At 39.5% G+C, this 53,804-nt stretch overlaps 1 protein-coding gene across 1 annotated transcript; it reads left to right on the top strand.

Moving 5' to 3' along the window:
* The first annotated feature begins 6,459 nt into the window (after positions 1-6,459).
* On the top strand, positions 6,460-35,438 carry MMP2 (matrix metallopeptidase 2). The gene is made up of 13 exons (XM_005526354.3): positions 6,460-6,781; positions 10,228-10,454; positions 11,877-12,025; positions 14,161-14,289; positions 15,002-15,175; positions 19,614-19,787; positions 21,658-21,831; positions 22,919-23,074; positions 24,833-24,974; positions 28,877-29,013; positions 30,817-30,976; positions 33,640-33,749; positions 34,477-35,438. The coding sequence occupies exons 1-13, from the start codon at positions 6,638-6,640 to the stop codon at positions 34,578-34,580; spliced, it is 1,980 nt and encodes a 659-aa protein (XP_005526411.1). The 5' UTR covers positions 6,460-6,637; the 3' UTR covers positions 34,581-35,438.
* Positions 35,439-53,804: the final 18,366 nt, after the last annotated feature.

Below are 53,804 nucleotides of genomic sequence, written 5' to 3'. Positions count from 1 at the left end.
AGAAATACATGTACTCAATCTGTGAACCAGGCTGAACTCTTCAAAATTCCATGAACTTCTCCTGCATTGTCCAAGAGAAAGCACTGCCTCAGTTTCCCTTTATGTGAAATAATAATTCTCCTACTGCTTTGCCAAGAGTCCTGGAGTGAATACCTGAACCATGCACAGCACTTTTACTCACCATCTCTACAAATAATAAATGAGTATATAAGCATCACACAGAACAGTGTCCTTTTCCCTACCAATACAGACATTTAAAATACATGAGGATTCTAGAGGAGGAGATGGAGGTAGGAGAGGGAATCAAATTACTGCAGGCCTCTTGACCTTACCAGTTTTCCAATCTATAACAACAGGGACCTCTCTGTCTAAAAAAAAAAAAAAGAAAAAGGAAAAGAAAAAATGAAGCCCATTCTGTTCTGAATCTGCTGTGATGAAATGGAATTTGCATTCAGTATCCATCACCAGTGGTCAAAGGGAATCACGGTTACCATCAAAGATTGTGTGCTTTAAATCCTCTGCTAGTTCAACTGCTATATATTTGATTTTAATTAAAGTTCTGTCATGAATTATAAAAGACCATATCTTCAAAGTCATTAATTAAGGCCCCTTGCTGTCTGAATACCAACACTGTAATGACAAGTGAGGTGTACAGTGACTAGCAGCAAGCAGCTGCCCAGCAGCAGCAGCAAAGCAAGCAGAACTATCATTCTGACATGTTCAGGGCCGCACTTGCCCATTGTTACAGCAAAGAGATCTCCCATGAATACAAACAGAAGAGTGAGGAGCAGCCAGGCTTTGGTGTGGCACTGTTTGTGAGTAAAATGCCTCTTCACAGGATTTGAGAAATGTGTCACTCAGTGCAGCATTCCCTAGTGTCTGTCTGCAATCTGAACAGCAGAAATGCCATAGCTCTGCGCTATGTGCTCAGGAGCTCATCATGCAATCACATCCATTTAGCTCTTGCTCTTACTATGGGGGTAGGGGTGGCTACCTGGCTAGCAAAGGGCTTGGCCCCATCATCTTTACTCACATTTCACACTGCAAGGTGCCTCACAGAGATCCACAGACCCATTCACAACATATGGCACAAAGCAACAACAGTGAAGACAGCAGGATCTGTTCCCAGTGCTACTGAGGATCATGCTGAGTTTGCCAAGTTTAACCAAACACAGCATCATCAGGACTTCTTTGAACCACCAGTACGTGGAAGAACCAGTAGGGAACCACCTGTGTGTTTGAAGACAAATTAGTTCTGCACATCCACTATGTTCATTATCAAATTTAAAAAATTAATTTCTAATTTAGTAGCAAGATAAAAAATTATATCCACGTGTCAGCAGAACTTCACATCCTTAGGATCTAACTTACTAAAACAGAAAGAATGAGAGAAACAAAAAGAAAAATATAATTGCTACCTTAAATGCTGAAAATCACATCTGGTACCAACGGTTGACCCTTTGTACATTGCTCTACTCTCACCCCTCCACGCACACAAACACACACACTGATTTCTAACAGTTTAAAGACTCCCTCATGTGGTGGTCAGATATGGTGAATTAGATCACTGAGGCCTGAGCCAGCTGCTGAGCAGACAGAGAGCACATATAATAAATGATGTGGATGTTTAAAGCTTACGTTCTGTTAGGATCAACCCTTCAACATACAAGGCTTAGATGAGCTCACTTGTCTGCAATATAAATGAGTTCTTGCTGAAGTTATTAATCCTTTTAAACTCAGGGGGGACTGCTGTGACTAACCACTGCTTCCTAGAGACTACCTCAATAAAACAGATAAACTGCTAATATCCCACCTTCCTCTGCTCCTACAGGGCACACATCTCCTTCAGCCAGCTGCAGCAGGCACCCACTATTTCTGTTACAGGCACTGAAAGGCAGGTGCCTGGGGCTTAGTGATCTCCCAGTGTCAAACCCCAGAACAAATGTAGTCCCTTAGTGTGTCACTGCTGTTATCTGTATAGATGCTCCAGCTTCAGGATAGGTACCACTAAGAAAGAGCAGCAAGTAGATACATGATTCCTACACACCTCAAGCTCAGGGGAGCCTCAGTCTGCCACCACATTCACAGTGCCCTACAAGTCAGATATGAAGTAAGAAGCATAAAAATCCCTTTTTTTAGCATAGCCCAGTCCTGTGCTTTCTTCCATAACTCTTTGTTTTCTTGGTACTTATAAACTTTTCTTCCCCAGACAAGAAGAAAGAAGGCTCTGGAATGCTGATCCAGGAGAAATTGCAAAATGGGAAATCTGAAAAGAGAATGAGCCATAAGGCAACCCTGGAAAACCAAAAAGTAGCCAAAGGTCTGGCTAAACTGGACCTTGGGATATTTTCATTGGCACCTTTCCTGAAGTTCAGGCAAACTTTTCCATCACCTGAGCTTTGGGTTTTCCAGTTCCTTTAAAGTTGTAATTGAAACACTCTGAGAACACTACAGCAGCTCTGACAACTTCAATGAGTTATTTCTTTTCCACAAATCCTGCTAAATTCAATGCAAGTCCATCTACATTAATAACTTGTTTTGCTTCCTAAACCAGAAGATATAAACTGACAGCACATGACCGAGAGAACACATGACAAGAGATTATATACACATACTGCAATAGTTTACTTGCAGACACATCTCACTGCACCCAGTTAGAACCAGCTGAGTTGGTAATCAGAGGATCAGCTGTTTTCTTAAGACCTTAATTGTCCTGATGATTATTTATTTCTTCAGCCTAGCAACAGGTTTCAATTTAAAACATGAAACCCCACCAGGAATATATCTATCATCCTCCCATGGCTTCTGCTCACAATACTCTGCCTGACATACTCTTCTGGAACCACGAGGAAATCATCAGCTTTTGATAAAATTTTGGAATTAGTGACAGTAGGAATTGCTAAAGTATTTTTCTGGAGGGATGACTACTCTGTGAGCAAATTATTTAGGACACCATCTGAAGTATAATCTTGAAACTGCTGAGTGCTTCTGAATCATTTCAAAAATCATTTTCTGAAACAGAAAAATCCTTTGATAAAAGCACCATGTTAATGCTCATGTTTCTCTTATCACAGTCAGATCTACCTAGATATGTAGCTTACAGCTCAAAAGACATCACAATTCCCTTTTTACTATTATTGAAATACTGAAGTATATATATATTGTCCTCAAAAGAGGTATTTGCCTTCTCAGACTGTGTGATGTCTGCCATACAGTAACTATTAATGTACAAAAGCAGACATTTAAAAAGTAAATTTGGCATCTTACGCACAAAGTAGATGGCTTAAAATTTTCAATATGGAGTGGTTCTAACCTGAAACAAACTCAGTAACTATAGAGGAGCCTTTTATGAGTCAGGAGAGATACATCAATGTGTATATCAGATAAATACCTAATATAGAAATTATATGTAACAGAGAAATTAATTTTTTCTACAAATACATAGAGGCAGTAGTAGGAGATAAAACTGTTAATTTTCTGTAGTTAATCCAGAGGTAGCATCTGTTTAGATATACAAAATAATTTACAGAGGATTAAGGTAAGAGAAAGGAGATTTAGATTACTGCTTCAACTCTTCCAAAAGGTTGTTAGATGGCCTTAGATTCTCTCTCAGCAGGGCTTTTTCTTCTTTCCCTGTGTTTTGTATTGCCTCTTTCCTGAATGTTTAACTTCTAGGAAGTCTATCCAGAAGTCACTAATTGCTGCCAGAGGCAATCTCTTCAGAGAATGGAGGGCTGAGGGATGTCTATGCACCAAACACCAACAGCAGTTAACCCATCAATCTGTCAGTGTCAAAACACATCACTTCAGATCCTTCAGAGTCTGTGTCCCTGATTTTGAGCTTATCTAGTCTGAGATAAGAAAACACATCATTCCAGCAAGAGTGGTGGGGTAATTTGGGCTGTAACAGACCTCAGGAGTCATTTAGCTCAGCCTCTGACTAAAAGCAGAGGCCAGCCAGCAGCAGAATGTCCCTACTGCCAGGACTGCGCACCACTGCATTCCCAGCCTGGAAAAGCAGCACCTCTGCAGCACACTAAGAACAGGATGAAGGCATACAGCTTAAAGACAAACACATGGAGATAAGAAGCATTTTACCCCAAATCTAGTCTCCTATTGCAATAGAACCTCTACTCTAACAAAGTGTCACCAGAAGTTATTTTGCTTTGCCAGTCTGAAAGAGGGCAGCTCAGCCAGGATCTCTGATGTCATGTGCTAATGAAAGAGAGTATTTTCACTGACTGCTCAGAAACCCAGCCTATTGGTTCACCCAACACCCATAAATCCAATATTCCATTATGTATTATGTTTCCTAATTGAACATAACTCGCTTAACTGCTCACACTCTGAAGTAGTACCAGAAAAGCAATTTACCAGTAAAAATGCAAACAAAGGTGAGAAATAATGCTTCACTGCAGGTCTGCCTGGTTTCTGTGGCTTTGCCAATTTCTTTTACAAAGTATATATAAAAGGTGACCTCAACCTAGTCTCACTGCCAGCGAAGATAAGAAACAAAGTACAGTGAGATTTTCAAACTGCACAGACCTCACAGTCCATTCAAAAGTTTCCTCATCCATTTCTGATCCAATATTCATTAGGACAGACAGAGAACAGAGCATTCATTAGTTTTCAGTGAGGCTTATGAGTGCAATTGGAATGTGCCAGGGCACATTTGGCTTTAAACAGCTTCACCACAGTATCCTTCTAAATGAAAGCTGCTAAGCTGTCATAAATTACATTAAAATTCTTATGAAAATGACGTGATTCTCATGCCTTAAGATTTACATCAGCCCTTGACCTAACACGGAGCACAGAGATAACTGCAGAATTTGCAACATGATACATAATAGTCTTACTTGCTTAATTAAGGAGACCTAAGAGTAACTTGGCACACATAGTGAAGACTTCTTTTGCCTTTGTTCTCTTGCAGTGTCACATGGCCAGATACAAATATGAGCTCTCATCACAAACAAAGCAGAAGAGTCATTCCCCACAAACAAGTACCAGGCGCTGGAAAAACTGGATCATATCTTCAGAACTGCTGTTTATTAAGGCAACACTTTAAATAACCACGTAATTTTGCTGATGGGGAAAAGTTAAAAAAGAATGTGTCATTTCAAAGCTGAACCGTTGGGGGAAAGCTGTTCACTGTAACTCAAGTCACGTCAGATTCGCTCCTGAAAGGATGAGTGAGGATAAATACAAAGCTACTTGCTGACAAAGACAGCTCCATTCATGCACGAAGAGTAACTCCTCTTTCTCTCCTGAGCATCAAGTGTTGTTTCCCATGGCTGATTCACCCAGCAGGCCTGCACACATCTCCTGTGTTGGGCTCTCAGTGGAAGTGTACGGGCAGCAAAAGCCCCTGCAAATGCTTTCTCCCCAAGCCCCTCAGTCCCCCCTTTGAAACCCTTGCCTTTATTGAATACTGTTCACTTCATGGACAATGGGGTGCAGCAAAATAGTTTGATGTTAGCATAAATCAAACAACTGTCAATATTAGATATTTACAATCAATTAGAAAATATCATCAGTAAACACCAAACTCCCATCTTGAAAAATCATGAACCAAACCCCCTAGATTACGGATATTCATCTAAAATAATATTCCACCTGTAATAGCCTCAAAACCAACTATATTAGGAATGACAATAAATGGATGGTCCATGACAATGGCCATATTTACACCAAAATTTCAGATTAAGGCAGCTGCACCAGGCAGTCAGACCCCCATTACAAGCAAACACTGAATTTTGTACAATTTCCCTGACATCAGTTATTGAAGTTAATTTCTATTGCTGAATCTGTTTAATTATCTTGTACCCTGTAGTGGTAAGGTGATACCCTGTGTCTGTTGGTGGCAAATCCTCAAGCTGGTTCTGAACCCAGCAAGCCACAATGATCTTACTGAGAGCTCTGCACGTTGTGCAAAGAGCAGGGAGGGAGTGAGGCTCCCACGGAGCACAGTGAGCCCCAACTACAGACCCACACTCTGTGTAGACTCAGCAGGAGGGGGACAAGAAGCCTCTCTCAGCTGCACTGCCCTGTGCAGGGTCCGTCTTAAAATCCATAATCAAAATGTTTGCTGCAAGGCGCTGTGTGGCAGCATAAACACACATGACTAAAGCATATCATTATATCTGTGACATAAAAATAGGCTAAAAAAATAGTAAAAATGCTTAGCCAGGAAAATAATGTTTAACAATTTCTTACTTTTTTTCTTTTATTTTAATTTAAAATACATGTGAGACACTTTGTCTTCAAGATTAAGTCAAGTTTTGCTTCTTCCTCTTCTCTGGCATAAATAAATGCTTTCATATATACAAATGAGGAGAAAATGTGGCCTCTCAGCAATAGTAACTATCTGCCTGTTGCTACCTTAAAATCACAGCAATCACATCTGGTAACTGCCCTTTTCTCATGTTTCCACTAGTTTTCAGACTTCCTCTTGTGGTAGCTTGAGACTGCGCATCTGGATGTTTTAAACATACAAAGGAATTGCTAGAGCAAGCAAAAGGGAAAACGGTGCTGAGAGTTAAGATGTGCAGATAAGTAACTGGTTCACTTTGCAGCTAAAGTAACGGAGAGGCAGTGGGAAAAAGCTTTTTCCAAAGAGGAGAGCAGAAGTTTAGGCAGAATGAAGACTCACATTGGCTGTGGCTTCGTTTTTAAAGTACTATTCATCCAAGTATATCTTTTTAACAAAACTTTAGCCGCACCGTCACCAATCATTAAGTTTCCTGGAGACAGCACTCCCAAAACAGACAAAGAACTAGCAGTGGTAAGTGTTGGTTTCATCTTTGCTTCAGATTTATACTGTTGTTTCATAAGCAGATGTTTCTTTCTTGTTTCAGCTGAGGCTAAGGAATGACTGTAGCATTCTTTCCCTGGAGTCTCTGGAAATGCTAGCTAGCTAGCAAAGGTATCAGCTTTCAAAAGTTGAAACTGGAGCCAAGTAACGTTTCCTCTCTTAAAACTTTTAAAGCCAGCAAAGTTGGGGTTTTGGATATTTTTTTCCCTTAAGTCTCAATATACAAAATATTTTCATTAAATCATCAGGCTATAATCAAAATATTGCAATGGTAAGAGGGGAGAGGGGCAAATAAGAGACATCTAATTTTTTAACTTAAATCAAGTAGATGTGAGGGCAGTCGAGACTCCCTTAATGCATGTATCACAGCTTTCAGAAGTGTGTTTTCTAGATTTGCTGTGCGTTGCATAAACACAACTTTAAGGGACACTACAACTGGAAGCTGGCTCAAATTTCAGAAGCCATTGTGACTAGTTTTGACTTTGGAAAACAATCTCACAGAGCTTTAAAGAATCCAATCTGGAACTAAAAATGCTGTTTGGATTTCTGTGATATTAAAAAATTATAGTTATAACCCAACAGTATTTTATTCTAACATTTTTTTTGCCCTGTGTGTATGTTCATAAAAGTGACATTATGGGGAAGTCCATTTAAAGGGAGATTGAGATGGATTATCCTTATTTTAGCATGTAAATTATAGACTAAATTATTTATTTTTTTCTGCAGTAAATCCATTTTAAGGAGGATAGAGATAAATTATTCTTATTTTGGGTCATAGAGATTTGAAAGCTGGTCACTTTTCTTTAGGAGTTTGTGTGCATCTTGGGAAAGCTTGCCAGGTTAAAGAAGGTCCGGGGGAGGGCAGAGAGAGAATTTCCCACTGGGAGCTGTGTCAGAAAGTTTAGGAAGAGCAGACAAACTGACCCAAATAGGGCATTCCTCAGTCATTAACAAAACAAATTCACCCAAGGTTTTCCCTTAGCAGTAGCCAAGAGCTGGGGGCAGGGGCAGTTCACTTGGGAGAGGAATGTGGGGTTCCACGTGTCTAAGAGCAATTTAACCACTCTAAGAGGATCTATTTTCTTAGATACAGCCAGGTTTTTATTCAATAACTGCAATCCACATCTCCCCTCATCTCTGTTTCTTTCAAACAACCTATTTATTATGTGTATTCAGAGGAAAATTACAGGCTGGTTTAACTCTGTAGTTCTTCTTTGTCTGTCTTGGGGTATTCTTGGGCAATGCTAACTGGCTGCCTTTCCTCCTCACACCCTCCATCAGAACAGCCCCAACACTCAGCATCAGAACACAAATTGCTATGTTGCAGCTGGACCCTGTTTCATTACTGGGCTGGATCAAAATTCCAGATCACCACAGCTCCCTGCTGACTCTGGGGAAACTGCATTTCACAGCCTAGGCCAAGATGTGGTTTGCATAGACATGACATTTTTCTTCAGGATTCTCTCCTCATAGAACAGCTGATCATGGTCATTTCTCATCTTCAATAAAATCTCCATTTTAGGAAAAACTGAAAGAGATTATTTTTTTATTTAGAATCTTAGCAAGTAACATTCTTTACCATGCCTCAGTTTATATTTTTGATTGTAAAGCTTGCTCTCAAACCTAAAATGGTAAGAGGAGCAGCCTGGTTCTTCAGTAGATGTCAGTCCTGATGTACAGTCTGTATTACACCATGGTATGTCATTGGGGGATCCAAGCAGAAGTGTAAGAAGATCCATCAAACTACATGAAATGACAATTAGGATAAGAACCAAACTGGACTGTTTGATTATTTGATTCTTAATGCATTTCACATAATTTCCACCAGACCCCATTAACTATGTGTGAAGAGTAGTTCAGTGGAAGGAAAGATGAAACCACCTTTACTCGCTAGTGCCACAGTCCCCACTGGAGAAATACCACATCAGAAGTTACAAAAATCACAAAAACTAGCCATAGTCTGTGCTTACTCATGATGGATGGAGGACCTTCTGAAGGAAATAGTGTAATATCTTGATTAAATCCTCTTCTGAGTAATCCCTGAACCATTTCCTATGCTGGGAAGATGAGGTTAGCCTGGACTTTGTGAGGAAGGTGGTGAAAGCTAGGCTTGACCAACTGCAGTTATCAAATGTCTTCTGCTTTATTTTGCTGGTATTGTGGTTTTATTCCCAGTCTCCTGGGTGAACTTAAGCAATTAATTGGACACACAAGACAAGGATTTTCTTGCAAATACTTGCTGACCCAAGAATGTAAATGTGCAGTCATTTTGTCAGGCTTCTTGTAATCCTCAGTTTGAAATAGTTCTCCCTGATATCCCTCATATATTTTGGCAAATATACCTTTATCTTATTCAGGTGTTTTCCTCTCTTGGACTTGTAGTTCATATCTGGGATACAATACTTGAAGGGTGTTTCTTCCTCGTCTGCAAATTATTTTTATTGGAAAGATCAACAACTTGCAAACTTCCTGTCTCACAGCACCATTGGCAAGGGCATCTCTCAGCTCTGTGCAGTGCCAAGAACCCATTTGGGTGCAGTTTGGGAATACCTGGATTTCACATGGCTGTAGATTTTTCTTCACAGAGGGGCATAAAACACTGTAAACCCATCCAGCTTTCAGTGAGAGAAGTGGAGGAGATTTTTATGGGTATTATTTTAGGAGATGAAAATAATGTGATTTGTGCCATCTTTTGGGTTCCTTATGACTACTCTTTTTTAATGAGGAAGAACTTTGTGAACTGCCACCATGGCTGAATCAGAAACGTCAGTCTGGCCATAATGTGCTGGAGCATTCAATGGCATTTAAAGTATGCAAATATTGATTGGCTGCAGTGTCCAAGCAACTGAGATGTCACCAAATACTTTCTTCCTCAGGTTTTTGCAATGTTTGACTCAAAAGCAAACACATCCAACATTCAAACAACTCTGTCTGGTTTGAATAAAGAAAGGGGATTTTCTTTGCAATCAATGTGGTCTCATATGTAGGGTTGCTTTGATTTCTTGAGAAGTTTCTCAATAATACAGATTCTTCCAACAAAACATTGCACAAAATCTAAAACTATAAGCAGCTTATACATCACAAAGAAACAAATAAAAAGACAAACCCATTTTTACTTTGTAGTTCTACATTACAGCTCTATGCTCTAATAACTAAAAAAAATTCATTAAATGAAGGTGATATCTAATAGTGGAAATTATTGTTTAATTAGCAACATCATGTGATCAAGGATGCTTTGTGTCAATTCAGGAGATTCTGCTGGTCCCTCACTTACTAGTAACTGTAATTTTGAAAAGAAAACTTGCAAATTACAGGTGGAAAGCTAACATGGAATTATAGCATTTGTTTATTTATAACCATTAACTATTTATTTTATGAATTTTTAAGTCTTTGTTCCGTGTTTTTTTTTTCCCAAGCAATACCTGAATAAATACTATGGCTGCCCCAAAGACAGTTGCAATTTATTTGTCCTGAAAGATACTCTGAAGAAAATGCAGAAATTTTTTGGGCTGCCTGAAACAGGAGATCTGGATCAAAATACTATTGAGACAATGAAGAAACCCCGCTGTGGTAACCCTGATGTAGCCAATTACAACTTCTTTGCAAGAAAGCCAAAATGGGAAAAGAATCATATAACATACAGGTACAGACTGGTAATGGTTGGTTCTGTTCACATATACCCTTAGCACTTCCAAGAACTAAAGAAAGCACTTAGAAATGCAGTAGGTGTTTAGAGAGCTAGACAAGATTCCTTGAATTAGAATCCCTGGTGTTTGAATAACTACCAAATGCTTTAACAAACACCTCTGTCATTTCAAATTGTAATATATCAGGAAGAATCATCTCAACATCAACTTTTCAGTTCTGGTTGAAGCTAAAGAGATTTTGGGTTTACTCTTTGCTCTGCACCAAGCATCCTAAGGGAGCTGGAGCAGGAGTATCTCACCTATCCATCTGCTCCAGGAAGACCAAAGTACTTTCTGATTGCAGAGGCCAGACTCCTCTTCATTCTGCAGTCCTAAAGAGGACTGTATTTCAAATCCTAAAGAGGATTGTATTTCAAATGCATACAAACATGAGTTACAACAAGCCTATTGCAATAAGCTTGGCATGTTCTAATTTCATCTTCTTCTGAAGAGTTAGGGACCAATACAGCTCTCATTGTGGTAAAAAAACTCATTATTTTAGGTGGTCCATGAACAAACATTTACCAGCAATGGGAAAAACCATCAGATTTGTCTTAGCTGCATGACTTAGTCTTCTGCTTGCTCACAAATTTGGACTCAAAGCATCCCTTGGGCTGCAACTAACCTAAAAAAAGACAGAAAAACCTGTGGCAGCTCTTACAGCCCTACTTGTTGATCTGCTTCCTCTGAATTTTCCTCATCCTCTTTAGGGAAAAATGTAGTTTCCCTCACTATGCACAGCCCCAGCAGCAAAGAATTGGAAACTTGTCTTTACATGGGATATAGCAGGCTATAAGGACTAAGGCACTAAGAAGTGGCTTACACTTCTTAGTACACAACACACTTAGGAGTTTGTCCCTTTCTCAGGCCAGACCTACAGCTTTATCTTACATGCTTTCTCCTCCTATTTCCCCATGTATCTTATTGCCAATGTATCCTATACACAGGTAAAAGATTAGTACTTCACAGAGATTAAACAATATACAGACAGCAACAGAGGTGTGGGAGAAGAGCTGCTTTTCTGTTCTTATTAAAACAATCCACATTTGAAACTTTCAGAATGTTACTGAGCTCCTTTTCTGGTCTCAGTGCTGATGCAAAAACCAGAATGTTTTGTGCAAGGCCCACTGCCATGAGGCTTTACAGCCTCTGGATTTATAATTTTCTTCTTGCTGCTGAGTCAATTCCAAAAGAAAATAAACAGTAAGTGCCACATCTAAGCACATCTCTGAATCAAAGGGAGGGGTTTAGATCTCATGTGCAGCAGTGTTACCTCTTAGCTGGTTTCACTGCTGAGCCTGCTCAGTGTGTTGAGCAGTAAACAACTAATACAAAGGAGGATGTCTGTGTGTTAATTAACATTTGCTTTTACCTCTAAGGATTATAGGCTATACCCCGGATTTGGATCCTGAGACAGTAGATGATGCCTTTGCTCGAGCCTTTCAAGTCTGGAGTGATGTCACACCACTGAGATTTAACCGAATAAATGACGGAGAAGCAGACATTATGATTAATTTTGGCCGATGGGGTATATTTTCCTATTTTTACTTATGTTTTTGGTTTTGTTCCTTTCATTAATCCTCAGTTTAGAATGATCCACCCTCAAAAAGTAGCACTCATAAGCCTTTCTGGCAAACCGTGTCCTAGTTCACACTTGGCTCATACAAGCTAAGATCTAATTTCACTAAGACTTTTTCTTATATATGTGTGTGTGTGTGTGAGAGAGAGAGAGAGAGAGAGAGAGAGATGTATTTATACAATATCCTTACAATATATTTATCTTTCCAAAAGAGAATTGCTAGGGGCAACATTTTATTTTTAAATTTACAAATCAGAAATAGAACTGAGACCTATTGGTACAAATCTTCAGATGGTGTGAGCTGGCTTCCTGCCATAGAAGAGAATGGAATGTCATCATACCATTTATTTATAGCTCTGTATGCTGTTTTCCAGTGGTAGTGGTGAGGGTTCTAACATAAAAAAGCTTAAAAGTGGATTTGTGACTTCCAATTTTGACTCCATAGCCAGTTTCCTTTCTTTTAGCATGGCAGAATGCAACCTTTCAATGGATTCTTTGGTCCTGAAGAATTTAAAAATACGGATCATAAGCTGAACTATGGTTTGAGTACAGTTGATGATGGGTGACTTGATTAATTTTCATTGTGCATGTCTTCTCAATTAATTTTGGTTTTCCCTGAAAGAATGTTTATGGCTTTTCAGTGTAAACGTGGGGTGTTTAACTTCTTCTGGACAGTCACAGAATATTTAATATTAATGAAGATACTTGTGCAGCCAATTACTTGGGAGGTAGACTTTGGAAGTTAAGTGAACATTTCAAAGAATAACTGGACTCTTTGTAAAAGCCTTCATTTCAAGCTGGTTTTCCTTGCTTTAGCTACTGATGGGTTGACCTCAAAAGCTGCAGAGATTCTGTACACTCAGGACTTCAGATCCTCATCCAGACTGGCTTGGTTTGCAAAAAAAAAAAGTCTTACAAAAGCAGAAGTGTTTCTGCTGGTTTTAGTACTTGCTGGCTATAGCCAGCTAAGAAAATGTGGGCAAAGAGCTCTTTCCACACTCAGTCATTCCTATCCCTTTACTGCATTGCAGATTCACAGGGGCTGAGACTTCCACGAGGTTTCTTCATTTTTAATTTTTCTCTTAAGTAAAGAAATAAATGGGAGTACAGCACCTAATATATGTCAAAATCTTGTCCTTCACAAGTGACACACTAGCCCCCTGAAGGGAATTAACTGAACTAGTACTGGGAGTGACACCGGCCTGAAATCAGTGTAACAGAGGAGAGAATCAGGCCTGTGTCTTCAGGGCTTCTGTTAAATGCCAAGACCAAAAGACCAGAAATGATGCAACTGGAGATGCTGGCAGCCAGCTTTGATGCACAGGTCAGTGTGGTGGGAGAGCTATGAATACCAGGGCTATGCCTGTGCCAGCCTGCCTTACCCACAAGCGGTGTACTTCCAAGAAAAGCCTACAGCGTAATAACAGGAGAGCTGCTTAACCTGCTGCTGCCCTGTGAGCTGCCTGAGTTGAGTCTTGGAGTGCTTGAAGTGAAGGAGGAACAGGCTCCTTCAGGGCTCAGAGCAGCAGGAGGAAGCTGGCTTTCCAGAGCTCACTGCTGAGACACCCAGCTGTGCCTTCCTGCTGGGACAGGGAAAAAAGGAGTGAGCACAGTGATCTGAGGTGCAGCAGAAAAGAGCAGCCTGCAAAGTGAAAGCTGCCTTAACTTTTCAATCTCTGTGTCGGAGAGTGATACCAACTACCTGAAAATATCCCTCATCTACAATATTTAAATTACAACTTCCCATCAGCCTCCATTGGGAAATAGCACTGTGCATGCAGCCATACTCCTCATGTACAAAACTTCACTGGTCTTCATGATTTTTGATTTTTTTCCACTGTACTTACGAGATATAAAATACCATGCTGTGACATCTGCAGTACTGACACTTCATGTTCCTTGTGAGAACTGGCTGCTTCTCCTCTAGATCAGTCTTGCTAGCAAAACCCAAACCAGTAAATTCACTCACTACAGTATTCTGCTGCTGTCTTGGATGGGAAAGTACACATGATAACCATCACTCCTGCATAGCCTCTGCCTGAGGTCATTAGAAACTGCTGTTTTTTGTCTGCTTGCTCCTGCAGAACATGGTGATGGCTATCCCTTTGATGGCAAAGACGGTCTCCTGGCTCATGCCTTCGCACCAGGGCCAGGAATTGGAGGAGACTCCCATTTCGATGATGATGAGTTGTGGACTCTTGGGGAGGGACAAGGTACCAGACTTTTTCATGTTTCATGTTTCAGAACATATGGCCTGCTGGCTGTTCTATTTTAATGCTGCATTAAATGTTTTCATTGTCAGTAAATATTAGGATGTGAAAACACATTTATACAATTTAAAATTTCTGCCATTAAAAAAAAGTATGGATAAGTGACTTATCTATGCATTAGTACATATTCCAGGACCAATACATGTGACAAACTGCAATACACCCCAGGATCTGGGTGTGTCTGTGTTTCCTCCCTGTCCCATCGTGCTACAGCAAATGTCAGGCAAGGCCCATTGGAAATACCAAAGTGGTTTATGAGGCACAAGGCATGTTCAGCTCATGTTCAGCTGCTGCCTGGAACCTTTGAAACTATACTGAACATTTTAGACCATATTACTTAAGAAACTAAGTTGCTAAATGTATTAACAGCACGTCTTCAACTTTGCCTTGCCATAGTAACAACATATATATTTTTCTGGGCTGATTCTAATGCTTCGCCATGAGTAATATCCATGTAATTATTTTAAAATTACCAGTTTATATTTCAGCTATGACCATCTTGCCAATACAGAGACCAGCAACGTATTGAATTTCAAAGTAGAAATTCAGACTGCATTTCTATATCAGTATCTTCCAGGAAAAGAAGATGTCCAGAAAGTGTATCTTTTGTATCAGCTGGTGGCTAATTTCACCTCTGCATTTGTTCTCCCTATAGTGGTCAGAGTGAAGTACGGAAATGCAGACGGTGAATATTGCAAATTTCCCTTCTGGTTCAATGGCAAGGAATACAACAGCTGCACAGATGCAGGACGCAACGATGGATTCCTCTGGTGTTCCACAACTAAGGACTTTGATGCAGATGGGAAATATGGCTTTTGTCCCCATGAGTGTAAGTAGACAAATGTTTCTAATGGGGTTTTTTTGCTAGCTGTTCCCTTCTTTGCTCATCCACTTTTTCTTGTGCTTTTCCCACTTCCTTCCCTTTCAGATAAAGGAATTAATGTCTTTCAGAAATCATAACAACATATCAATATCTGTACAAAATTATTAGAAGTCCATAAAAACTGAGTCTGTACTTGTTTTCTACCTTCTTGAAATATGAACAGACTCTCACAAGAATTTTATTTCATATTTGGAAACATTCCTTTGCAGATTAGACAAAGTGTATAATGCTTTCATGTAGCCATAGCTTTTTAAAATTATACACAAGACTATCATTATTATCTTTCAAATGTATTTATGACAATATGTTTCCTGTTAAAACAACAGAAACACATATTTCTGTGCTTGAAAATCTTGATGAGTCTTTACAGCTTGAGGATATATATAACATTTCACACAATTTTATTGGTATGAGTGTTAATTTCATCTCCTGTGCATCACACGGCAGGAAACCTTTAGAGAAGCAATTAAGTATAATTGGCTGTAGCTTACTGAGGTAATTTATCAGCAGTGAGAAGAGTGGAGAAGGTAAGGTGCTTTCAGCCACTCATTCCACCTCCTGTTTGCTAGTTCCTGGCACATATATTAACAGCCATTCCCAGTACTGCAGTTTCCCACATTCATTTTCCCCCTTTGTCCATAATAGACTAATAGCTTTGGGGAGTGTTTCATCACTCTTTTTACCTTTCATATCAAGCCCTGGGTCACTAAAACTCCTACCTGCTACTCCTGGGTCATAACAAATGATAAGAGAGTTTTGAAAGGCAAGAAACCAGAAAGCAATGGTGCTTTTTTCCAATTCATGCTAATCCTGCTTGAAACAATAGTACTAAACTTACTTATAATATTATGGCTACATGCAGCCAGTACAAGGAAAGAGAATGCAGATTGCTGAAAGAAAATTAGTGATGCTTAAGCCTCAAGCTAACAAAACATGCTTAGGGATTTGCCAGCCCAAGAGTGCACAAGCAGAGCCCAACTTGTCCCAGCACACAAGTACTGTCACACGTGTACATGAATTAAGATGAACATGTCTGAAAAGAAACGTGTTTTTCAAAAGTTTTCAGGTATGTGTACATACAAAAAATTCAAAACAGGATTCTCTGGAATCCTGTTGCAGCCAAACACTAAATGGATTCCTGCTTGACAAATTTTTGGGCTTTTTCAAGCAAGACCATAAGAGTTTCAAACACAAGATTACATATTTTCTGCATCAGGATGATGGTGGTTTCAAAAGACAATCTGTTGTAGAACATATCAGTCTTCCAACCTTAATGTGGTGAAAAGTTATTATTTAATTTCCAAACCCCTAATTGCCTATTATAGATCATATTTAGAGCTGGGATCTACCCTGGTGACAGCTATTTAAACAGCTATAGAAGATGAACAAGCAAGAGTATGAACTTTACACAGACTACAATTAATTTTTTTAAAAGTTATTGTTAGTGGTATGACTTTCAAAACATTTACTTCAGCAGGCTGTAAGTGTGCACATGCACATAACTGCATAATCATCTTTTTTGTGAAACTTTGCCATCTCCTTAATTTCCCACCTTTCCCCAAATCTCCTCTTCCTTGGGTTAATTCTTCCAGTCAGAAAAGAGAAAAATTTGGCTCATTTCTTTAAAATACTGCAAGCACTCAGATACAATCAGAAGGAATCCCATATTATAGGCAGCTGGAGAAATGGAGATCCACATACCCTGACTGATACAACTCTGTAACACCCTGAAGTCAGGCAAGGCTGGAAATGTAAGCAGTACTGTCAGTGAGAGATGGTTCTGAAAGTGGAGTTCCTGGAAATGCCAGTGTCAAGGTTTCTGAAATGGAACAGAAGGGTTTCAGCCTTTTGTTTCTGATGTAATTGTTTTGCAAGATCCATGAACAGCTATGCACAGATGCTTCTTATTAAACATAGACTGGCATTGTTCACTCATTATCCCAAGGCACCATTTGCTAAACCCCAGCTAATAAATTCAGATAGGGGAGGATTTACATCAGAGAGTCTGTGTCAGGGGCAACATTCCTGATCGCTGGCCTTTGTTTCTCTCATTTTTAACTCACTGAAGTTAGTTCCAATTTTTCTCATTATACAGCCACAGTGAATACATGAAAACATCTTTAATGCTATGGTGCTGCACCAGGCTTTTCTAAAGTTAAACCCAGGTCTGTAACCCAATTTATTAAACTGACTGAACTATAGTTTGTCAAAGCAGAAGGTAAAGCAGAAAGTTATCTACCTACTACATCAATCTCACAGAGGTGTGCTGACCTTCCTTGCCAAATGGGATCGAGGGATCTTAATATCTCTCATTTCCAAACTCCACTGACACTACAGGCAGTTTAGGCTCCTAACTGCTCCTCCAACATCTGACAATCTGTTCTCTGCCTGTACCTCCCTCACACTCATCCCAGTCTGTACAGGCTGCTGCTTTCCCAGGCAGAGCCCTCCTGAAGCTGCAGCTTCCTCCACCTTGGATCTGTGCCACAGGGGCTTTAGCAGCCTTCCAGCCTGAGGTCTCCTGACATCACAACTGGTTGGTTTTTCTAGGAAGAACTAAAAGTGAAATTCACATATTAGTAATGTCCAGTATGAATCTGCTCTCATTTCAGTGTATCTTCACCAGTTTTTAAATTGCTGAGCTTACCGTGATGCAGAGCAAGGCCCTTTAAGATCCCCTTAAAAGTAAATTGGGCTTTTGTTTTGGCAAAACTGCCCCAGTCTCCAATTTCCATCTACATTAAAGCAATTTTATACTGGGGGGGGGGGGGTAATTGAAAATTTAAACCATTATTGTTACCATCACATGATGCAGCCTCAAGCAAAATGAAAAACTGCATTCTGACTGTGACTCAGAAAGGCTGCATGCAAAGTAAGAGATTGTCTTTCCATATGGTTTTTGCAATTTAGCCACATGTAAACCAATATAAAAAAGGCTATTAAAATGCAGAGTTTGCCAGACCTAGAGCTGGAAGCTGCTCATGGTAAGTGAGTCATCTAAACAACTAAGTTTAATTTTGCTCTCCAATTCTATCATTCTTTTTAAAAAAATATAAAGTCCCTCTCCAATCAGAATAGCCACAGTTTTAGTTAATGCACCTTTCCCGTATTAGAACAGTGTCTGAGACAAAAACCAACATTTGCAGCTTGCTATTTTGGGGAGGCACAGTGTGTGTTGCAGACAGGACCCCATCCATGCCCCAGATGCAGAAGGAGAGAACGACTCTCGTAGGCAGAGCAGAAGTTCAGCAAACTTGTGTGTGTGAGCCAGGCCTGCAAAGCTCCAAGTCCTCTCATTAGTGGGACTGCAACTTCTCTAACTTACTGCTCCATGTCCCTGGTGCTGTGGCCAATTACTGGTTTAAGTGTATAAAGCAAAATGGACCATCTGTGTCACAATACCCCATTGTCAGAACCCTTTCCCAGAAGAGGTCTGGGTGGGTTATGTCACCCTTAAGCCAGAAGAGGTCTGGGGGGGGTTATTTAGTGCTGCCCTAAAGAAGCACACACATAAACAATGCTTCTTCCCACTGATGTATCAGACTAAGCAAAGGCAAACCCCCTCAGATCCTACACAAACACTGTAGGAGGCTGAAATGGCTGTTCAGTAATCAAAAACAACAGCAAAGTTAGAACTAACCTGCCAAGCCTTCCCACATACACATTTGGGTTTTAGCTGCAGCTTTAGACTGGATGAGAGGGAAAAGGCCCTTGGACACCTTAAAAAGGCCAAATCATGCATGCTTTACACTGGGAATTTGGTAAGTCATTCTGCAGTGCTGTTCTTCAAACTCCAGGGGAATTAGCATATGAATGCATGAAGGATTTTTATCTCTGCTCAGGGCAAGGCCTAGAGCAGTTTGTTGCTTTCAGTTTCCTCTCACCAGCACATGGCACAGCACATTGTCCTGCTACAGAGGATTCCCACTGATAAAACAGCCAGGAGAAGACACAGTCAGACTCACAAGATGTCCAATATGAAATGCCACCTGCATTTTCATGGAATTCAATCTGAACACACATTTTTTAAAAATCAGCATGTGAGATTGTATCTGTCTTCATCTAGATATTTCAGAAAGTTTAGTAAAATCCTAAAACCAATCCCAGAACTCAAGTCATTTTAATCTGAATCATTTTAATGTCCATCCATGAGAAAGATTTCTGGTTCTCAGAAATCTGGTCTCTCTTGCCAAGGCATTTCAATGCTGGTATAAAACAGGGCTCCTGAGTGTGAAGTACATCACACCTGATGGGTATCCAATATCTGTCCAGTCCCGGGCATGTTCCCACGGGCACACTGTGATTCCTCATTGATCCACTGTGATTCTGTGTGATTCTGTAATACTGAGCTTTGTGTATTGACTACTCTCTCCTTTTCCTACAGCACTTTTTACAATGGGTGGCAATGGTGATGGGCAGCCATGCAAATTTCCCTTCAAATTCCAAGGCCAGTCCTATGACCAGTGCACAACCGAAGGCAGGACAGACGGATACCGATGGTGCGGAACCACTGAAGACTACGACAGAGATAAGAAATATGGATTCTGTCCAGAGACCGGTACGAGGAATGTTGCTTGCATAACACAGTCTAATTGGTCATTGTTTTAACAAGTCTCCTTTGGCACACTTTCACCAGAGCACACAAAAGTTGATGAGTGGAGACAATTTCAAAGAGGTGGCCAATGATGTAACTGGAACAGGAGCAATCTGTTGGTGTGTCACAGCACAGGTTTGTCAGGAATACACAAATGGCATTTGAACCTACAAATGCATGGCCACCACAATAATTACAAGCAGATTACAATTTGTTAATGGCCCTGGAAGGGAAGTCTCATTAGACAGAAGAAAGTATGAATAATATTTTAGCTTAATACTTACCATGTACACTTGTAAAAAGAAATCCTGTTTAGTACTTTAAGCTTGTGTTAATAGATCTTTTCAAAAGAATTAAGTGAAATGGTTTAGCCACAAAAAGAAATTTCAGCTTTCTTCACACTTTTTTATACTGTCCAACTTGAGTTTTACTACATAAAGGAACAAAAATTAATTTATAGTGTTGAATAGCTTGCAGGTGTTCATTTTTAGGTGTTCATTTTGTGACACTAGAGCCATAAGCATAGAGATGAAGTGAACCATGGCAGTTCTAAAATCTCTGGCTTTTAACAGAGCCAAGGGAAGCTACATTCAAACCTACATGCATCTTGCTTTTAGATTTTGTGGGTCTCTTGAAAGTGGCCTAACCATTTGCTTTGATGTAGTAGTATTCGGCTTTCTATTACTTTTGATAACCAGGTGTAACCCGTCCATTTTACATTACAGATGTAAAAAAAAAAAAAAGAAAGGATCAAATTCATTATAATTTGCTACAAGGTTAGGAAGAGAAAATTATAAAGGATCATTCAACAGCCAAAAAAACCCAGTATATCTAGAATCAAGGTATTCAAATCCTAGGTAACCAGGAACTAGGTAACCTAGGTTCCAGTTACTATCATTGGAGCTAAGAAATATGCTTAGTTTAAGCTGGGGGTTTTTTCAGCATAAAAGGCTATTAATAAATAATAATGAATGAGAAGTAAATACTAATAAATAATTAGGGACACAACCAGCTTTGTCTCTGTATTGCTGACATGTACCTTCCCAGAAGACAGACCATAATCTGAAAGGAACTATAATTGCCAGGTAGCAGTGTAAATGAATTTAAATGAGTTTTATGTTTGTTTCATATTCTGTTCATGATACCTACTTTTAACACTTATTTTAAATGCAGTTACATTCTCTTCCCCCTAGAAATACTTGTACCTGCACATACAAATGTTATTTCTCATATATTATTGCCATATACTACATAGATGAGAACACAGGGGAAAATTTCTCAAGATTTTGCAAAAAATACTGGTTAGAAAAATGTTATCCCCATTTAATATATTTTTTTCTTTAGAAAATGTTTAAAATCACGTGCTTTTGAACTGTACCCTGTTGTCAGGATATATAAAGCTTATTCTTCAGTGGGACACCCACCAGCCAGGTGGATGTTCTACAGCTCTTTAACCTTTCTGACACTAACCCTACCTTCCACCTAAACACTTTAAAACACTTTAAAATAACACCAGGAATGAGCATTAAAAGTTACTTGCTGGGCAATCACCTTTCACAAAGCACTGTTAAACTGCTGCTTTCCCAGAGCTGTGAACATGAGTCCAGGGCTCCTTCTCACCCTCACCAAAACTATTGGCAAGTCCATTGCAGTGGAAATATGTAGACTTTATCCTTTTTTATTCTGTCAGACAATTTTCAAATATTACTTTTAATCTTACTCTTCATATTCCTAGAAAGACTGCAGTATTTCTGCTTCCTTTCTGCTCTTAGTGTAGCTAAGAAGATGCAAAAGGGATCCCCTTCTCACTGTGTTTTCCTGTCATTTTCCACAGCCATGTCAACAGTTGGTGGGAATTCCGAGGGAGCTCCTTGTGTATTCCCCTTCATCTTCCTTGGGAACAAATATGAGTCGTGCACAAGTGCAGGACGCAACGATGGCAAGCTCTGGTGTGCCTCCACCAGCAGCTACGACGATGACCGCAAGTGGGGCTTTTGTCCAGACCAAGGTAACACCTCCTCTCAGGGTAACACAGGGCTGACTGAGCAGTGCCCACACCACTGGCATCACGTGTGCAATGATTTCACACACATCACTGCTGGTGGTTACAGCGCTTCTCCCCAGCCTGAAATCTGAGCAAAATCCCTATACTGAAGCATGAGACTACAGCTAGAGAGCTCGTATGAAATATTCAGATTTTCTAAACCTATGGTGATGCAGGATCCTTCCAAAACACAAAGCCATGAAATAAATTCATAAATGAATAGATGGTTTTCTCCCCATCAGCTTTTCCTGCCAAGGCTAAAAGCAACAAGTACTACAGTATTTCACTAGTACAGAATAAATTAAACACAGATACAAATTAGGAACAAACACTAAATGTAAAAAATTAATACATTTGTGACTGATATTGCAATGGATGAAAAACATGTTTAAAAAGTGAATCAGAGTATAAAGTTTATGTGGTGAATATCGTTATTTAAAATTACTTTGGTTAATATTTGCCATATTTTAACATGGGCAAAAGGCTTTTTACATATTTAAAAATAAATGCTAGATTTGGGGTGTTATTCTAGGAAGAAAGAAACTTGCCAGATTTCAGAGGCTCTTAGGGCATAATTGATAAAACATCATCCTATTATAAAAGGTCATTTCTAACCTAACAATATTTGGTTAAGAATCAGAGCCTGTTCTCAGTGACACATATTTACAGACCTGTTTATCACTTACAAGCCATTTCATGGTGAAAAGATTTGATATCTAGATTGCAAGTTCAATTATTCTGTACCTAAAAGGGATGTCCAAATTCTATTTGCTATGCTTCCTTTTTTCATGCAAGTATTAAGACTGTGCTGAGAGTGGCTTATGTGGTAGACAGCAGCAAAGATCACCTACAAAGGAAGATTTTAGGATGTCTGCAGTGAAATGTCATTGTTTATTATTATTATTATTATTATTATTATTATTATTATTATTAGTGTGATGTTCACCATGGAGGCTGTAAATACTACTCAGTATTACCTACTGTGAATAACCTATGTGGTACAATTCCATTTAAATGCAGGCAGCTAACACTGTCTTACTGTGTTATGCAGGGTACAGTCTCTTCTTGGTTGCTGCCCATGAATTTGGCCATGCTATGGGATTAGAACACTCTGAGGACCCGGGAGCTCTCATGGCCCCTATCTACACCTACACCAAGAACTTTCGACTTTCTCAGGATGACATTAAAGGGATCCAGGAGCTTTATGGTAAAGTCCTCCTCTATCAGCAGAACTCATCAGAAAAATCAGGCAGCACAGGTTCAAATCTGGGACTCAGAATTTGCAGTAAATCACAAACAGCACATTCCCACCAATGCCAGAAGCATCCTCTGCTCCTTTCCCCCTGCTTTCTTCATATTACCAGGCCTCCTACTTCAATCAAACATCACAACTTAAGGATGACAGGTCATTAAATTTACTGAATGAAAAGGAGCATCAAAACACCCCATAGACAAAATTTTAGATTAAAATTTCCAGTGCCTTTACTAGGACAATGAAATGCCATGTTTGTCTCTAGCTTGAAATACCTGATGTGGGTGGGTTTGGATGTTACTTTCTGCAACACTCTGAGCTTCCCAGACTGTGACCCTCTGCAAGAGAGGAAAGTTGTTGTTTCCTGTGTCCCAGCTTGGAAACAAGTCACATTGCCTTCCCACAATTCAAGCTGTACCAACACGATAACATTTGTAGAAAGTGTGTGGGAGCTGAAACCTCAGTATAAATGTATTAGGCAGTTTCCTAGAGAAAAAGTGTATTTAAGTATTTTTATGTAGCTACATCTTTAACAATTTTTATTTTCTCCACAGATAGTAAAATGTGTAAGTAGTATCATGATTAAGATTCCTTTCATGTATACATTTTCTACCTTGCAGAAGCACCAGTATACTATGGTCAATTAAGCATATTAAGCATATTCCATTTCTCTTTCTGTGCTTTTCACTTTTCTACTGAGATCTTTTTAACTGTGACTATATTCTACAGTATTCCACACCTCAGAAATTTTAATAAGAATATGCCAAAAATATCATCACATGAGACAAAAATCTGATTTGAATCTTCATTATTCCTTGTTCTTAGCTGCTTTAATTAAGAATGGGAATTGAGACATGGTCAAGATTAAGTGAGTTTTCTGAGCCCATACTGTGTATCTTTGATAGAGTTCAGAAGAGTTTGAAGAGTTCAGAACTTAACCCAGTTGCTTTAAAGCATGCTTCAAGATGCAAGGTGAAACTATCTTTCTTCCTCTTTTTAACTGATATAACCCTTTACAAACTGCTTTCTATGTAAAACAAGTATTCAAAAAAACCTTCTTTTCTCACTTTATCATCACAAATCAGCTACACTCCTTTTCTCATACAATAAATTAACCCAGTGTCTGAGAAAAAGAGGCAAATGCCTCACGACTAGCAGCAGCCAAATAATAATACCAAATAAAATAAACCAGATGGCAAAATGCATGTTCTGAAAAGTACATTTTGACTCTTGGTGAGGGAAGAAAGATCATACAAATGGCTCAAAATGCATCTTTATAACTTGCCAAATATTGGCACTTCTTTAAAAAAGAGAAATTCACTTTGACGTCTTTCTCAGCAGAGCTGCACATAATTCTGTCATGGAAGGACTTTGAAATCTTTATCTTCTTTTTAGAAGCCAGCAAAATAAAAATTGTAATGTTCACTTCTGAACGCAGTATAGTCACTCCTAATTATCTCTCAGCTTAAAGAGGCAGCTCAGCCCAGACAGACACACACAGGCACTGTGTCTAGAATGAGGCACACAGAGGATTAAGGCAGGAGTGGAAGTCAAGGTTTTCTTCTTCTGAAGAGATTGTATTATCAGTTTTTCCTCCTTCAAGAACTCACTCCAAATGATTATCCTTTCAGAAACCATGGCAGCTCTTGCTCTCCTGCAACCTGTGCAGCCCTTCATTCCAGTCTAACAGAATATCTCTGTTCACCATCACAGAGGTGTCACCTGATGTCGGACCAGGGCCAGGGCCAGGACCAGGGCCAACCCTTGGACCTGTCACTCCAGAGCTCTGCAAGCATGACATTGTATTTGATGGAGTTGCACAAATTAGAGGAGAAACGTTTTTCTTCAAAGATAGGTAAGTGAGACAAATTGCTTACCAAGACAGCCTCAAGTGAAGGAATCTGTGAGACCTATTAATCAAAATTTAGAAATTTTTTATCAGGCACAACATCCACCCTTTGTTTTGTATGTTCAGAGATGGGAAAGTGTCCTAATCAACTCCTAAGAGAAATGGAAATTGTTTAATTCAGGCTGAGTCCAAAGTCATTAAATAACAGCATTTTGTGATTCATGGCTGCTGTAATAACACAAGGACACTGGTGATTTGGATAGGTTACACATGTGCAAAGCCTCCAAGACAGAAGGCACCAAAGGCATTTTTGATGCAAAAGCAGAGACATTCCTTATAAAATGAGGTGTCTGCTCAGCTGTGGCTCCCACTGCCTTTGCCAAGGACTGTACTACCCAGCTGCTCAGCAATGAAGAGCATCTCCTAAGGAGTATGGGGCTTGGCAGCACCATTGTGAGAGACACTAAAGCTCCCTTCTTCCCTGTCATAAATCAATACCAAATTTGGAATCATTTATCCTAGCTACCCTGAACATTCTCCCAACTCCTCTGAAGATCTGGGTCCACACACATTCAATGAGTGTGCCAAAATCAAACACTGTCTCCTATCACATAAAAACATATACAAGTATCTCAAGCTAAGGAAGTATTGCAACCCACCTGTTCATTGCTCCTTGCCAGTTGTCACTTGAAATTTACAAGGAAACAGGAACTAACAAACAAGTTCCCCTTGCAAAATAGCAATTTAAAAATTATTTGTATTTCCTGGTGATTTACCTGAGTCCAGCCATCTTCTCCAGATTCAAACTTTCAGCTAGATATATGAATATAATGTATGATATATGAAGCATTTATTACTATGCTGCATGGTTTGACTCTACTAATCAGCTTTTAGTAACAAAAAAACATTGTTTGTTAGTTGATTTTTAAGGACAAATACAATGATTCCATGTATTTCCTTCTAGATCCGATCTATATGATACCCAGAACAATGGTGCTTTAGGTTTGAAGTTGGACTTAATCTTTACCACAGGCTTTGTGTTTTAGCAATGCAGAAATGGAATTTAAACCTTCTGCTTGTAAGCTGCTTTGATCTGCTCTGTGGGGATCACTCTGATACCTTTTGTATTTTTTCTCTTGGCCCTGTCAGCAGCAGGCTAAGATTCCAGTGATCCTTACTGGCAAGCAACATTCTTTCCTTGGCCACCAAATGTCCCCATAGTACTGACATATCAGCCTCACACAAAGCCTCGCAGGGCTAGCCCCACGACCCCATGCCAAGTTTGCCAAAAGCAGTGCCCACTTTTGCTAATTTATTCATCAGAGTGCTGAAGTATTCACCTGAGCTTAGCGCCCTCAAGGGTAAAACATTCTCACAGCAGTGAAACCCCTACCAAGTTCCACACCATACCCAGCTATTGCTCCTCCTCTGCTCACTCGTGGCCCTTGGTTTTCAGCCAGACCTCCACCTTGCTTCTGCTCTTGCAAACCGGTAGTCACACAAAGGAACAATGTAAAATCCACTCCTAAACCAGCAGAGTGATCCAATATTCCATATAATCCCAACAAAACAAAAGTATTTTGCATCTAGATAGAGTTGGTCTAAGAACTATGCAAATACCAAAACAATCTGCTCAGACTGGCTCAGCCTTTATCCAGCACGCAGCAAAAGCAGACAACTGTTGAATTGTTTGGCTCTGGAATGGCTTTGCCTGTCAGTCTTGCAGCTTTCCAACTATCAGGCAAACAGCATTGTGACTCACTTCTGGAATTCAAGAAACAACTGTCTATCATGTGTCGTGTGACTTTTATGATTCATGAAAATTACCATAGAATCCAACTGTCACATGACAAAGAGAGTAAATAGCAAAAAGGAGGTCAGATATGATTAATTCTTTCAAAAAAAAAATTATTTTCCCTCCCTGCCTCAAATCAAGGAAAGGAAATTACCAGGAAAGGGGAATTACTGAAGGTGCTGTTAGCCATAGAGAATAGTTGAGCTTTTCTGTTGGGCACAGAATGCCCAAGAACAGCATTTCCAGAAATGGGTTTATTCTGAGAGTCAACAAAGTTCACACTTTGAATTTTATCAGGACACTAAAAAAGACCCACTTTCAATAACTACATATAAAAAAAATAATCATCATCATCATCATCATCATTGCAAATATAGATTATGTTAAAATATGATGTAAAATACCTTCTGTAACTAAATTATTAAATCTGTCTATAAATGTAATATAAAGATTTAATATGGATGAGTTAAAATATTTTATTGTGTTCAAACTTAAATGAGAAAGCCAAATAATTAATTTCACCATTTCCTCAGTAAGTTGTGTAGAAATAGAAATATCTTCTACCCAATTCAAAAACAAAATAAAATTCAGCTTTGACAGAGTTTCCCTTTCCAGAAGAAAACTTCACCAATTTAACAAGTCCCTTGAAATGTGTGGTTTATTAAAAACCTGGTGTTAAGTCTCCGTTGGCCCTGGAAAGTTTGAAATTCATGCAGATAGCAATTACTGGAGCTGATTCAGCCATAAATCAGGTCCAAACTTGACTGAGAATTCTGTAACTTGGATTTTTAAATGAACTACTTTTATGAATGCAGTGTTATAAAGATTTTCTGTATGAATTTCTGTTCCATATCATATTGAATCTGCTTTTCTGTCTAAAAAGAGATGCATGAATCTAACAGTATTACTTATTACAGCGTGTCATATGTGTTTTAACACTTTCAAGAGGAGTAATTAGCCAGATGGCTTATTTGCCTCTTTTTAGTAAATGAAAATTATGAATCATGCTAAGAGATATTTTTGTACATGTTGAAAAATACATCTGTGTATGCAAAACAAGGATAGGATAACATATTACTATCTTCATTATTGATAAAAATACAGCAATTTTTAAAATTAATTTAGGACTGCTCCTCCAAATTATGGGCCAAAAAAAAATGCTGTATAAGATCCCAGGTTCTCAAAGGTATAATTATTCTAGGCAGGAATGGGTAATGACAACTTATACTCTGCAAAAAATAAAATGCCAATAGCACCTTGAGCTTCAGAAACATATTAATGGTAAAAGCAGTTTGACCTCAGAATTTAACACTTATAGCTTGGTGCAAGAGCAATTCCACCAGCCTGCTGATTTTTCAGTTTATGACCATGTCAAAACTTTTGTTCTGTTGGGAAAAAAGTTCTTCATTCTACGGAGGATGAAATAGCAGTGCCTTTTTTAATACCAAAAGCCCTCAGCACAAAGCTCTGCCATTTAAAGATAATTAGAGCTTTTTAAAGCTTAAATCAAATGATCATCCTACTTATATATAAAATAGCCAATAAATTACCCTTTGCATTTCTCTAATGAACGTTTTTAGTGCTAGCAGTTTCTTTTACAGCCAAACTCACTTCCAAGCACTATGACATACAGCTATTAAATTTGAACTTTTAGTCACTACAATAGTAATTGCAAGAGCAGTTCATGGAATACAAAACTCTGCTTTTGTCAAATGCTCATCCATCTGCTCCATACACAGCAGCAGGAGGGCTCTAACAGTTTAAATGCTGTGTAAATGAGTTTATTTTTATGCTCAAAGCATTTTATTTGTATACTCAAAGCATAGGATAAATTTTGCCCCGATGCAAAAAAGCAACAGGAAGCAATCAGCGCAGGAATTTCACCTGCAGTCCAGCATGCAGCTTATGGTGCAGCTCCTCAATAAATGAGTTTGCTTTTCAGTCAGTGAAGACGAGAGTTACAAGTGCGTGCTGCTGCTAGCTCATGTGTGCGCATGTGTGTGTGTGTGTGTGTGTGTGCATGCTCATGCCGCCGGTGCCAGAAGTGATGAGAAACAGATGTGCTGCTGAATTAGTTCATTGTAAATCTTGTACAATTTTCTGTTCTGCTCAGATTCATGTGGAGGACTATAAACCCCCGAGGAAAACCCACAGGTCCTCTTCTTGTTGCTACATTCTGGCCTGATCTGCCAGAGAAAATTGATGCTGTCTATGAGGCCCCTCAGGACGAGAAGGCTGTATTTTTCTCAGGTATTGGTTTTAAAGGCTATATTTATTTTTTTTTTTTTACAGGTATGGGTTTTAAGTTTCAAATGTAAGTAGCCATTTGCATAATGTTGCATTCAAGCTCACTTTCCTCTGAGGTATACCTGGGACAGGAATACGTGTCTAAGGGCCAGCAGGTAGGGTGACAGAGCTCCCTCTTCCCACTCTGAGGGTTTAAGGACAAAGGCTGTATCTGAAAGATTCAAAACAGCATTCAGCCCCCAGTACAACAAAAGGAGAACTGTAAGCACCTAGAAAGAGACATTCAACAATAAGCAAAACCAAACAAGAATCATTATTTAAAATGCAAACCAACAATAACAGCAGGAGTTCTTTCCTCAGTCACTGCTCTGTTTTTCTTGTTTCCCTCCATTTTAAGCTATTATCTCAGCACATGTTTCTTGAGAAGACTACATTTTATTTTTTCTCCTCATGCCTCTCCATGTCTCCTTCTCTTTTGCCAAAGACTGACTTCCACTTTGGCTTCCAAGCATCTTCCTCGGTGGCTCATCAGGCAGAGGTTACAGGCGGCCGTGCAAGCTGCCTCCACAGGAGAGGAGGAGGACAGGAAGCTCTGCTCTGTCTGTCACATATGGTTCAGCTGTAGTAGCCAAATGAGCACTGTGAGCAGAGCTGTGAGACTGTTTTCAACATGAAGAACTGAGCCAGCAAAACCTAGGCTCCAGTATCTACTAAAAACATGACTAAACAACTCCAGACATATAAAAACCATATGGCAAAAGCTGCTGTACGTTTTCTGTACAGGAAAGAAAAAAGCAATGATAATCTATTCCACATGGCTCAGAGGCCATTTGCTTTAGTTTACATGGATGGGGGGAAAAAAAACTAAAAGAAATCAGGCAAACCAAAACACTTCAAATATTGCATATATTATATATAATCCTATCATATCTAAACCTCTCTTCTTTATAAACTCCAGGAAAACATAGCTAGCCTGCTTTAAAAAAAATATAAATAAGAACTATCAAAAAACAAAGATTGGTTTGAAAATAACACAACTGTCATAAAATACTTAGTAGTTAGTCCCACCCTTTGCTCCTGAATAGTGAATCACTAACTTCCAAGAATCTCAAATGCTACACTTTACACTTTTCTCACTTTAATACCTACTTACTTACTTACTTTCCCACTAACACAGAATCAAAGAAATGTCCTTTCATGAATAAATCTTTCCATGGCTTTCAGAGAATCCAGTCAGGCTATTTACTAAGCACACTATAATTCCATGTAAAGAACACAGAACACTACTACATAGTCCACTAGTACATACCTGGAAAGATATTAGATAATGTTGTGTGACAAAGGACAACAGTTTTTTCTGAGCAAAAACTTCCTGTTAATCACCCAATAAAATCACTCAACAAAACAAATAAAGGGTGAATATGAGCTGCTGCATTTGAACATCAGGTGCCCTGCCTGGTTTCAGACAATTTTCATCACACAAAAAATTTCCTGTATAAACTACCTGTTTTAGCATATAACCCCAATGTACCAAGGCAGTGTCTGCCTCAAAGGTGCATCAGCTAAGAAGGGAGGAAGCAAGAGAAAAGAGAGGTTGTCTTTTCCTGAGGCAAGGAGCACTTCAGTAGCAAAAGCACTGTTAATCACAGTCCACTTGGATTGTAATCACAGACGGTAAAATACTAGAAAGACTAGTGGTACAGCTAGCACAATAAAAAATGACATGGCAAAGCAAAAAAGAAGAAATACACTTTTGTTTGGGATTAATAAACTGGTTTTGTTTGCTTTTTTTTCTCCCCTACTTAGGAAACGAGTACTGGGTTTATTCAGCCAGCAACTTGGACCGGGGCTATCCAAAGAAACTCAGCAGCCTGGGACTGCCCCCCGATGTGCAGCGTGTCGATGCAGCTTTTAACTGGGGCAGGAACAAGAGGACATACATTTTTGCTGGAGACAGATACTGGAAGTAAGATGCATTGAGGGGTGGTAGGACTGTCAGCCAAGCTGTCTCTGGGGCTGAATGCACCCTGAGCTGCAGGAGGCAGGGACCAAACACGGGGCACATCCTGTGGGAATACAGAACAAGGGCTGCCAGAACAGTGCTGACAGCAGGAAAGTGCTTCAGTACAGCAACAGGAAACTGGCATGTGTTTGAGAAAAAAACAGCCTCAAAAACAGCAATGGAAGCGAGTATCTCGGAGTGTCTGTCAGGCTGCCCACCACTAGCAAATCATCCCTATGCCCCCATGTCCCAGCAACTGCCCCACATCACTCCCTGGATCTTATGAGGGGCAAGATGTCCTTACAGTCAGCTCAGAAATGCTGGGAGAAAACTCTGCAAGGAATTCCTTAAAAATACACTGAGTTCCAATCCCTTGAATCCAAAGACTGACCAGATTCCCTAAGAAATTCTTTCACTAAGCCATCAGGTTTAGAGGCACTGGATTTAAAGGAAACAGCACTGTGACTACCAAAACATGCTGGGGATGACTGTAAATCCTTTCAGCAGCTGATCTACCATCACTTACACCTTTGCTCTACTAATATAGTTGGCACTGAGGAAACCTGAACAAACCACATGTGTATCTGTAAGTACTTTGAGAAAAGTCTTAGCTTCAATTAATTTTGACAGTGTCTCAATGCTCTCATGTTTCCAGTGAAACTCAGGTGACCTGCTACCATACTCTTATCTTATCGTCCTAGATTAAGAAAGAATGTCCTTAAAATGTCTCAAGGCTATTACTGTGGTAGAAATAAATACCTTGCATTACACCTGATAAGTCTACTAATTGTATAGTTGTATTTAATAGAATTTCATTACCATAATTGCCAGGAAGATCTGGCACAAAAGACCATCTTAAAAAGCAGAGGAGGAACTTTTTGAGTTACCTCTGGGCTATCAGAATGGCATCAGAACAAAACAGAGGCCCTGAATCCTGCAGTCACTGTCAGAGGACTGTTCCAGGAACAGTACTTAGGAATGCAGATGTTACACAACAGACTGAAAGTGGACCCACACAATAACTGACAATTTAGAGGAAAGTTAACCACCAGAAATAACCACCAGCAATCCAAAGATTCTCCAGCCTTTAAAGGTTCATTCTGAGAGATGTTCTATATAAGATATCAAAGGAGGTCTCAGTATAATTGAGTCCATTTTATGTGAACAATAATTTCATGTTATGATTAAATGGAATGACTTTCTTTATTTTATCCAAATGGCTGTGGATTCCAGTAAGTAAATAAAATACTCTTTCAATACAATTGCCACTTGATCATAATTTCCAATTACTTTAAGGACAGTAATCTTCTCCATTATCTAAAGAAAAAAAGAGAACAGAACTAAAAACTTAAAGAATGTTATTCATTCTTTAATGTAGTATTGCAGAGACCATTTAAACACTTACAAAATTCTCATACAGCCATTTGCAACATTTCAGACTCCTATTAAACTTACAGACTATGAATTAAAAAGCTGCTGGTCTCCTCTGTACCAACTATTGTTTTGATTAACTGTACTGCAGGGCCTCCAAGTAATTCATCACTCCAATCACAGACAATATTTCTATCAAAGTACCTTATCAAGTGCAGTCACTGCAGAATGCATAATTTATTGTTAAGGAAACAAAATAGGATTAAGTGATTTCTATCTGTATAAAGAAAGCAAGCAGTTGAAAAATATTTCAGAAAAAAATGCATCTCAGTTAAACAGACGCTATAACCCTTAAGTATGTGTCTGTTACATTTTATACAAGGGCTCTGTCAATGGAATCAAAATAGTTACATACCATAGTCCTTCCTGTGTCATTATCACACTTACTTTAAATGGATTTTTTGGAAGCCTTCTCTTTCCTTCATTCCAGGCACAAGCTATTTTAGTGTTATTATAACAAGACTGTTGAGTATAACAAAGTTTTGTGAGGGAGAGGAAAAGGAGCTGGCTCAGATTCCACAGCTGAAGTTTTAAAGCTATCCAGCAAGGTATTAGAATTTCTTTAAATAGCCCAGAAAAAAAAAACAAACAAAACAGTAAGGAATTTAAATTAATCATTTAAATTGATTTTGACCAACCTACTGCTTGTCAGTACTGGTGTAATTTTGGATATAATCCAAGTAGTTCTGAAGAGCAATGAGAGAAAAGTAACCTGAGATACCTACAGACGTGGACAAATAGAAATTGGGAACATAAATGATTTTCTCCCTCCAGTACTGTCATAGACAACCTCTCTGAAGTCTCCTGCTCCTGAAGAGGTGCTTGAGCACCTGAAGGGTCGTTGAGGCCTCACATGCTGTACTTGAAGCCTGGTTCAAACTATGTTGCTGTGCTCAGGACACCTCCATGACTCCTGCTCAGCACCAATTCCCATCAAATTACATTGCTGGAAAGAACTTTCCTTAGAAAGCATATTTTCAATTCAGCATTGCATTTTTGAAGGAAATATGTAAAATTTCACAGGGTTTTAAAGGAATCAGCAATAATTATAATGAAATAGAAACCATGTTACAATCTCAATTATTATATTTCTGTTTGTTTTATATAGTAACATTTTCTGAGGACACCCCAAAAAAATTATATTATAATTTAACATTAAATGCAGATTTGTAATGTAGAAATATAATTTCCTTCAGGTACAATGAAGAAAAGAAGAAAATGGAGCTTGCATCCCCTAAATTCATTGCTGACTCTTGGAATGGTGTTCCAGATAACCTCGATGCTGTCCTGGGCTTTGGGGACAGTGGTAAGCTGTAATTCTGATTTAAGTCACTAACAAACTCTCTTATTTGTTTGTTCCAAAACTCATTGGAGACTTTAACTTCTTGTGGTTCATGAGCCAAAGGAGCCACCCAATGCCTGATGCACAGGATGTCCTACCAGGATGCATGACCGAGCCAGTTCTTGTGGCTTGGACATTTCCCAGCTCCTTGATACTCCCCAGGTTCCTCCACACCAGCACACAGTCCCAGCACCATTTCAGCACCATCCTGCCCTAGCACAACCACAACTCAAGTATGATAATCTTCCTGATTACAGGCATGAATGGGTTTTATGTTGCAATTTTTCTTAATTTCCTATGCACTCCAGATGAGATCCTGGCCCATGGTTTTAAGGGGCCTTAAATTTTGCACAAATATGCACTAAAGTCTGAAAGCAACACTGGTGTCACATGAGTCTTGACTCAGTCACATTTTCAACATCTATTTTTCCAGCAAACATTTCATCCCAGAAAATTCTGGCTCACAAAGTAATAACCTTAGTAAGACTTCATTTAACAAGAGCTCTTTTCTACAGGATGGGAATTTTAATGTAGTTTTAAAATATATCTTTTTTATAATACAAATACATATGAATATTTTCAGAAATGAGTCATTCAGTTAATTAAGCTTCATGAAATCACATACAAAAAATCTTCTATCAAGGATTATGTGGTCCATAATCTGAGCATGTTTATTTATTTATTTTAACAGGATATACCTACTTTTTCAAAGATCAGTACTATCTACAAATGGAAGATAAGAGTTTGAAGATTGTTAAAATTGGCAAGATAAGCTCTGACTGGTTGGGTTGCTGAACCATATGAGATATCAATAACCAAATATTTACTTTTTTGTTATATGCCTTATCTGTAATTAGATATAGATCTGAATGCTAATTACTGGACCAGTCTGGTACTGGCACCAAAACACTAAGTACCAGTACTGTACACATCAGATAATTTAAGAGTGTTTGCCTCCTCAGTATACAAAAGATGTTTACGTATATATTCTGGTACAATTTTTCCCTTGTCATGCTAGTCATAGTAGTGCTATGAACAGAACAGCCATCATTCTTTATTCCCTTGGTGCTTAAACAAAGCCTTGGAACCTTTGGAGACTGGATCATGCCCCTCTGTTATTCACATACCAGATAGGCTCAAATGAGATGTACCAGCAGTGCACTTTGATTTTTATTTTTTATAAATACAACTCTGTTATAAATGGATGGTTTGTTTTGATGTTTTTCACCCTCTTACGAGTTTGATCATTACTTCCATTTATTTACATAATAATACAGAAAGACTGTCAAAGGCACAGGTTGCCTCAGGATCTGCTTTGTGTTGATGCATGATAGAATCATGGCAAAAAAACTGTGTTAAAGTATTGTTTTAAAGTACTTTTTATTTTAATACCTTAGTTGAATTTAGCAATTTGCTTCATGCACTTTGTTACTACTATATAACTTGTTTATATGGATGGAAACGACTCAGATTTTTGAAGACAATGCGTTATACATAAAAGTCAAGTATTGTTTAACGTGTTTTATTTTTCTGTTCTTTATAGTATTTGGGGGGTTTTTCAATTAAGCTTTTTGCTTATGCATTAGGCAACAGAAAATGTTCTTTTCACCATCTGATAGAATGTTTCTCATTAAAAAATAAACCAGAAAAGAATGTCCCACGCATGAAGTGCCAACAATATCAATAAAATCAAATTACACTGTCAACACTACTCATGGCCAGGCTCCCTTGTATCACTTAAAATTATAAATTCAGTAACATGTTTTAGTGCATTACCTATCAAAGGCAGAAATATTACCCTAGTATATAAGCACATAGATGGTTTATTTAGAAACCCAGGTTATTTTCTCTGTTGGTTCCAAGGTGCAACTGCAGCAATTTAAGTAAAGAGGTGATTTGGTCCCCTGGCTGCTCCTCTCCTGTCTGTCACCCACACTCTATCACAGGCTACCTCTCCACAGCCCAGGCAGGAAGAGAGGGTGTATGTATCCTATGGGATGTAAGCTGCAGAAACAGAGATGCAAACCCTTATCCTGCCCATGAGATCAGACACCATCTGGCCAAGGATCTTATCCAGCTCCATGCACGTGAAACACTTCAAAATCCTCTGTGGATTTCATCAGGCAAGGGGTCAACCTAGCTCCTTCTAAAATCATCTCTCACTTTAAGTCCATGATTCACAGACTGACCAGTAACTAATACATGAGCCCCTGAGCCACTGGTTTCTTCTCATGTCCTCTACAACTTCATGTTTGTTTACACTCAGTGCTTTCCTGTTCTAAGCAGAGATTTTTACTATGATAATCTGAAAATATTTCTTCTAAAATGGCTGCATTTGCCAAATCATCTTTTAATTGCATCCATCCAGATATAACTCCACCTTAAGAAGCTGTCCATTACTATAGACAATCCTCACCTGGATGAGCCACCACTATTTTTACTTATGCCAAAAGAAATATCTCATTCTCATTAAAAATCATTAATCACTTTCACAATTAGTCTTGCACCAGAGCCAACAAAATAAAGCACAAAACAAAGTGGCTCTAATTGCAAAATTTTAGTGTATTGCTGTTTTTACAAACACCTGGCAACCCTCATAGCAGGATCTATTTCAGGGATGTATGATCTGTCCTGATCATAAACATCTTCCTGCACTAGTGCTGAAAATATTCTCTAGCTTTAATGACTGCCAGGCATTCCTTTTGAGTGCTACAATAATTTAAGCTCTGTTTTAAGAATCCTCAATAACTATCCCCTGAAGATTTTTTCTTCTTACATCAATAGTGTCCCAACATGCCTACTCTAGCATCTGTATTTAATATGGAAGGGGTTTCAAAGATATAGCAGAACATTTGCAATGGGCCTTCCAGCTCTGAACTTGCTAAATCGCATTTCTACTGAATTACTGATTACTGAAATAGTTTCCTTCTTGTCTACAACTTATGCATGTTTTGCAACATTGACAAATCTACCATCTTACATTCTGTAGTAATAGCACCATAATCCTACAAAACTTTGCACATCTGGTGGGTGTAAGGAGTTCTTCTCAGCTTCTCCTTTTGTTCTTGCCTATGTAAACCCATTCTTCAATGACTAAATCACTGGCAGAAAACCAGAAATAAATTTTCTATCCTTAACCTGATGCACACGCTTCTTTGGGTTCAGTTTCAGGCTGACAACTTTAAGATTAACACAGGTCATTTATAAACACATCTGTTTCTGCTCATAACGTGTAGCATTTGCCAGGTTATCACTTACGTGTGTCAGACAAGCTGAGGGAGTATACTGACCTTCCCATTAGCCTTTCACATCTGACCTTGGAAACACTGAGTCACAAAATGTGTCCTGAAAATGTCTTTGGGTCTAATTCCACTATTTAGAGCCACTCCTAAAACTTCCTTTCTCTTTCCTGTTTTTAATGAGTCAACCATGAGATGGAAAGTCCTTACCCAAGAAGCGCTGCAGCTCAGCCATGTCCCATGCAAATCCATCGCACTCACTTGCTTCCCTGTTTAACTCTAGGTCTGTCCCAACATTATGGACTTTTTTGATGATCTCTAGACCCTTGGCTGAACCAAGCTAGCTCTACCCTTCCTAAGACTCTTTTTCACCTCCCTTGTGCACTTTGAGACTGTGCCCTTGTCAACTTTGCCTTTCCTGCCCTCAACACATTTCTCCCAAGCCATTTTCAGAGCAGAACCAAAAGTTTTTACCTACCTTCTTTATAGAGGAAGAAACAAAGGGAAAAAACATAAGTGTTTACCTCAAAGCCATGCAAAATCCAGCACATTTATTGAACTTGTTCTGCTTCTAGAGTTTTATTAAATTGAAGGTGGGTTCACTTAGGACATTTTGGTGTCAGGGTAGAGTTGCACACATTGCACCAAAGCTTGTTGCAACAGGGAGAGAGTTCAGACACTTTTGCAACTTGAGCTGAAGGAAATCTCTTACCAGTCATGAGCAGGATGGGCTGCAGGCCCCCAGCAGGGCAGCTCCAGTCCAGTAGAGCAAAGGGCAATGATTTAGCAACTGCTCCATAGCAATACATAAAAAGCAGCCAAGGCTATAATGAAATGCCACAGCTTAAAAACTCAATAGACAGAGAAGCCTGAACTGTGAATCATGCTCAACAATTTGTGTCCCACTAGAACTTTGTATTTGCTAAAAATACATCTTCTTTGTGCTACTCTGTCTTGATTTTACATAGCAGCAGTTACCCATAAATTTAAGCAATTGACTGTTACTGTGCTGTTCTTAAAATCAGGAGGAATGAACCTTTGGGTCCATTTTGGACAAATTATTTCTATTTACAAACTTAGGCATGGATGTTTTCAGCAGCAAAGACTGAGTGAATGAATGTACTTCTGCTTTTGAGAGAGCTGAAATCATCAAACACGCAGGCACTGAGCTCTGTGGAATCACAGATTGGTACATACAAGGGGAGGCACTTGTTTCAGACTGATTATGTAAAACAATCAGAAGTATTAAGGTGTTTCCAGGTAGGAAACTATAATAAGAACAAAAACAAAATCAGGAAAAAAAAACTCTCAAAACAACAACCAAGCCAACAACTATGTCTTCAGATCAAGATTTCTTGCCTTTTCAGAGACTATCCTTCATCAGACATATTATTCCTGGTGTTTTCTGGGAAAATAAATTCCTGGCCTGGACCCCGTAGTGAATGGATTAAGCCCATGAAATTAATTTATATAATTTAAGAAGTATATATAATAGCTTTTTCTAAATTATATATTAAATATATGCCTGCATGCGTACATGCATATGCACACACAAAGAAATAGCTCATGGCTATATTAGAATATTTTATCTAATATAGACGACAGAATAGAATATTTGGTTTGAAGAGACCTATGACAATCATCTAGTCCAACTGTCCGAAGGCTAACTGACCTAAACCTGCTTAGCACATAACACCAGCTTTTCCCTTCTCCAGAAAATATATTACAGTCTGAGCAAAGAACAACACAGCGAGATAAAGTACAACTGTTCAGCCTGCATGGGTGCTGTTCCCTGGTAGCACTACCAGAGATAACAGCCAAGAAATCCAAGATAATCAGTAGTTCATTTGTTTTATTGCTCAAACACTTTCTCCATAGCTGTAATAGCTGCAGGAGAGGCCACACCAGCACCTGTAGGCTGGTCAGCCTAACTAACACTGGGAAGGCTGTATCCACACTGACTGCTTATGTCATCACTGGATCGTTCTTTCACCACATTTTGCAAATCCACAAACTCCCAGGAGGCTTCTAAAGCTCAGCTTTAGCCAGATTCACCATACCCATGCTCAGAATCTTCCAGACAGCCAGCAAGCCAGCCTGGAAGAGGGATACAAGAATAAAAGACCTCATGACACTACAGGTCTGCATTCCCTTGCAAACCCTGCTGCAGATGCTCTGCACAATGAGCCAGAGGGTGACAAAACAGAATTAGTTGAACTTTCAGCTCTCTTTTACTGCCCAGTCCTTTCCTCCGGGACTTCTCAGAATTACTCTCAAATAACTGACTTGCATTGCTGTTAAGAATTTGTTAGCATTGCCAAAATAAACTAAAATTGTAAGAGGATAATTGTTTTAATTTAGGTTAGCCTGGAGTTTGGTGGTCTATCTCTGGAATTACGTGGAGGTGGTCTCCACTTTCTAAAAGACAGGAATTCACAATATTAAACTATCCAAGTGAGCTTATTTTCTGTCTCTTACCACTGCTTCAACCTTGGACTCTTTCATAGCTATATTCTGCCTTGCCTATGCCTCTTACAGCACATTTCTGCTGCCAAAAGAGCTGAAGCCTGAAAGCAGCTTCACACTCTGCAGCTGGGTGCCAGGCAATAATGCAGATCCAGCATCTCCACTGCACAAAGCTTCTAATCACCACTAGCCAAGGAATTGGGAAATTCCATCACAGGTCTCCCATCCACTGTCACATCATACAGTTAACTTCAGCCATGGAGACATTACTTCTACTGTGGTTGCACCTAAACAATTCTATCCCTGCCACTCTCCTTTCCAGCTCCCAGAATTTGACTCAGTGGAACCCCCCCACAGCAGAGTTCACTGCCTCAGGACAGTACCAGATAAGTGAATACGGTAAACCAAGTCAGAGAATTTTACCAGAGGCAAGTCCTGCATGCAAAAGACAAGGGCTCTGCTTCTACTCTCTGGTCAGTGCATTGACTGTTGAACCCAGGCCTCAAAAAAGAGAGAGTCGGTTCTCACTAGCAGAAGACACAGCAAGGATCATTAAATTCCAGCATTTTCATGCTTTTCTTTCCCATTAAGAAAATGTACTTTTCCAGGCCACTCACAATCTTATTCATCAGCAGCTTAAAAGAAGGAGGACTTACACTGAGAATCCTTCTTCTGTCGTTTCTAATGTTGTCAAAGGGGCTTCTAAACCCCCCATTTGTAGGCCTTTCATCCATTCTCACATTTAGATACCTTTCTATGTAGCACTGCACAGCATTGTACTTCCATATAAGATTGCTTGCCAATGCTAAAATTCTTAGGAATCATATTGATGGAGTATGATCTGAATAACTGTGACATGAGCTAGGCTGCTGTGGACACCACATGGCACAGTGTGAAATGGCCAAAGGAGTCTCTGCAAAAATTTGGAATAATACAACTAAATTTCGTGAGCCTTACTTTCTCCTAAATTTGGAATAAGCTACATTCTCACTAGCAATCCCAAAGCAGGCTAATTCAGGAGGACATTTATGAAATGTGGATGTAAGCTAGAACCATTCCTGGAGTTCAAGGGGATAAGAGCCTCTGCAGAGCCACAAAGTAGCTTTACAATAATGGACGTCTTTAAAGCAGACCGAGGGAGAGTTATTGCAGTTGACACAGCATTGCTTCAGTTTGATTTTCCTTCCAGAGTCAGCAGACGGGCTGTCGCAGACAAACATTTCGGGAGTTATTTTGAAGTTCCTCGCTGTGGGTGCGTTCCGCGCTGTCCGGGCTCGGAGCGGCCCCTGCGGGCGGCGCGGCTGCACCGCACCCGCACCCGCACCCGCACCCGAACCCGGAGCCGGTCCGCACCCGAACCAGGACCGCACCCGGACCGCACCCGGACCCGGACCGGACCCGAACCCGGACCGCACCCGCACGGCTCCGCGGAGCGCCGGCACCGGGACAAGGCTTGCCGGAGCCCACAGACACTCGCTCCTCCTCCCCAGGGTCCCACAACAGCCCCCGGCACCGAAGGCAGCACAGAAAACAGCTGTGTCCCTCGGAGTCCTCACTGCACTGTCAAGCAAGAGAATTGAAGCATTTTGCTCTCTTTGGGCCAGTTATTTTGGGGTAGTACCAAGCTATGTTAAAAGGTAAAGCATGTTTAAACATCAAAAGGAAAGTACATTTTGTTGAATAAGAGTGAAAATTCTTTTACACAAGCAATCCTGTAAAGAGAGGGAGAACTGTTGCATCATGTTCCACAGCTCCCATATATACACTCTGCCATATGTACACTCCATACTCATTTAGGGGAAGCTTTTTCCCTGAGTTTGTCTGTCTCTCCATCCATCACCATGTCCCTCAGGCTCTTCATTTTAGTCACCATCCCTTCAAGCCAAATGAGAAAAGTCATCCAAAGCCTCACAGCCTTCAGCCACAACAGGCTGGGAAATGACTAAGCCAGGTTCAAGGAATTTCCTCACTGTAGGAGGTAAGTCCCCCACAGCAATTCCTGCCAGTCTGAAGAGATACTGTCTTTATAGCAGCACAGTGTGCTGCCAGTAGACCTCTGGCCACATCTCAGCACTATCTCCACCACGCACTATGGGTATTCCAACCTATTATCTGTATTTTTTCCAGGCTTGTTCAAGTCTTTGTTCTTTAAACAAATACCACCTGAATGTAATTTTAACAGGTCACCTTGGTGTAATTCTCTGGGATAATTCAACACCTGAAACTGTTTATTTAACTCTACAATTTTCTTTAAAAAGTAATTCTTTTTCGATCCTGGCATGTGACTAATATGTCAACTTCCCCTCTCGGAGAATGAGAAATTATGCAGGCCTTGCCTCTATGGATAAAAGGTATGGCACAACTATGGCGTCACAGTGAAAATATAGCCTGAAATCTCTTGTGTGCTTGAGAACACAGGAGAAACCTTGCAAATTAGGAGTGATGACTGCTGCACACTCATACCCCTAAGCACACAACTTTGGGAGAGAAACCAAGGAGGATGGGCAGTGCCACCCAGTCTCACATTAACAGTGCAAATACAGAGCTACCAGTCAGTAACTCCACAGGATAACCCAAAATGTGAGAATGGCCACAGCAAAGGAGCAAGGGTAAATGAGTAGCTAATGATGAACCATGTGTTTCATCTTCACAGAGCTTATGGCTTTGTTTCACCCTTGGGAAGCCAGCACTGGCCTCAGCTCCCCTGTGCCATCCCACCTGAATATCACTCAGCACTCACTGCTGGAGGGGCAGCAACACAAAGTTACACTTTGAATCCAAAAAATTATTCTTGACCAGACAGCTGTTACAGCTGCTACTGCTCTTAGGCAGATACCAAAACTTCAGGCATCATGGAAATATCAACAAAATACTGACGGTATAAAATTATGCAAGCAGCTCAAAACTCTGAGATGAACTTGTTATTAGAGGGGCAAAGGAGAGGTCTTCCTTCTACTATTATTTACAAGGGAGAAAGGGAGGGATCACCAGAAGAGGAATAATCATAAGCAAGGTTACAGATAAATTATTACTAGAGACAGAACTACTGAATTCCATTCCAGCACCTGGGCATGTTTCACACAACTACGGAGAGTTACCAGGATATAAAATCAATTCAAAACATAGACCATGCTCCTGGCAGGCTCTTTACTGCAGCAGATGTCTGTCAATAAACAGAAATTTAACTGTGCCTCGATGGCATTTCATTATCTGGAGCTGAAGAATACTACTAAACACTTCACATTTATATAGATTAATCTAATCTCACTTACTGTCTAATATCCATCACAATCTAATCTGTGTTGGCAAGACCTCTCCATTTCCCTGATGGGATGGGTGTGTACCAGTAACATGAACAGGTTTTATCTGTATCACAGTACTGGTGGTTACCCATAAAAACTTTCAGTTTATCAAAATGCAAGACGATGATATTATTACCATTATTTAAAAAAAAAAAAATTGACCTGGAGTTAAACACAACAGCATTGCACTGTGAATAAAGGGGGAATGTTTTCTTTCTATTTGCAAGGCACTTTGAAACAGCTCAGCATTCATGCTGACGCTGGGGAAGGGACGATTGAAGTGAAGGCCCCTCCTCTGCCCTCAACACTTTAGAACAGTAGATGCTCATTTCAATATAAATGTGGTACATAAAATTCTGATTGTGTATATGCTCAGTAGTGCTTTTGTAGCTTTTACTTTTGAAGGAACATTGTGATAATTTAACCTGATCTCCTTAAAGTCCCCTCAAATTCATCCACTGATTACTACATTAATCAGTCACATTTACCCTTGATTTAAGGGCTATAAACAACGGAAAATTTACCACATTCAATGACAGTCTTCTTAAGCAGCTTAGTTTTCATAGTGCTGTGAATGACAGCTTATTTTTCATCCAACATGAAGGATATGAAGAAACCACAGGACATGACTGGGTTCCAAATCATGCTGTTTACAAACGATGTGCAAACACACAAACCCTGCTAGCCGAGTGTCTCTCCAAAGTCCTGCATCAGACCTCCAGAGCCCAGGAATTGTGCTGTTTATCCATGTGCACAAGAATTTCATATCCAGTATAGAATATGCTTTCCATGAATTTGTCCATAACACTTCTCACACTTCAAAAATTATTGAGTGCAGATGTGTTTTTGAAAAATGCTCCAGGTAGTTCATTGATGGAAACTCTGTTTTATAATATTCACTAAATCAGGCTAACCCTGGTGCCCTAAGCAGAAGCTAGAATGACTTGGTCTTCCTAGAAACAATGTATTTAAGAAGGTTAGATCCACCTTTTCAGAAGTTAAATTAGAATAAATTAAAAAACAAAACTAATTTTTTAAGTGTTCGCATGATATAACTGTGTCCATCTTTTCAGGACACATATGTGGTCTGGACTTGGTAGGTTCCACTAAGAGTCTCAGAGCCAAAGAAATGGTTCCTCATTAGAGAAAGAAGGAAAAAGCTCTTGTTTTCATCAGCTTGCAGTGCTGCATGTGATCAACAGATACGGGAATGCAGAACTTTAAAACAGACAGATTATCAATTACTCCATAGGAACACATGTTCATTCCACCAGTTACATCATTTGCCCACAGCAAAAACTACATCTAACCTGTCCGAGGCTTCTGACACAAAGCAACACAGTGAATGAGAAATAATACATACAAATTTATTTATACTTCCTTTTTCTTAGAATTATTTGTGAAGGCAGCAGTGTTTTCTTTCCAAAGTTTTTTATCACATTTACTCTTAAAAAACAACACAAACTGTTCTCATTAAGTGCATTATAGCCAAGCAACAGAGACAGACAAGGAATTTCCTGAAAAGCTGAGCAAAAATACAAATACAGCATATTGGCACGGCTTTTCTCAGTCTAAATATTTTCAATCAAAGCAGTGCTGTATGCAATTAAAAATAAAATCAGAATAAATTTAAATATTTTAATGTCAGGCAACTTCTGTTCTAAATTTAAAAAAATTAACTATTGAAAAATTGTATGTTCTTAAAAGTCAACTGTATGGTAACAGGAAGCCATGAAGAAAAAGTCACTGGAATCCAGCCAATGGGATTGTTATTCTCAGGATACACATTTTTTGTAATTAAAAGTCTTCTATCTCTTTACCAAGAGGATGTTCAAAAGTAACAATACCAACACTTTCTACATCAAGACACATCATAAACATGAACTAATGAACCCCCTCATGGGACACTTCTGTAAGCTGAGGAGTTTGTTGTGGAGCTGGAGAGTCAGAGCTGGCACAGGACGAGGCACCAGATCCAGAACGTCACCTTCTCTGAAGAACTGCAGAGCAATCACAGGCATCTGCTAATCCCTCCTCCTTGCAAGATTTGCAGCACCAATAACAGGCAAGACAGAGTAGAAGAAAGCATGACTGTACTCATAATTAAGGAGCTTTCTAATTTTGGTGTAATTATGGGCTGCTAATGGTTCACTCCTAGTGCCAGCCCAAAAACCAGCAGCACCAAACAATCTCACTGGGGTCCTGACTGCCTTTGTAGAGATGTAGGAAAAACAGAACACAGCCTCCCTTTCAGGAAGACAAGATACAGAATTCTTGACAGAAATTACACAATTATTTATTGGACTTCTGTCCAGAAAACACAATAGGAACTTGTGCATGTGCAGCAGTTTGTTCCACCCTATCACATAAGACATTCCCAAATGGATAAGTCAATCAACCCAGCATGCAACTGTGTGGCCCACAGTAGCAATTAGCTTTTGCTTTATCTCAGTAGCACTTCAGCACTTGCTGAACCAAAGCTCTGCCCAGTGGCATTGGATTAGAGCACCGTGTCACAGGACATCCTTTACATTGCTTTAATGAAGCACAACAAGCTCCATGCACAACTGTGCATGCTAAAACCCCTGGCCATTTATCTCAAAGCTCCTCAAACATGTTTATTCTCCCCTCAGGTACTTTTAAACTCAGCCACAAACTTTGTGCTCAACCATGCTATGACATATCCTGTTTAAGCTATCCAAGGATATTCCGAGGTCTTAACATCCAATTCAGCTTACTTGTGCAAAGACAGAACATTTACCTCAGGACAGAGAACAGGAAGATGAGATCTCAAAAACCCAAAGAACTCTCCAATATTTCCGTTCTTCCATCATTAAACTACTTTCTACCATGACATTATCTCCATGGGGGATGTGCCCTAGGTCTATGTTAAAGCAACTTTGCTTTCATGGATAACTATTGTAATTGCCAGTTTTAGCCACAGAGAAACAGATGTAAACCAGCTTGAGAACCAATCCAACCTCAACAAATAAACCATGATCAGATTTAAGAATGCGGCAACTCCAGCATTCTGCTTTCTTTTTCCATAGCTTTCGGCTAGTTCATGCAAAGCTAAACAACCACCACATCACTTAATGTAATACAGGTAGCATTACTGTTATTGTACAAGTCCCTTACAGTGATCTTTGGAATAAAACGAGGAGAGTGAAAGCTCTGCATGACAGGTAAGAGTTGTCTTGCCTGAAAAACTACACAGTTTCCAATGATAAGTGGGAAAGTGCAGTACAAAAGCATAAGCAGAATATAAAACTGGGGAGACTGCCTTTCATTCTGAAAATATTCAAGTGATATTTCTGCATAGGATGGAGTCACAGATTGGTCCTGTTACAATCTACCCTTTTCACTTGCTTCCTGCTTGGTTGCTAATTTGGGTCTGAAGAGATGCAAAGGAAACTTGCTGAAATGACTACTCAGGAAAATCAGTTATATCTGCAGACATTTGTAAAAACAGATACATCTTCAAACTTTCAAGACTTTAAGCCTGATATCTTGGGAAACTAAAAGTGGTGACTGGGAAAGTTGGTAGAGTTACTGAGGAAGACTTCAGAAGGAAGGAAGCTCTGGCCTGGAATTTAGGAAAGGAAGTCCTTTGACACCAGAGACAGCAGCTCTGAAACACAGCTGCCAGCTAACCATTAACACCTCCAGCAGCCAACTTTAAAGCATTAATGGTTACACTAACCCTTGCCAACCTCTGAGCAGTGTTCTAAGTGACACCTCATGGTAAAGTAAGTGGATAAAAATGCTATCAAGGAAGATATGAATAGAAAGCATTCTTATGGAAAAACATAAATGCTTTCTACTAAGGAGTGGTAAGTGCTAAAAAATAAATCCTGTGCCATACCATCTCTGTTGAGAGTGAAGCTATAAAATCTGGGGCAAGGCATAAAACAACGAAGAGGCAAAACGAGCTTATTAGCACCCTCTCATGGGTTTTGGCTTCTTCCCTCTCTCTTATTTTCAAAACTTGAACATACACAAAAACACTGTGAAAATCAGTTGTCTAAGGCATTGTTGCCCTATGGCCACAACTGGCAACCCAGCAAGCATAGAGAGAGGTTTCAGAGATTTTATTCCATATCTGATGGCCTTAACTGTGTTTTAGTTTGCTTGTAGGATTTACTACTGCAATGGAATACATTTTTTAAAGAAAAGGCAAACACTGCTATTTACACAGAAAACACATCTCTCTACCTACTGAAGCACAAGCTCTTATGAAAAGTGTTTATTGAAATTTAAGTATAATAAAAGCAGTGTTTCAGTAGATTTCAGATATTCATGGCAGTACATTTTCTTTCAGAGGTTCTTGGTTTTGCTTTATCATTTCTGACATTTCATATAGCATGTTATAAGCTTTTGCAGGGGAGCAGCACTTTTACTAGAGCAACAAATTGCACAGGTGGGAGAGGTTGATGCTAAACATTATTAAAAGATCTTCCTTCCCAAAACAAGAAAAGAATGCAGAAGTATAAAATCATCTGGAAGCACAAATTCTTTAGAAAAACACAAGAAATAAATAAGGGATATTCTGTTTTTTAATAAAAAAGTCACCTGTGCATCTGTCTGTTAACTCTTCTTACTATACATGTCTTCAATGGTCAGATGAAACACTGTACTATGATTTAACAAGACAGTCAGTACATATAGTTTAGAAAACTTTCCAGATTTCTGTTATTTATATGTCAAAAGACGCTGGCTCACATGGCTACAGCACAATTTTCCAAGACCATTTCCAAGGAGTTCTAAGGCCCCATAATAAAATCAAAATCAGATTGTATTTAAAATACAGACATTAATATTCACTTTTATAACAACACTGAGATTACCACTACTTCTAAATTCTGATAATGGCAGTTTCTGGAAATGATTTGTTGGTCTGCCTCTCCAGCCCATTTGGTGAGTGCTTTGATACATAAATTGTTTGCAGATCTATACACTTTGAAATTCTTCAGAGAAATATCCATCCTTCTTGTTTAAGTTCGTAACTGTCAGAGGCATCTCCCAAATATCAATACATTTTCAACTTGATTTACATTAGGGTAAATTATCCACAAGGTCTTTTTCATTTTGTGGTTGTGGAGATTTGGTTGTGGAGATTTTTCTGTTTCTTTTTCTGTTGGTTTCTCCCCATCTACTGTCACCTTTCAGTTTTCACAACAGTAGTGCACTATGTTTATTTCTAAATTCTTTCATGGATCATATGATCCATTTAATAGCATACATTCTTTTGAATTAGTCCTCTGTTCAGTTAACAAATTTATGTTCATTTTCTGCCAAAATGCCTAGGGTATACAAACCTTTTTCACTCTGCATGTTTTGTTTGCAGACAGCAATGAAGCTAGCAGTTTCCTTCAAGTTAATAAATCCTTGAGTAATTAGTTGACATAAAGTGTCTACGCTATACCATTGAACTACCAAGGCAAGGACTGGCACTGCACAATTTAGCCTTCCAAAAACCCCTTATCCTTAGTCTTGGAAAGTCTTGTGTTTACCTAAGGCCTCTTGATAAAGCGGCTGATCCTCTTCCTGCTGAAATCAGCGAGGGAATTGCCAGTGACCTCAATAAGAACAAGGTTCCAACACCACTACCCCAAGGCTTTATTATTTCCAATTGTCTCGGTACACATCACAGGCATTAAGAAATGTGTCTCCACCTCAAAAGTAAATCCTTTGGGTGTGCAGCTGTAGATAAAACCACTTTGCACTGAGATAGCACTTTCTGTTTCAATACATTTTACAACTGATTATGCCTTTCAATCCCTCCAGTAAGATAACCACTTCATAGTACAGACTGGAAAACCAGCACAGAGTTACTGTCATTTGCCCAGTGAAGCATGGGTGAAATTCCAGCACCCAGCCCCTTTGGGTCCATGCCCCTCTGCTGCTGGAAAGGAAGCTCACAAGTCTCTGTAACTAATCACCATTTCTCTTTATGAGAACTGAGCTACAGCTTCATAATCCTTTGTTAACATCCACATCTGTGATCTGATTCCACAGAAAGAAAAGAGGTTATTTTACCTTTCAAGGCCCAATCTCAGTTTGTCGAACCTGCCTCACATATCAGTGTCCAAAAGCTTCTCCAAGCCAGCTGGGTAGAGCTTAGGCAGTGCTCCTAATCCCACAGCACATTTCTAGACTCAAACCTTCTTTTAAATATAGAATGAAAAGCTTGGGCAAAGCACCTGCAATCAGCATCTGAAATGTCCCTGTTACATGCATATGCTTCCTCAGAGCTTCCCCTGCCCTTTGGCTGGCCACAAACTTTGGCTGCAGTCAGCAGAAAACCAGAATGTTTATTCTTCAGGCACGACTAACAGCACATCTCTGAAAACTGCCAAGTTATAGCAAGCCTGTTTCCTAGCATTTGCTCCTTTGTTTTTTTTGCAAGCCTGATTGTTTCCACCCTTCTTGCCCTTTTCCTTTAGAAAAATATTTCTTTTAACCTGTATTCCAAAGCTTATAATATATCTCTACTTTGGGCTTCACAGCAAATTTCTAGCTTGGTCCTGGTGTCAGATCAACCTCACCTATGAGTGAGTACCTGTGCAGAAGAGACACTGCTGTGGTCTTCAAGGGTCCCGACTGCTGAACAGCAGGAATACTTGGTCTTGCTTTAAATTACCCAATATCCTCACCTTCAGTATTTGAAAATGCAGTGTGGCTCAGGGAACATTATATTAGTATTAAGTGAGCTCACACATCTGAATTTCGTGTCTCTCCTTACAATCTTGCAGCCTCACCTGCCATATTAATAGCATTACAATGGCTTCAGTGTTAGCACTTGAAAAAGCAAAACCTGGTTTGAGCAAAGCAGATACCTGCTAACACTACAGAAGGAATAGGTAGGAAAAATCTTCCTCCAGTTGCTAAATGAAAAAGAACTATTGCCTTCCACTCCCTCCTTAGTTCTAGTTGCCAAGTTCTTGCTCTCATCAGATACCTCAGCTGAGTCACAGTTAGTGGATCAGTTGGAAATGCCTCATGTACTCTAGCTTGTTCTCTCTCAACTCCTCTTTATTTCTTGAAATGATATAAAAAGAATTGACCCATATGCATACTTACTCTCCTACTATTGTGGTGTGCTTAAAACTCTCAATAATATGACAAAAATATGGCTTAAGTATCTTTCTGACATACGGATGGAGTTCTGGGGGGTTGCATTTTTGTGGTAAGAAGAGTTTGTTTTCCTTTGCTGGAAACACACGAGTTATACATTACTGTGAGGCAGATCATATTTACAATTGAAAGTGCCAATTAAGATTTTCATACTTCCAGACACACAGCAGAGTCAGGGCTGCATTTGCCAAGGCAGTCAGGAGACATTAATGAAGCACACAGAACTCTGCTGCTGTCCAGAGGAAAGCTGATGGTGAACCAACAGACACAGTCACATATGTTTGTTATATAATTCTGGTCTTTACTAAAATAGCCAAAATGCCTGGCCATACTGAGAAAATCTCTGTGAAGGAGCTTGTGCTTACAGTGGTGCTCCCAGCCTGGGAACTACTGAGTGTAAAACATTTAAAACACTCCAGTTTTACAGTTGACAAAAAACAGCAAAGAGGCCATAGACTTCATCTGATGATTAGGAAAGGCACTGGACAGACTCTAATTTCCCTTGAACAGGGTACGTTTTTCTCCCCAGAGCTCAGATCCAGCTGTTCCTGTTGCCCAGTCCTGCTCTTGTTTGCATCACAGCTGCCAGAGCACACAGCCAGTGCTGCGCTCAAGGACAGCCCTGCCCTTGCGCTGGTGCAGCCCCTGCAGGCACCACTGGAGGAGGAGTGGAATTGTGAAGGTTGTTACAGGCAAGATAATATCAAAATAAATAAGCTATTGGTAGCCCTGATTTCTAACAGCTCCCTCGTACTGCAGGCCTGAGGTAATCAACAACTGGGCAAGGGGCCAGGCAAGACTGAGTCTCTGCAACCAGCACAGCTGAATATGCTGAAAGACAATATAAAAGTGTTTTTGTCTCAGCTATCTGAGACAGCCCCAGAACTCCACTGAGATTGCAGAAGGAACCTCAAGTCATGGACTTGTCTTATTATTTAAGGAAGTCACATCAGCTGAGGCCCTTAAACTCAGTTGGACACTGTACTAACACACTGAGCAAATGCCTCAGTGCACTGCTAGAGACTTTCAGCATTTATTTATTTTTCATATTAAGATACAAAGTGAAAACATTCTTCAGAGGCCATACTACACTGTAAATTATTAAGATTTTGTTCTAATACTGACAGCTTGAAAACTGCATGGGCTGGGTCATGGAGCTTCAGAGCTGGAAGAAATCCAGTTCCTTCAAACACAGGAGCTAGAATGAACTCAGATAACATCAACAGAGACATAAAATTTAGTCCACTGAACCAGTTGTTTTTTTTCTTTTCCTTATTCCATGTAAGATTCCTGAAATGATTCTTATTATACAGTGTGAAACAGAAACTATTTAAAAGAAATAATGAATGTGAATAAATATAAATATTGGAAATATAATAGCATGTTAATAAATTACAAAAATGTCAACAAAAATAGAGAAATCACAGTTCTTATGGCAGCTGTCCATACTGATATTATCACCACAAAAAAACTTGGGTTTAGATGAATTAACATTGTATTTAAAGGGAAGGTTCAAAACAATAGATATTTTAATTCAAGAAAAAGATTAATGTTAAGAAATGACAGGTTCTGATTACCAAAGCAAGTTTTACTATGAGGAAGAGATAAACATGCACAACAATGTTTAGGCTACAGGAAATTCTCCTGAATGCTGCGCTCAAAATCGCTTTTTTATTACATGGTTGACATTCGTCTGAATTTAATACCTGTATGTGTACCATGAAGAAAACATTTGCAGTGTGTGGTAGGGGGGAAACTGTAAATAACTTTTCCACATCTAGTTTCTGGTCATAGTAGGATCTGCAGTGGGATGAAATAAACAGAGCATAGCTTAAACTTCCCATAAACCAAAACAAAAGGCATCACACTATTTCATACGGGTCATATACATATATATCAGTTTTCTGACAGCAAGCTGGTCTTTATGACATTTTGCAGCGAGGTACTGAACACTTATTAGAAACTGCATAAAGATGACTGGGGATTTATCGCCCTCTTGTGAATAGGGGAAAAGTTACAATCTTCCTGAAAGTGAATGCACAGTTGTTGCTGCTCCTAAAGAATCCTGTAGTAAAAACACATCAGTACAATTAATAAACAGAAATTCAGATTACTAAAAAGGTAGGTCTGCTGGTTACTGTAATAATCTACAATAATTTTATCAGAAAATGATAAATTTCAAAATCAAAAATAATTCTAATTCAAATCAGAACAAGCAAGATATTTTTCTCTGTAAGCAGGAAGACAGTAATCTAAATCCCACAAAATCACTGCCTAAAGCACTGATGTCAAATGCACAGACTAGCTCAAAGGTGTGTTGACCCTCCCTGATTGCAGCCCCAAAACATCTTTCAATTTCAAACAGAGCAGGAGGATGAAAACACCTATTTTTTCCATGCAGAAGATGTGACCGTTTTACTGCAAAGTAAATTATCGATTTATAATCGTGGGTGTAAATACAAATTTGTTTGGAGATGCCAGTGAGGTTTGCAGACATCAGCAGGTGTGTCTTGCTCTAGCACTTCACAGCAGCTCCAAAGGAAACAGGCTAACTCAACACTGGGAAGCCATCACACTTCTACTGAATTATTTTTAGGGAACTTCCTCTTTGTGGTATTCCTTTCTTCCCTGCTGCTCTGCACCCACTCAGGGTGCCACTGCTCATTTCCTTCTCCATCTCTGTCTGCTGTCCCTCTCCTTCACCAAGAGACCAGTGAAATCAAGGCAAAAGCCATAAAATGTTCAGGCAAAGTCACCACCCCTCACCTGACAAAACTCCAAGGCCGAGGAGCTGTTGGACACCAGGGTTTCCATTTCAACCTTGCCTTAAGGATGGGCAGCTACACCATCCCTTCCTTCTACCCCTCCCTTCCTCATGCACCCCTCACTAACTAAATACTCCAAAGGGAACCCTTCCAATCTAAACAACTCTGCAACTGCTCGCTCCCACACACTTCCCTATGTCCCTCATCAGACAGAGTGCCCACCATGCCCTACCAGTTTCCTCTTGGGCTCAGCCTAGGGTGTCACCACATGACCACGGGCTTCCCTGGGCAGGCATGGGCCCCTCCTGGCTGCATGCACAGCACACCCTGAGTGTTAATACAGATTCATTCTCGTCTCCTGTCACCACACCTAGTAACAAGATGGCTCTCTCCTGTACATCTGCAACAAAGAAACCTTACCAAAACTCTCTCCTGAGATTATTATCAAAGTATGATATCAAGGAGCCAAGTGTCATTTGATCACAAGTAATAGAGGACCCTCATCCTGAGAAGCAATAATAACACTGCCTTAGAGGAATCCAAGAGCTTCTGTTTGTTTGTGCTGCCTTCCCTAATTTAAAATAAATAAAGCATAAATCCTATCAAAATGAAGGCACCACCAAGCCCTACTAGTACAACATAATAACCATTTCCCTGAAAAACTATGTATTAATACCACTTAGCATAATAAATATTTTAAATTATACTGCAGTAAAGAATATAAATTCACCTATGTCTTTCCTCTTCTTAGTAGTGACTGTTAATAAACAGCTTTATAGCTGCTATATTTAAATGCAATTATTTCCATACATTTCTAGCTTAATGAGAAATAATACATATTCATTTCTGCTCATTAACAGTCAGTATATAACTCTTAGCTAATGAACATTCAATTATGTTCTCTGAATACATTGTGGGATAAATTCTCTTTTTGTTGCTCCTATCAGTTCACTTCAATTCAGTTGCTGCTAATTAAAATTTTTTTGCCTCGTGTAGACAAACCTGGGTTTTTTGGAGTCCCTGGAGACTTTTTTAAGAGTTCTGTTTTATCTTTACAGTCAGCTCCCTAATTAATGCTTTAAATAGGGTAAACTTTACTGAGGCTCCTGG

This window comes from Pseudopodoces humilis, chromosome 14 (assembly GCF_049639895.1).
Source record: "Pseudopodoces humilis isolate 2021_Gansu_Grassland_sample_001 chromosome 14, ASM4963989v1, whole genome shotgun sequence".
NCBI classification, from domain to species: domain Eukaryota; kingdom Metazoa; phylum Chordata; class Aves; order Passeriformes; family Paridae; genus Pseudopodoces; species Pseudopodoces humilis.
The sequence above is the reverse complement of the archived record's forward strand: the minus strand, read 5'-3'. Positions and strand labels throughout refer to the sequence as shown.

Excerpts from the sequence above, each read along its gene's own strand:
- MMP2 (XM_005526354.3), top strand. The coding sequence starts at position 6,638 with ATGAAGACTCACATTGGCTGTGGCTTCGTTTTTAAAGTACTATTCATC. Across the intron at positions 10,455-11,876 it reads AAGAATCATATAACATACAG|GATTATAGGCTATACCCCGG; the intron begins GTACAGACTGGT and ends TTTACCTCTAAG. Across the intron at positions 23,075-24,832 it reads AGGGATCCAGGAGCTTTATG|AGGTGTCACCTGATGTCGGA; the intron begins GTAAAGTCCTCC and ends TCACCATCACAG.